The 72089-nt window shown below is 30.7% G+C and overlaps 2 protein-coding genes and 1 long non-coding RNA gene across 5 annotated transcripts in view; 1 reads left to right on the forward strand and 2 right to left on the reverse strand.

Moving 5' to 3' along the window:
- Positions 1-12551: 12551 nt before the first annotated feature.
- Positions 12552-39364, forward strand: LOC145323911 (lipopolysaccharide-induced tumor necrosis factor-alpha factor homolog). The gene is made up of 7 exons (XM_080166513.1): positions 12552-12783; positions 13165-13297; positions 13865-13936; positions 16058-16178; positions 35206-35268; positions 37057-37095; positions 37668-39364. Exons 2-7 carry the CDS (start codon positions 13234-13236, stop codon positions 37750-37752), a joined length of 444 nt encoding a protein of 147 aa, XP_080022639.1. The 5' UTR covers positions 12552-12783; positions 13165-13233; the 3' UTR covers positions 37753-39364.
- A 3319-nt stretch (positions 39365-42683) lies between these two features.
- The window catches only part of LOC145323924 (uncharacterized), a 131260-nt gene continuing 101854 nt past the window's right edge, over positions 42684-72089 (reverse strand). The window contains exons 1-5 of one of the 2 annotated variants that reach the window (XR_013881138.1): positions 63720-63867; positions 49657-49707; positions 47690-47758; positions 43564-43610; positions 42684-42872 (exon numbers count right to left, since the gene is read on the reverse strand). This is a non-coding gene — a long non-coding RNA (uncharacterized LOC145323924). Of the gene's footprint in view, positions 42873-43563; positions 43611-47689; positions 47759-49656; positions 49708-63719; positions 63868-72089 lie in introns of those variants that run through there. The other variant, XR_013881139.1, reaches the window with a different exon arrangement.
- Positions 58443-63587, reverse strand: LOC145323923 (uncharacterized). 2 transcript variants are annotated; one of them, XR_013881137.1, is made up of 3 exons: positions 63361-63587; positions 60038-60103; positions 58443-58611 (listed from the first exon to the last, which is right to left on the reverse strand). XR_013881137.1 is itself a non-coding variant. In XM_080166527.1 (2 exons), the coding sequence occupies exon 1, from the start codon at positions 61407-61409 to the stop codon at positions 60360-60362; it is 1050 nt and encodes a 349-aa protein (XP_080022653.1). In that variant the 5' UTR covers positions 61410-63587; the 3' UTR covers positions 58443-58611; positions 60038-60359. The 2 variants fall into 2 exon arrangements, 1 of the variants encoding a protein (XP_080022653.1); XM_080166527.1 differs by having other exon boundaries at positions 60038-63587.

A 72089-nucleotide genomic window follows, 5' to 3' on the forward strand; every position in this document is an offset into this window, starting at 1 on the left:
TGCTACTGCCCTGGAGGCCTTTATGGGCACATTAGGTAAGGAAGGGGTAGAGGGTAATCCCACTTTGTAGTGGGATTAGTAATGAAATTGTATAAGTTGATTAAAAATAATTTATTTAAAAATTATGCTTTTAACCAGATAATTCTTTATTATTTAAGACATATGAGAAAATATTTTTGTATTATTTTTGTTTTGTTATATACCCAAAAAACAGTACATAAACAGAAATTTTACAATTCTAATGAAACGACAGCTTTATTTTCGTAATCCGATTTCAATTTTATTGTTAGTTCTGCTCTTTCCATATTTCCTCCGTGAAATTATTGATTTATGTGAGTACTGTAATATTTTGATTGGCAAAAATCACTTTTCTAAAAGTGTTTTTGATTTATTACCCTCGGTTTTCGTCATGTTTATCCAATGGATGTAGGGATAGTTAGTTATTTTTTTAAGAAAAACAAGGATGATTATGTTCATTATTATCAAGACTTGATAATATAAGCAGAAGGAGAGATTGGAGTCGGACAATGGGCTGTTTATACACTAGTCCCCTAAGTTTTATATTAATGTTATCTTATTCGTTGGCTTAACAACTTTGGGGTTTTTAGTTAATTTTGATTGGTTGGTTTATTGAGTTGAGTTTCAAAACGTTTCAAACACTATTTGTAATCTACAGAAGGGGTAATTTTGTGTATCATCATTGGGAATGGATAACAATTTATCGGTCATTGTCTTATCTCTGTGATATAAACCTAACATAATCATAATATGAATGTCATATATGGAGCAGCTGAGATATCTTACAAGTAATATATCTAAATAGCTTGATATATAGAAACAGTCTAACAGAAATAGTAATTTAACAGTTGATGGTAGAAAAAATCAACTGTTTTCATATTTATTTAATTATCTCTTTATTCGTGTGTTCTTTTAAGTCTGGTGTCTGAGTAATTTTTGCCAGAATATTATTTCTACAATTTATAATTTCCGTCAGGTGCTATATAACTGCATACTACTTAATGAATGGATATGATTCGTCAGTTTTGCCCCAGGAGACAAATTTCTATTATGATTATTATGAGGAATGATTTTTGCATGCCACTTTTGTTAGCTTTTTTAAGGGATTGTAAACCACTCCCAAAGGGAAAAAGGAGTGTATGGGCTTCAGGGGGATGTATTCACCATATTTACCAGAAGAATAGTCTAAGGGATAAAGTAATTACTCAGTTGATTGGTATAAAAAAAAACCAACTGTTTTCCAATTTTCCAATTCATTTAGTAATCTCTTTTTTCATATGTTCTTTTAAAACATAAAGTCTGGTGTCTGAGTGATTTTTAATAGCGAAGCTACTCTATTATTTTGGATTACTGTGCGTAAATTTTGTATTCCATAAACAACTACCCTTTAGCATATAAAAGCTCTGCAAAAAAAAGTAGGGAAAGCAGAAAAATAGACTAAAATAAGAAATTAAAGCCTAAAACAAGTCCAAGACCTATGTAAAACTTTCATAAAATAGAGAACTCAATTGGTATTTATATTAGTTATTGAAATCTTATGCTTAAGACAAAAAATCTTACATTGGATGGATCGGTTTGAAATAGATTGCCACATTGAATCACTATGTAACTTTACTTCACATCTTAAATAATACTAATAAGAAATGATTTTTCTTGCAAAATCTGTTGGCTGTTTTACGGGGTTGTATAATGGGGTCTATTCATTCCCCTTAACCACTCTTCGGCACACCCTTTAATAAAATAAATAACGAATTAAATATGATTTTAAACAGAAATAAGATTTAAATTACTTTTAAATAACTATGTCATTAAATTATTCTTTACAATTAATCTTTCAACGGAGTGCTTGCATAATTTTAAAAAAATATATATTTTAGGGATTCAGTTATATGAATTTTCCCAGTTTATAATTATTTTTGTAAGCAGAATTTTAATACCCAATATAGGGGGGGGGGGGAGTGTAATCCTATGATATAAAGTAGTAAGCGTTTTTTGTCTGAAACGATATTGTTCTCCTTTAGAGTAAAGCTTCTTATAGTTCCTGGAAATGTTTTAAACTATTTTTGGGGAGGGTGTCTTCACCCCTTCGTCCCCCCAAATTATTTTTTTTACTCTTTTGAAACTCAAATTTATTATGCGATGTTGTCGACTTTTCCCCGTCCAACTTTAAGTGCCCCTAGAGTCTTCTAGTGGGCGTAGCAGCTAGTACAGACAAAAAGTGTTGTTTTATTTTTTTGTCAGGAGAGGGTGGTCTACCCCCTGCACTATCAACATACTGATAAGTCAACATTTTTTTACCTCCCCTCCTCCCTACAATTTAAGTTGGCAGTGGATTTTTTATTCTGACACCCCCGCCCCCCCCCCCCCCCCCTCCTGGCTATTTTAGAGTGAGTGTAGAGGTTTTAGTAAAGTATACACATAAGAAGGGGTATCTAACCCCCTTAACTTTGTATAAACCCCATTCTGCACGCCTCTGCTTAAGTCATTGATTAGACACAATTGTTGTTAATTTACTTATTATTGAAATTAGAAAAATAAAATAAGTTACTTAAGAATAGTTCAGAATACCAAAAAAGTAACTAAAGAAAGGGAAAAAGTGGGTAAAAATCAAGAATAGATAGATACCATGAATATGCACGTGCATGAAACCAATTACTTTTAGGCAAATTCGGCTTTCAAAGCCACGCGTTTTAGACATTGAACTAAAATTCTATTGTGAATGTGCAATTTTGGTACCCAATAACAAAGCTCTTGATAAGGCATGGGAGGGGTTGTTTTAAACAGGGAGGGAGGGGACATTGGGCTTTTTATTACACTTCTCCCCAAATTTTTATTATAACGTTTTTTGAATTTTGATTGGTTGGTTCAGTAAGTTGAGAGTCCATGCGTTTCAACCACTAATTGTAATTGTAATTTTGAGTTTAGTCATTGGGGATGTACATTAATATATCGGCCATTGTCTTATCCCTTTAGATCCCTGTGAATGAAACCATCCCCAAGAAATCACCCTCAAGCTAAATTGAAAAGCGTTATATAGAGCGCACCTGTTTCTATTATTTTGGGCTCAACAGAAATAAGAGAGAGAGAGAGAGAGAGAGAGAGATCAAGAGGGTATAGGAGAGAGAGAGAGAGAGAGAGAGAGAGAGAAAAAGATCAAGAGGGTATAGGAGAGAGAGAGAGAGAGTGAGTTAATGAGAAAGAGAGAGAAAAAGAGTAAGGGAAGGAAAAGAGAGAAAATAGCAAAAATGAAAGAATGAAAACTAAAAGAGAAAGATTAAAGTTTGATAAAAAGATACTGTGTTAGAATTGTAAAACCATGCTTAGACATTTTGATAGCGAAGCTACACTAAACTTACGTCTGTCATATGATTTTGGAAGAGATTGTACGAAGATTAACTCTTTATGGCTTTTTAAAGGTTATCCTAGGTTAGGTTAGGTTATATTGGGTTAGGTGATTGCCTTACAGGGTTAGGCAATTTGCCCGCAGTGTTAGAGCCCCCGCAGGGTCTAGAAATAGGAGAAAAATACTGTGAAATATACTGTGAAAAATACGAAGAATCGCCCCTTAAGGTCTACCCATTATTTTATACATCCAACTGTTCATAATTTCATGCTATTAATTACTGGACGTAGTCATCCTTGTTAGGAAACTGTTTCTATTCTAGTTCATTCTGACGTCATCTCTCAGAATTTATTTAATTAGTAATTTTATCACTAATTTTGAAAAATTCTCTTTTCTATACAGACTTGCAATGGTGGGACAAACAGACAGACCGTGAGCCTTTATAGTAGCTGCAAGCTTAAAGCAAGTTTTTTTTATAATTTATTTCGAGTTAAACATGAAACAAACTATGAATTTATATATTTTTAAATGTTAATAATAGATGAATTACGAATTAAGGAATAAATAGGTCCATATGTCTGTCTGTATCGAAGCATCTTGCTAAACGCTGAACCGATATTGTTGTCCTTTACAATGTAGCTTCTCATAGGTCCAATGGGGGAAGTGTTTTGAGGTGGATACCTCCACCTTGTCAGAAGGAAATCGCGAATTGAAAAAAGGTCAAATCCTCCCCCCCCCCCCCAATTTAAAGGGCCTCTAGGGGCCTAACCGATAGTAGGCAAATAATTCTACAAAGAAATTAATTGTTTATAATCGAGATTTTTCTGACTGACGGACAGACAGGCTTATAGTTATATAGTAGTTATACTATAGAAATATGAGGGAAAATATGCTTAGAAAAACTATTTTAACACGTTGTAACGTGCTCATTAAAACTTATTTGTCTAGATTTCACACACAAATGAGAAAGATGTGTAAAAATAATTATGTTCTTGCAATAAAACAAAATTAGTAAAATTATTTGGGATCATGGAAAGAAAACGAAGTAGCGGGTTTCGTGGTACTTTCACCGTAGCTTTTTATTAGGTAAATGTTAACGTTTTTTCTGCAGGTTTAAAGCCACCGCAGAGGCTTGAAATAGAAGAAAAGTTTATGTGAAAATACCATAGAGAAAATAATAAAAGAGAGGAATCAAGGTATTTGAAGGACTAAAATAGGCAGTGGGCCTAGAGGCCTATATTGAGCAATTGCCGCGCAGAATTTTTAATGTTATTCCACCACTTTTCGAAATGGGAATATCTAAAAATTAAATGTAATTTCAAGACAATCATAGTTGCTCTTTGAAGCATACATCTGATTTTTATAGGATGATATAGAAATATTTTGAATTATCATCTATTCTGATGAAACCTAATGAAAGAATATAAAATTATAATTATTATTTTTTCATGACTTTGCTACTGACTTTAATCATAACACTCATTATTAGCTTATAAGATTTTTATTGAGTCTATCTAACTTTTATTTCTTATATAAATAAACGTTTTTACAAATTTAATATGAACATTTGATTGTAAATTATAATAATCAGTTTTTCAGTGCCATCTAGCTTTGGATATAGAACTAGAATATCAAAGCGTTCATCAATTTTTATTTTGCCTGTATTTTTCTTGTTTTGGATTTTTGTCACTAAAGGGCCAAACCCTGAGGGGTAAATAACATGACTTGTTAAAATGACTAAATGTTAAAAATATTGTAAAAACGAGTATTGTCTTAGAAAGAACATAGATAGCATTACAGATTATTCACTTATTTAGATTATTCAGTTATGAAATTTTTTGTTTAATATTTAGCCTTAGTTTTAATGTATGTCTTTGAAGTAGACAACTAGCAAACCTGGTGGCTGAGAGCTAAACTATTAATTTTTTATTAGTAAACATTTTAAAATTTTATCATGTTAATTAGATTTAAATATTACATTTAGGCTAATTTGAAAAAAAATAAATTTTTGATCATAAAAGGTGAACCCTCCTATTTTTAAACTAGGTGAAACATACTTTTCTGCTGCACTAAGACCGCCCACGGCTGTTTGTTTTTTAAGATTCTAAATCAAATTGTATTTTTAATATTTTCTTTAAATTTTTTTTAAACATAATAAATTACAGAAAAATAATAATAATTAATAAGATAAAATCTTTTTTATTTCTTTTTACATATATAGAATAGGTTATGATTAAGATGCAAAAAGCCGCGGACGGTTTAGATAAATAGCAGACAAATTATTTTACTAGGGGGGAAGTAATATTTTACAATGAAATTGGGGTGAGTATTCATCCTCTTATCCTTTTTCCTTATGAAAAATACGAAAAAACCCGCCTTTTTTTAATGATTTAAAATATTCCGAAAGGATTTAATTAAGTTTAGCTAAATAGTTAGTTCTTAGTAAGAAAGATACACAATACGCGTTTGTATGTCTGTCTATCAGCTACGTAAAAAGGTAAATACGATTTTACAGGCTGATATGTCAATATGTAACAGCTTAATACTTAAATTTGACTTGGTGTTTTTTTTGGATATAACATTCTCCATTATATTAAAATTGTAAAGATCTACCTTCCTGTATTGTTCGCCCCTTTGGTGTTAACACCCTTTGAACGCCGCTATTAACTTGCCACATTTTTAACTTTATTTTAAAAACAGAACTAGAAAAATTCAAGTGACCGTTTTGACATTTTGTTTGTTAATTTAGCGCTCTTTTTCAGGGTCAAAATATATAATAAACATTATATACTTATAAGGAAAGAACTTATAAATAGAGAATGAGAAAAAGAAAGAAAGTGTGAGAGAAAATTTTATATTACACATGTTATACTGTTATGAAGGATTATTTGATTTACAAGAAAGAAAAAGAACAATCAGTTATATTAAAAAAGTTTAACCAATTAAGAAAAAATAAAAGTGACTAACTTTGCTATAAAATAAAAGTAGTAATAAATACTTATTAGATGCATAGTTAAAAAAATAGATGATTTTAGCTGAAACATAATGTGTTGAGGTATATCTATCTCCAACTTTTGTAGGTTTATAAATAAAACATATTTTTTTCTATATAGTGTATCCCTCTATGATCTATATCCTTTTTCGTATATGGAATTGCGCTTGAATTTAAATTACCCATGATAATGTAATTCACATGAAAAAAATAAATTTTGTGTTTTGTTTTTTTTGCAAGGTTAAACAGGGATAACGGAAAGTAGTTCTGAAAAAAAAATAAGTGATGACACACAAAATTAACCTTTCGATAGATAATAAATAGTGCTCGAAACGTTTAGACACTTAACTTACTGAACCAACCAATCACTATGTAATAAAAGTCCCCTAAGTTGCTAAACCAATAAATAAAAAAACGTTATTATAAACTTTGGGGATTAGTGTGATAAACAGCCAAAATTTCCTTCGATCCCTGCGAAATTACAGTAATCTTTTTCTATTTCAGAAAGACATAAGTTTTCATGATTATTAATCTTATTATTTTTTGTAAATCATGAGTTGTACGTATTTGAATTGGTTGTCCTTGTTAATTAAAACCAAAATAATATATAGCAAGCTAGGATTTTAATAAAATTTGTAATAAAATAATTCACAGATAATATGAAATAGACTTTCATTTCTGATTAAACTATGAATATTTTAAAACTTTTCATATAATAACCTAAAACCTGTCTGCAGCATCAATATAAATATTTTCTTTTGAATGTTTAAATAACGTCTATGTGTGTAATATTTTTTGAGTAGATTCGTATAAGTCATGTGTTCTCTTAGAAACAGTTTAGAGATTACAATTAAAAACATTATCATTCCTAATCTTTATGTCTTTAAGATCTCACAAACAGTATGGCCACTTGGGTAATCATTAGGGAAAATTGTGGACCATGGAAAGAAAACCAAGTAGCGAGTTTCGTCGTATTTTCAAAGTAGCTTTTGATTGGTTATTTTAGGTTGGGTAAATAATTATGATTGCCCCACCGGGGCTAGAAAAAGAGAAAATATAATGTGAAAATACGAGAAAACCCGCTACTTCGTTTTCTTTCCATAATCCAAAATTTGTATTGTCTCCATTTGTATTTTAAGGTATTTATTTAGCAATAGCTGTCAGCCTCTGATATATTAATCATTTCACTTTATTTCTCTAAAAATAGAATTAAATCATGCAAAATAAAACCCAAGGATTTTCTCTCTAAATAATATCACATCTATTAGAAGTTGATTCATTGTAGTTATTTAATCAATTGAGAATTATGTCACATACACAATTCTATTCTATACAATACAAATTATAAAGTAGGGAATTTGAGTTGATAACGATGGGATAGAGTGATAAATATAATATTATTCTTTGTAAATTTACTAGCGGCTACGCATATTTATTTTTTAATAGTCTTTTTTTTAAGTCTGTGCGTTTTTTCCCCTATCTACCTATCCATTTGTTTTTTTAGCTCCTTTCTTTCAAACCCCCCCCCCCCCCCTCTTCGCCTCCTTTACGTCTAACTACTTTTTCACAATAGGGGTTAGCGGGGGAGGGGGGGGGGGGTAGAAGTATTATCCAAATTCCTACTATTCAAAAGAATTGTACAATTTAGCCTAAATTTCTATGTTATATAGTTATGATATTCTACGCTAGACGTCTCAAACGCATTTTAGTTAAACATGTGTTTTTTTAACAAAGAAATATAAAAAAGTGTTTTTGTTTTGTTCTCTTATTATATTACAATTTCTATGTAAAATTTTGTGTTTTTGGCTACTTTTTCTTGCAATTTATTTAAAACAGTTTCTCTATGTTTAAAAATATAAAATGTACGTACTTTTACTCAATCTTAAGCACGATCCTTTTGAATGTTTAAAAGGGAAGTGATGAATAGTTGAAATCTATCGACTTAATGGTAGAAGCTTGCAGACGATCATCAAAAATCATTTGTAAGTTATACAGCTCTGATCCCGATAACATTATAACCAATGTTTTTCTATGTTAGCTTCCACTGGAAGCGCTAATAATAATGAATAATATTATTGGACCAGTTCCTTAGGTCATTAAAACTGATATTAATTTTGGTATTTTATTTGATATTGGTGGAAAATTGTCTGTAATACGATGCTATACATAAGATTTCAGAATGGCTGAGAGCCAGTTATAAAATCGGTATTGAAGCCATATTAGAAAATAGTAGATCAACTACAGAACTATCAAATTAAACTCATCTCTCTATGATATACTGTGGTGGTGAATTTTTAATCAATTTATGTTAAGATGTCATAATCATTCATCATTGGTGTGCGTTTATTTCCACATATTATTACATAAACTTAATTCTGCTATATTAAAAAATAATCTCACTAACCACTAATCTTTATGGTTCTACTTTACAGTGAAACTCTATATAAGTCCTGGGATGGTTTTAGGCTATTTTTTTGAATGTCTGGGTATGGTTCAAGGATAATTTCTGCACTTCCATATCCCTTCGAATATGCTAGGGGCGCAGCCTATTTGATTTAAAAACATAATAACAAATCAGGGAGGGAGGGGACATGTGGCTATTTATTACTTACACTAGTCCCCAAAGTTTTATTATAACGCTTTCTTAATCTTTGGCATAACATTTTTTGGGAATTTTATTTTTGATAAGTTTATTTGGTTTAGTGTCCATATACGTTTTAACCACTAATTATAATCAACAGAAGTGATTATTTTGTGTATCATTATTGGGAATGTACATCAAGTTATCGGCCATAGTCTTATCTCTTTAGATTCTTCAGTTAGAATTTTTTTGAAACTTATGCGGAATTCAATGCACACCTTGTGTATACCCCCATATAAGATTAGCTTTATAGCTGTCGGATTCAATCAATAGCTTCAGTTTATTAGAATCAAAACTATCTGTTCCTTCAAGTCCATACGTCCGTCCATCCGTACGTCTCTTAAACTCTAAGCTACATGTATTGAGGATAAAATTCGGTTTTGATTACAACATTTAAAAAGAAAAGGTCAGAAAAATGGAAATCAAGAAAAAAATATTTTTCATTTTAAGAAAAACTTTTTCTAGTATGGCTTTAAAACCAGTTTTCAGCCACACTAAGAAATCATGCATATCATCGTATATCAGACAAATTTCCACGAATAATAAAATCAAATCATAAAATTAATAACAGTTTTGTTAGACCGTGCCTAAAACTGGTTTTAATCTAATATTTTTTTCTTAATTATATGCGTGGAAATCTGTCTATAATACGATGTGATAAATAACTATTCTGTGTATTTGAAAAAAAGCTCATATAAACAAGCCCAGACTTAAGCTGACATATTCTTTACAAAGAAAGGACTGTCCTTATTAGATTTATCTTTATTTTTGAGTTTTTACCTAGAAGTAAAATGTCAAAAGTAATCTTGCTTTCGTAGCTTTTCTATATCCTCTACTTTTATGTCGAATTTACTGATCTTTTATTCTAAAATTATTTTACTATGCTTCTTTTTACAGACAATTAATCTAGCAGAAAACTATTCGTACAGTCCGTTTAAATGCAGTAGAGATCTGTTATTCTATCAAGAAACACACACACATACACACACATACATACATACACAAACACACACACAAAAACACATACACACAAACATGTAAGGTTTGCCATGGAGGAAGGGGCCATTGGGCTGTTTATTACACTGATACCCAAAGTTTTACAATAACGTTTTCTAATTCGTTGACTTGGAGTTGTTTATTAAATTTTGATTAATTGGTCCATTAAGTTGAGTGTACAAACGTCTCAATCACAAATTGTAATTTTATGGATCATCAATTTATTGACTATTATCTTATCCCTTAAGATCCCTGAAGTTTTGCACAAAGCAGAAAAAAGAGAGGCTTAGAAAGAGAAAAGTACACGTTTACTGCATTTTATAATAAAGAGGCAGTTTTGGCCAGATTTGTAGGGACGCAATAGATAGATAGATACATGCAAGAAAGAAAGATTGTGATAGTTTTAGGAAAGTGAAAAATAATACCTAGAGTAAGAGATTAAAGATTGGGAAAAAGTAGATTGATATAACAAAATATATATAAAAAAGTAAAAGAAAGATAAAGGACAAGATAAAACAGAAAAGATAGATAAAAAGAGGAGTATTAGAATATTAAAATACCCAGGGGTATGGTGTCAGAACTAAATAAGCAAAATGTAAATGTATAAGAGTCGAAGCAAAATTGTAAGTAAATTTGTTAAAAAACTGCTGGATACAGGATAATTTTTATGGACAAACTTATATTTTTAGGACTTGATTATAGAGTTGCTTTGCTTATAATGTTATTATAGAAAAGATTCGCTATTAAAAGGTATGATGAAATAAAATAGATTAAGAAAAAGAGAGAAAGATAAATATACTTAATCATATACACTAAAAAGATGATCTGCATTTATTTTCATGCAGTAAATGTAAAAATAAATTAGTGAGTATATATTTTTTTATAGCGAAGTTTTTCTATAATTAGGGTCGGTCCGTCCGAACGTCGAATGGAGAGCTTTTTAAATTTATATAGGCATGTTAGAATTGTCCCATTGATTTCAAACTTTGCATGGTGATTCCTGTAGTAGTAAGGTACAATTTATAAACCATTGCAACTCTATACTTGTTACCAGAATGTCAGTACATCCATTTTAAACATGTTGCTTTTTAACTTTTTTAACAACAAACTCTTATGTGATATAGGTAATTATCCAAGTGATCTGATTTTTGAAATACTAATTCCTAGGGCAACCAAGTCCAATGTTATATGCTTTGCTAATATGGATGTTGTCATCCTCGTTCATGCATGATTCTTAGCTCCTACGCAAATATTACGTGTTTGCAGCATCTCAAAATCAAGGCTAGGCACCTACACATTCATTTGCAAAAAATAGGGATTCAAAGGGATAAGGCAATAACCGATAAAATGATATAATCTCCAGTAATGATAAACAAATTACCCATTTGAAAAATTACAATTAGTAGTTGCAACGTTTGGACACTCAACTAAATGAACCAATCAATCAAAATCAAGTAAAGTCTCCAAAGTTAATTAGCCAACAAATAAGAAAACTTTATTGGTAAATAGTATAATAAAACAGCCCAATGTCCCCTTTCTGCATTTATTTTTATAGTTATCAACGCATTTTATTATAGACAGCTTTCTGGGGATATTAAAATGAAAAATTATAACTAACTTGAAGGTATTAATATTATGATTTTATTTTAATATTCGTTGAAAATTGTCTGTTATACGGTTGCTATACATGATTTTTTCAGTATGGTTTAAAACAAGTTCTTATAAACACAGCTGCGGCTGCCGAGCCCTGCATAAAAATCTTCTTTTATTTCACAAAGTAGGGGCAGATGAGAATCAGGGTGTCGAAATCAACTTTAATTTTTAGGTGCGCGACACTCACACACATACACACTCACACACACACACACAATCACACAATTTTATAGGCACACTAACAAATTTACACACATACAGGCATTTTAGTTACAAGTTACGCCACTAACACACACACACGAACGAACACACACACACACACACAAACACTGGGTATAAAAGTTCTAAGCAGTGTGTTTATATCAGGTTGTAATAGTTATTTATAGCAACGTACTATAGAAAGATTTCCGCTTATATTAAATGAAAAAATTAGATATTAAAACCAGATTTTTGGGCCTAAAAACTGTTATTAATTTTTTCGAGTTTTTATTTTGTTATTCGTAGAAAATTGTCTGTAATACAATGCCTTACAAGATTTTTCAGTGTGGCTGAGAACCCGTTCTAATCCATGCTAGGAATACATCTTTTCTTAAGTTAATACATGTATTTTTGTCCGTCCATCTATATTCTAATCCATAAAGTCTCTTATTTTAAATGTTTAGAAATGTCATATTTGAAGATTTATTGACAAAAGTCAAATCAAACTCCATTTGGTCAAATAAAAAGTTTGTCTTCAAATTTTTAGTTGTTTTGTATATTCTCCGCTAAACTATCTGCCTCTCTCTAATACTCTCCTTCTCTCTCACTCTCTTCTCTCTCTCTTTCTTTCACTCTCTCACTATAGCCAGTTCTCTGTCTTACATCATACCGCGCAATCACTCCCCCCCCCCTCCATCACAATATATCTTAATATCTATCTATCTATTGACTGCCTAATACAGAAATCTAAAATCTTGAGCAGAGAGAGATAGAGAGAGCTTACAGCTTGTGAAAGAAAAGCAACTTGTTAGAATAGTTTAGTTACAAATAAAATAACACGCCACAGATGCAAGTTTTCATGACAAAAAAGTGATAAAAAGTAGTGTATATCATCAAAATGAAGAATGTTAAATGAATAGTGATTTTGTAAAATTGACTGAGGTGTTTTTGGTTGATAAATTATTTTAGATACTATGAGATAAGCGAAAGTGTTAATATTTTCATTGCAAATTTAAAGCTGCAAATGTTGCGAAAGCAAAAAGGCTGTTCAGACGTTTAATTTGCAAAATATTTCAGGGAGGGAGAGGACATTGGCTGTTTGTTACACTAGTCCCCAAAGTCTTATAATAACGTTTTCTTATTTATTGATTTTGGAAAAGTTCTGAGATTTTTTATAAATTTTGATTGGTTGGTTCATAAGTGTACATCAATTTATCGGCCATTGTCTGATCCCTTTAGATCCCTGACAATTTTTTTTTGAATGTTGGACTTTTTTGTAAATGTTTGTTTAAAATATTTATTAACCAAAAACACAAAATACAGGTTTCGAAAAATAGACTGTTGAAAGAAAAAATAGTGACCCCCTAAAAAACACTAAAAACATTTATTAAAATGAACGGTGATTCCCATAACGGACACGCTAACGGCGCAGCAAACGGCGATGCCAACGGTTTAGGTTTTCATTCAGGACAAATATCACTTGATTCTCAAAAAGAACGAATATGTGCTAAAGCTGTTAATGCCTATACAATACAATGACGTCATACTGTTATACCATTGGTTAGTTAAAATGTAAACTGCCTATCATTGGTATTTTGTATTGTATGACGTCATTTTCTACTGGCACTATAAGCTGCTTCAAAGCTGTGTTGTTTTCACCACTTAAAATACACAATATTGTAGAAAATGAACAAAACACTCAGAGTTTCAAAACTTAAACTAGAAAATTAACTGCTTTTAGGTAGCAGATGCCATTCACTTTTTAAAGAACTAGCGGCTAGACCGCACATGAAATTGAGGGGGGTTGATATCAAACCCCGTATTTTCTATTTTAGTTAAAATGGGAAGGAGTGTTTTTTTTTGCAGGGGAAATTTATCTTGGAAGGGTGGAGATACCCTCCCACAAAATAGTTATAAACCTTTCCTAAACCTATAAGAAACTTTACAGTAAAGAAGAACCTGAAAGGTTCAGCGGTTAGCGAAATCCTCAACTAATAAAATATCTGAATGAATAAAACTGTAGAATACACAAATGAAGTGAAGAAAGGAGGATATTATTCAGTCGGGGCAAATCCCCCTCCAGCTTGGAGCAATTGTAAGTATCTTATCATAAATCTATGATAAAAAGTAGCTTGATGTCTGTTCGTCCGTCCCCTAAGATCTTGTTTGCCACTGAACCGATTGGATTATACTCTTCCGGGAATATATCTACTGGTCCTGTGGTGGTTTTCAGCTATTTTCTTGGGGGTTGGGACACCTCCAATCCCACCATTATTTCATTTCTAATAGAGGGGCAAAGCCTCTAGAGGCTAGGGGCGAAGCCGTTAGTAATATCTGTATCTCTGTATAGTAATAGTTATTACGGTGTATAGTACTACATGGTGTTTTATATTCATTTTGTTAATACAGCACACTTACGGGTCCAGGTTTAATACAACCCCAGCGTATCAATTGATACTAAATGAAAAAATATTTTTTTACAGTGTACCTATTAAATATTTATAGTAATAAATTTTTCCATAAAATTATAATCATAATCATTTTGATGTGTACTGCCAATAATTATTTTTTGTTTAATATTTTTTTTTTGCATAATTTGATTTTATTGCCTAAAATAATTCCCATATGCAAAGCTCCATTAAAGCTAATGGGTTTTCATTGTCAAACATATCAAATTTTATAAACCTATTTGTCATTCAAGTCATATAAATAACAAGGATAACAACAGCAATAAAAGCGAAGGTCTACAAATCAAAGAGTCCAAGGGTGTGGGTAGAAGTTTGTTGGGGATGTACATCAATTCATCGGCCATTGTCTTATCTCTTTAGATCCCTGACATATATGTACACACAGACACTTTCCACTAAATAAATATTTACACCTTAGGATCAGGTTTTACAACAATATTACACTCTTAGATAGAGATGTACAGGGATAAGACAATCGCCGATAAATTGATGTACATCCCTAACGATGATAAACAAAAATATTCCTTTTGTAGATTAAATTTAGTGGTTGAAACGTTGGGACACTAAATTTAATGAACCCACCAATTAAAATTCGATGAAAGTCCTCAAAGTTGTTATGCCGATGAACAAGAAAACGTGAATTAAACATTGGGGACTAGTGTAATAAACATTAAACAGCCAATTGTATGATTGTCCCCCTCCTTCCTGCTTAATAACATTCCATTTTATTTAATTAAGAATTCTCAAAGTCATTCCAGTAAATAATAAGTAGCAAAGCAAAGCTTTTCTCTCCTATACCTTTTCTGTTTAAATATGGATGGAGGAGACATTGAACTTTAAAATATAGTTTTATTAAATCTTGATTAGGTAGTAAAAACTTTTTTACTGACAATTTTAACCTTCTTAAGGGGCTATTTTGATTATCGTTATTATATAAGCATTGATTTTATAAGTTAATAATTTGAATCAACGTATTTTGAATCATATTATTACTTGGATCTTACACAAGATTATGATATACTCTACTAATGAGAAATTTTTAGCTGGCTAAAAAACGGTTTCACCCCATCGAATCCCCTTTACTAAATCATCTACCCTCTTAATTGATGAACGAATTGACCAATAAATGATGTCCATGAAATATTTTTTTTATTAATTGACAACAAAAAATATTTTTAAAAACCTGAAGTTTAAAGTGTAAGAAAACAAGCAATAAGTCTTTTTTTGGGAAAATGTGAGTTGATTTTGCTTTCATTTTGACGGGAAAACGTCTATCACATGCATTTAAATAATGTCTAGATCATTATTTTAAATGTTTTCAAATTTAAATAAAAGTACGCTTGATATTTTATAAATATGACAGAATAGTTCTTTCTAAATTAAAACTTTTTTACACATGGTAGGTTAATCAGAAGATTAAAATTGCTTTTTGGGCGGTTTTCCTCAAAGTACCTAGTCGAGTACAGAACCCTTTCCCATAGCTTGAAATAAATTGAAAATAAAGACAGTGAGGGTATAGTTTTTGTTTTTTGTTTATTTATTTAGTTAGGTTATATTATATTGAGTACTAGGTACCCTGCTGGGGTTAGGAGATCGCGTGGGGTATTCAAAGGGAAAAATACTCCCACCCCCTTTACTTTATTATTTTTTTTTCAAAGTAAGGGGCTTAGCAATCGTCAAGAAATGTGAGGGAAAGCATCAAACATTCCTTTATTCCATAATTTCTAAAAAAATCTTACAATTTTCAGACATTGGACCCGAGCACAAGGCCCCACCCCCAGTGGCCACCCAGCTAGTTGTGCCCACTCAACTCAGTGATGGACCTGTGGATCTTACTTGCATACACTGCCAGCATCATGTTACTACCAGGTAGACACATTTTTTGGCGCGCTTCGCGCATTTGTCTCATTTAATCTTGTGAATCGTCTTGTAACTATTTTATAAAATTTTTGATGCTAAAAAAAACATCAATGGGTAGAAAGAAAATTGTTTAAAGTTTGGAGGAAAAAATGATTTACTTTGATGCTATATATGATAGACTCATGAAATTTATTGTAAAAGTTTCCACAGTTTTTTTTGTGCTTTGCTTATTGCTATTATTGGATATATTTAAATTTCATATCAAGTACATCTATCTTTTTAGCTATAAAAAGCATACATTTAAATAGTTTTTTGCAAAAATTTTAATGTAACTTAATTAATTGGCTAAATATGCCATGCTATGAGGAATGTAAATTTTGATATGTTACATTATATCAAAATATATTTATGTATGAATGGATGAATTATTACTTGGATGTTGCACTAGATTTTATGTTTATTTTTAATAAAGTGAAACTATCAAAGGGCTAAAATAACGATACTCCCAATCCACCCCCTTTACCCTATCCTCTCCCTGGATGAACGAACTGACAACAAATGAGTTCCATGTTAGCAACCTAAATATCCACGCACATTCAGAGATAAGACAGAGAGAGAGAGAGAGGGAACAATGGGCTGTTTAATACACTAGTCCCCAAAGTTTTACAATAACGTTTTCTTATTCGTTAGCTTAACAACATCGAGTACTTTTATTTTATTTTGATTGGTTGTTTTATTAAATTGCGCGTCCAAACATTTCAACCACTAATTGTAATCTACGGAAGGGGTAATTTTGTGTAGCATCATTATTCTTCATCAATCTACATCAATTTATCAGGCATTGTATTATCATTTTTTTCGCCTGCGTGATCGCTCTAACTTAACTCTACTTGTAATGAAATGTGTTGATTTGAATGCAAGATAAGGTAAATATTTGACACCAGGGAAGTATGGATATGCAAACTGCATAAAAAAAACATTTTTAAGGCTTTGCAATAACGTTATAAATTTGAGATTTTTTACATTAAACAAAAATTGATATAAGACTTTAGTCATACTGTTATTTCCATAAAAGTTATTAGTAGATAAGAGTTTCGAGTAGTAATGCCTGATAATCAGGAGTAATAAATATCAATCATGAACCATTAACAATGTTTGACAACAAAAATCTTTTAAATTCAACATAAAAGTCCACGAAATTCGTGATTCTTGCTAAAATAAAAAACTACGCAACATAAGATATGATAACACATTTGTCATTACTTTAGATTTCATAAATAAAATTTATTTAATTATTTATATATTATTATTATTTGTTGAAGGTATGCTATTTTTAATATTACTTTTAAAATTTAGTTTTATTTAAAAGATAACATAATGACATTAAAATAACGTTATGTTGATAATAAGTCAGCAACGACCACTTTTGTAAATCTATTCTAATCATCTTTAGGTCAACAAGAATTATCGAAAGCTTAGTTTGTAAAGGACGTACAGGCAAATGAACCTAATTATAGAAAAGCTTTTTGATTACAGACAATTTTATGATAGTCCAATAATAATACAGTTTTATTAAAGGTGTCATCAAACCTAAATCACATTAGGATAAATATAACTTGATAATACCAATTTTATTATGGATCTCCTTATTATAAGGGCGGTGTATTTGAAATTTTTGGACGTTCAACCCTACACAAACCCAGAGAGAGAGAGAGATGGGACAATTAATTTCACTAGTACCTAAAGTTTTATGATAACGTTTTCTTATTCGTTAGATTAGTAACCTTGAGGACTTCTGTTGAATTTTGATTGGTTGCTTCAATAAGTTGAGTGTTTAAACGTTTCAACCACTAATTTAAATCTACAGAAGGATAATTTTTGTGTATCATAATAAGAGATGTACATCAATAAATTGGTCATTATCTTATCCCTTTAGATCCTTGCAACAAATATCTTATTTATAAGGATTTGTTGTCCTTATGATAATAATATTATGGGAGGCAAATATTTCAATATTTGTTATTTCAAGCAATTTATAAGATTAAGGATTCATGATTATTTATGCAAGTGACGTCGCCATTACCTTCTTTTTCCCTAAAATAAAAGTAATCATTTTTGGGGGGAAGAACTAAAACGTAATCTTATTTACCTCGTAAAGGTTGAATTACCATTCCCTATAGTAGATGGAAACCCTCCAAGGGCCTATATGCGTAGCTTCTGTGTAAATAACAGCACCTAGAGACTCCAAAGGATAAGAGGGAAGGGGGGAAATAGCCTAAAACCACCCTATATAAAGCTGCCCTAAAAGTGACAACTTTATCAGTTAGGTATTTATCAAAACTTTAAGATTCAGACAAAAAAACTTACTACTTTATATAATGGAATAAAGAGAGCGCTATATAGCATTTTTTTCTTAGAATAAAAGTTCCTGTCCCCCAAATAAATGTTTAGAATACTTTGCCCTGAAAATTTACCGCCCTTACTACTAAGAAGCTTGTAAAAATGTTAGGCACGAATCTTATATGCCAAAGTGTTCCTGCAAACCGAATAACAGCCAATGCTATATCCTTGCAATAATAAAGTATCAGGATGTCTGTCTGTTTGTCTGTGTTTGTGTGTCTGTTTGAACCGAAGGATCTCACTTACCGCTGAACCGATATGGATGTCCCTTACAGGGTAGTTTCTCATAGGCCCTGAAATGGTTTAACTATGCTTGAGAGGGTACCACCACCCTCACAAGAGAAATCAAAAAATACAAAAAATATTCCCGCAGGTCGGTGCTAGCAAAGACACATAAATTGAAATTAAATATTAGAAATAAATAAAAAAAACACATTTTAATTGTCATTAGAGGCCTCTAGTCTATAGTATTTAATAAAATAGCAAAATAAACTTTAGATCCCTTTTTAAAGTTAAAACAAGGATGACCACATCCACTAGAAATTCTCATTTCCAAAATCAGGCCATAAGAATAATTTTCTGTTCTAAAAATTTGTTTACACTATAGCTTTAAAATAAATTTTCTAAAAGTTAAAAGATTGAATATTTGATGATGTGTTTAAAGAAGTCATATAACTAAAAGAATCTGCATAAAACTCTTTTTCTTTAGAATAGTTATTTATCTTATCGTATTATAGACAGCTTTCCGCGGATATTAAGATGAAAAGTTGTAAGATTAAAACCATTTTTGTCTGTAGCGAGGGATCTCTTTCTTTTCTTGTAGCCGCTAGTGTATGTATAAAGTAAAACTTTACTTTTAGAATAAAATATTGCTGCTAATTTTCCTTTAAAACAGTTGTATTTCTTAAACACTTTTTGCCTATAGTCTTAAAAATATTTTGTTCTTTTAAGTATATGGCCGCAAATAATTTGCATTTTATTTCAAATTTTTAATATTAGACCATACTATCATAAATTAACCATATTAAATTTATCATTTTGTTTTATTTTAAATTTGGCTAATAATGATGGAGGGAGGGGACATTGAGCTGTTTATTACAATAGTCTTCAAAATTTTATATTAACGTTTTCTTATTAGTTGTCTAAACAAGTATGTGGACTTTTGATTAGTTCATTAAGTCAACCACTAAATGTAATCTAGAGAAAGGGTATTTTTATGGGATGTACATCAATACATCGGCCATTGTCTTATCCCTTTAAATCTCTGGCTTATAAACCTAACAAATTAATACTGCTATTGCTATGATTCCTGCCTTTGATTACAGACAGATATGTTCTTGTTTAATTAAGAGAAGCAAAATTAAAGGAAGAAACTGGTTACATTGTCTTGTGTATTTTTTTTGCAGGGCTCAGCAGCCGCACAGCAGCCATTTGTAAGCCTAAGGGAAATCAACCTTTTACATCTTTAAAAATCAGTTTGAAGTTTAAATTATTAAGGTTTTAAGGTATAGTTGCTTTTTATGTGTGGCTGCCGAGCCCTGTTTTTTTGTAACAAATTTCCAACCGAGAATTTGAAATAAAATGTGCAGCGAGAGAAACATCTAAATTAAGACTTAGATTTTCTGCAGGGAGGAAAGGGACATTGAGCCGTTTATTACACTATTCACCATAGATTAATGATAACGTTGGCTTAACAACTTTGGGGACTTTAATCAATTTCGATTGGTTGATACATTAAGTTGAGTGTCCAATCGTTTTAACCAATAATTGTTATCTACAGATTGGATGATTTTGTGTATCATCATTGGGGCTGTACATCAATTTACTGGCCATCATTTCTTTAGATCCCTGAATTTTCTGACTTAAATTATATAATTTTCATGTCAAATATTTTGAGATTTTCATGTTTCTTGTCTTGCTACAAAACATAACTTTCAATGCTTGTTTTTAAAACCAACGCTTTTCTATAATTAAGGTCGACCCAACCGTCCGTATGTAACGGATAGATCTTATTTAGCTAAAAGCTACTTTTTGATTTTGAAAAATGATTTCTAGACAATAAAGAACAATGTTATAAGCAAAGTATTTAATCAAATACCAAAAATTTAATATGTCCTAGAAAAAGTATTTTGTATTTAACCAGTTTTATATGTAACAACTTCGCATACATTTTTGTTTAGACTTATACAATACTGGCTCTCTACAAACGTTAATGTTCTTTTGTACTACATTTTCATTGCTTCGCTTTTATGAATGTTGCCATTATTCAATAAAGTACGTTTTGTTATTTTTATGTATTTGCTTAGTTGTCTAAAATTTGTTTTGAAGCGAAGCTTCTCTAGTATTGATATGTCGTTTTTTGTTTGTAATCCAAAGAGCATGTATTAGGTTAGGTTTTGAAAATAGTATAAGGGACTAGAGGCTACGCCCCTAGAGGCCTTCTCCCACTTTCAATTGTAATTTTTTTGGTTGGGGCACTTTTAATCTAGGCGCTATTTCTCTTGGCAGGGTGTCGGTACCCTTCCTCAAAAAGTTATAAACCTTCCCAGGACCTATAAAAGCTATCCTGTATAGGAGAACCATATCTGTTTATTCAGTGGTTAGCGAGATCCTTCGGTACACACCTACAGACAGACAGACACAAAGACCTTTTAAATTTTTATGGGATAAAGCTACGAATCTTTTTTTTTCTTAAAAAGCTGTGCTAAGTTTATTGAAATCACTCTTGTTCATAAGTTGCGTAGTACATGAAAAAATGTCTAATTGTAATCTGATACAGAAAATGAAATTATCCTGACTTAAGTTATTAAGAGGTATTATATTACTGTTTGTAAGTAGATTAATGTATCTAATTAAGGGAAAGCAGAATATTTTTGCTGCTACGCCCACCTTCACAATTTCAGATTTTTAGTGTCCTTAAAAATTAACCAAAAAATACGCGTATTTAAAAAGATGTTTATTAAAAGATGTATTTAGTAAAAATGGATGTTGAATATACGTGGTTCCTAATACCCCTCTAATTTATTTGTCAGTTCGTTCTTACAGTAGAATTGGAGGGGATGGGGGACAATTTTTATTTTAGCCTGCTGCGTGTTTCACTATATTAGATCGCAAAAAAAGAACTATGAAATTTGTTTCTAAAAATACCAATAATGTTATAGCATAAAGGGCTTTTAATTAGGGCTTGGCAGATGAACCAAAACCATTTTTATGGATTTATTGTATTTTCAAAATTTTAAGTCTTATAGGTAATTTGTAATTTTTTTGGCTAAATTTTAAATTTTCAATTCTAAAGAAACGCCTACAATCCTAAATTAAGTTAGTATCTTTTATTCATCCAAACATCTGAATATTTTGTACTTTTAAAAATACATTCCCAGCATATTTTCACTGGATTTTTTAAACAAAATTTTATTAAATTGAAAGAAAAATTTAAGCCACAAAAACAATACTTTGGTTTCTATGATTTGCCAAGTTATAATTTTGTTTAGATGAAATTTTCTAGTATAAATTGGTTCTATGACAATTAGATTCAAACGAATATGGCAATGGGCGGTAAATAAACTCTCAAATTCTTTTTCTATGAAGTATGAATTTCATTTTGGATGATTTAAAGTATTAGAAAACTAATGGAACAGGAACCTAAAATAAGACAATAGTCGATAAATTGATGTATATTTCCAATGATGTTACACAAAATTGCACAATTAGTGGTTGGAACCTTTAAACACTCAACCACATGAACAAACCATAAAAAATTTAATAAAAGCCCCGAAGGTGCTTAAGCCAACAAATAAGTAATCGTTATTATAAAACTTTGGGATCTAGTTAGTTCATTGTCCCCCTCCTCCCTGCAAATGAACTTATGTGTCATTATTCTCTAAATATTTTCTGTATATTGTGCAGAACAAAACTTAGAGCAAAATAGTTGTTCTTGTTATGAAAATTAATGCACAATCTTAATATATCACCAGGGAGGTAGGAGACATAAGACTAGTCCCCAAAGTCTTATTTTAAAGTTGTCTTATTTGTTGGCTTAACAACCTTGGGGACTTTTATTGAATTTTGATTGGTTAATTAATTTAGTTGAGTGTCCAAACGTTTCAACCTTTAATTGTAAACTAAAGAAGGGGTAATTTGTTTATCATTATTGTGGATGTGCATAAATTTATCTGACAATGTCTTATCCCTTTATATCTCTGATATATTACTCATTCTAACAAGGACTTCTAATTAAGAAAGAGTTAATTACGTCATTATCATTTTTCTTTCAAATTAAGAAAAATAGGCGGGTAATTTTAAGATAAGCGATTATATAATTAATGTATGTATATACAGGAAATGCTTTCTTTTAGAATCGAATAATATATAAAATACATACATTTGAATTTAAGTATTTGTGTCTTAACTTTTAGAATTAAAATAAACATTTTAAGTAAAGGCTTGGCAACTGTAGCTGGAGTAACTCTAGTTTTTAAAAATAAGCTGCAGGCAGTCTGCATCTAAGCTACTCAATAAATTTGGAAAAAAAACTTTCAGTAAATTGTAAGCCAACCATGTTTAAAATGTATTGTTAATTATATGTTTCTTGATTAAAAATATCAATCACATAATTTCATGGTTGGATTTCTTATAAAGATAATCAGTAGTCAATCCAAAAAAAAACAAATTACTCTACTTTTAAACAGGGATCTAAAAGGATAAGACAATGGCCGATAACTTGACGTACTGTACATGCCCAATAAAAGTTCCCAAAGTTGTTCCCAAAGAGAACGTTATTATACAACTTTGGGGACTAGAGTAAAAACTTCCCATTGTCCCCTCTCTCTCTGACTTTTGAATTAAAAGATTATGTTAATTTACTAAGAATTTTTTAAAATTTAAATCGATTAAAATAGCAGTGATTTGTTCTAAAATATGCCAAAGAGTTGCTTTAAAAAATACAACTACATAAAATGCTTAAAATACAAAATTTTAGACACTTAACAACAAAATTTGATGGATCTATTGTTAAAAAATGGTGAAGGTATGTAGACGAATAAATTTCATATTTTCTTGTATAATTATACACAAAATTTAAGCATACATTTTTGGCGGTAGCCGACTAAAAGATTTTATGCATTAGAGCGTTAATTTTTTAATATTTATTGTTATGTTTGAAAAAAAAATTCAGATTTTTTAATATTCCTTAATTAACATTTTAAAATCTATAACTAGAAGGGTGATTTATTCATTGAAATAATTGCAACTTCAATGTATAACTTTGATTATTTCGACAAATATAAATAAGTCAAGAATTAAAGAATTGTGCCTCTATTCTTAAACCTGTATTATTTCGAGAATGAAATGTGTATTGTGTAGATTAAGAATGAAAGAATTGTCCCTCTATTCTAAAACCTTGTTGATGTTAACAATGGTAATTTTAATATATATATTAGGATTAAAAATTAAAGAAATGTGTCTCTATTTTAAAACCTGTATTATTTTGAGAATGGCATGTGTATTGTGTAAATTAAGAAGGAAATAATTATGCCTGTATTAATTTAAAACCTGTATTATTTTGGCAATGACACTTTAATTGTGTAGATTAAGAGTGAAAGAATGGTGCCTATATTTTAAAACCTGCATCATTTTGACAATGATACTCTTATTGTGTCCATTAAGAATGAAAGAATTGTGCCTCTATTCTAAAACCTGTATTATTTAGACAATGACACTCTTATTGTGTAAATAAAAAATTAAAGAATTGTGCTTCTATTCTTGAACCTGTAATATTTTGACAATGGCATGTGTAATGTGTAAATTAAAAATGAATGATTTAAAACCTGTATTATTTAGACAATGTCACTCTTAATGGGTAGATTAAGAATGAAAGAATTGTACCTCTATTTCAAAACATGTACTACTTTAACAATAGCATCTCTATTGTATAGATTAAGAATGAAATAATTGTGCCTCTATTTGAAAACCTGTATTATTTTGACAATGGCATGTGTATTGTGTAAATAAAGAATGAAATAATTGTGCCTCTATTTTAAAACCTCTATAATTTTGAGAATGACACTCTTATTGTGTAAATTAGAAATGAAAGAATTTTGCCTCTATTCTAAAACCTGTATTTTTTTTACAATGGTATGTCTATTGTGTGAATTAAAAAATAAATAATTGTATCTCTATTTTAAAACCTTGTTGATGTTAACAATGTTAATTTTGATATATATTTATAGATTAAAAATTAAAGAAATATGCCTCTATTCTAAAACTTGTATAAATTTGATAATGGCATGTGTATTTTGTAAATTAAGAATTAAAAAGGCGTGGACACAAACCTTATCAGGAAGTAAAACATGAAGTATCCAAAAAAAAAATCCACAAAAACTTGGAAACGGGATGATGTCAATTGCATTGATTAATTACGACTGTAATTAAAAGGGATTATTGTTTATTCTTTGAAGAATATATTTTTTTAAAATTTTGATTCTAAATCCATTAATTTTGTGATGAAACCCAACCCACGGTTTTACACTTGACTAACAAATATATCAACTGATATCTTCATAATTTATGACTTTATAGAAGACTTTTTTAATTAAAGAAAAATTGGAAAATTAATTGTTATGAATATTCTCTATGAGTTAGGTGTCAGAAACGCGTTAAGATAAGATGGACGTCTGAATTCTTTATAACTAATTAAGATTTAATTAGCATCATATTTTCTTTGTCAGCCCGTCTGTCTAAAACGCTATGAAGCAGATCTAACTGCTAAATAGTTGCAGGCTTAGATGTATTATATAATAATTAGCATCTGTTTTTCATGTGTAGTTTTCCGTGATTAGAAATGTATAACCTAGACAGCTACCTGGCTCAAGTGGTGGGGACCTTTTTAGTTTGCTAGCTAATTGCTTTCTGTAGTTTTGTAGCGTCGTCTTGGCTGTGTTTATATTTCCGACGCTATTGGCTGATATCCAAGACCCAATTGAAAGTAGGAACATGGTCCCCACCCCGTTGGTATAGTTACATATAGCCTGCCCCATCTATTCTTTATATTCAGTCTGGCTTTACATGCATGGTATCATTCTAGTTTTCAATCTTTTATATTATAATTAAAGAAAGTCTAAAAAGTTATTTATTGAATATGTTTTTGAATCATAAATTATGCCTTTTTATGTAGTGATACTAGTTTTATTTAGAAGGGCCCTCCCTAAATATAAAACCAAAACTTTTAAAGCTTATTGCCTTAACAGTTTTATATTAGTTGGTCTAATTTTGAATTGAATTTAATATTGTGAAAAGCGAAGCTATAACTAGAATTGGTCCGTCCGTAATTCCACAACGGTTAGGTTTTGTTAGTTAATCTATTTTTATTTAAGTATAAGTAAATAGGTTAAACTATAAATTATATTCATAATAATCTTGGATATTAGCGCAAATACTCTCTAATAAGTACGTCAATGTCTTAAAGTGAATTAGGCAATTTGTAGAAAATAAAATACCCGCGGATATATTTTCTACTTAAAAAGTTACAATTTTACTTTTGTTTATTTCTCTTATTTAACAAGGATGACAACATCCACAAAAACGAAGCACTGAAACGGTAGGACAAACGGACATTAACACTTGTATAGTGTCTGAACTGAATAGTCAGAATATAAAAGTATAAGAATCAAAGCAAAATTGTAAGTAAGTTTGTTGAAAAACTGCTTGATACAGGATAATGTTTAAGGACATACTTACATTTTAGGACTTGATTATACAGTTGCTTCGCTTATAATATTGTTCTTTGTTGTCCCAGGAATCAATATAAAAAAATCAGATTAAACGAATAATTAGAACACATAAAAATTTGTTGTTAAAAAAGTAAAAAATCAACATGTTTAAAATGGATGTACGGACATTCTGGTAATGATTATAGAGTTGCTACGCTTTCTAAATCGTACCTAAATACTACAGGAATCATCATGCAAAGTTTGAAATCGATAGGACAATTCTAACATGCCTAAATTAACGAATAAAAGCTATCTATCTCGGACGGACGTACGGACGGTCGACCCTAATTATAGAAAAGCTTCGCTTTTAAAAAAATAGTTTTATTTCTGCGCTATAATTTTAGATAAAATTGACTACAAAGTTTAGAACCTATTCTGAGTAACACGTGCGCCACTTTTGATGCATTTTTTTTTTCATTCATACATGCACACATTTTGAATGTTCCTACATTTAACTCAAAATATCTGAACAAAAAATGGCAACAAATTCTATTTCATTTTTTAGTACCTCATCAACTGTATGATAAAATAGGTAAATAAGATTAAAAAATAACTTAATTTCAATTAATTAACCAGCTACTGTGGCGTAACCGCTCAAATAGGTTCGAATCTCAGCCCGACACCATGTCATAACTTAAGACGTTAAAAAGGTTTCTACTTCTGCCCTGTCCCGTGTGCGATATAAGAAGTTAGAGTAGGGGGAATGCCTTGGCACAAAACAGGCGCAACTAACAGTTAGGACTTCTAGTCAAAGGTTGTGCAATTAAAGAGTTGGTTGTCTGACAGACGTTTGACCATATAAACAAGCAAATTATTAATAAATGTTTGTTTCAAGGATACCGTGTTGTATAATAATAAGAAATAATAATGGCTGTTTAATTTTGACTACATTTCAAGAACAACCTTTTTCCCTTGAATTTTTATTCTCAACCCATAATCATTTAGAATGAAACATTAAACTCAAGATTTTAGGCTTTTAAACCTTTTATATGTGATATTAAGAGAAAAGTGTGCATATATTTTAATGCACATTTTTAAAAACCGTAGCTTCATGTAAATTTGAATTGATTGTTAGTCATTTATTAGGATTCTTTTGACTGCTTTTAGGAATAAATGTCTAAATATATTGGAAAGAATCCTAATACTATTATTCTTTCACTCGTTTGGACCTTATGTTCATTAGGCAGATGGAACATTTTTGGGAGAAACGTGATTTTCTTGCTTTTTATTAAAGCACCGTATTGTCATTGTAGTAGGAAAAAATGGTAATTTTATGGAGATGATATGATATTTTTGCCTTCTATTAAAGAAAAAGTATAAGCTAGCGTATACATAGCATAATATCCCTTTAGAAAGTTTGCGTAAATTAGAGATAATTAATTATAGAGTAGCTTAATTTACACCGACTATAAAATTCAAACTAAATGCTGCATTAAATTTTGTAAAAAAAAACAATGTATAAAACAAGGACAATAAAGTCCCAAAGAGAGAAAGCTGTTTATTACACTATACTCCAAAGTCTTATAATAATGTTTACTTAATGGCTTAAAACCTTGGAGACTTTAAAGAATTGGTTTATTCATTAATTTAAGTATCCAAACCACTAATTGTAATCTACAGATGGGATAATTTGGTGTTTTATCATTGGACGGACAGATGTTAGCTATAGAGTAGCTGGACTACTAACAATGTATAAAATTACAGTATGATGCATCAGAATGCATTTAAAAGGGCGGAATAATAGTGAGATAAAAAGATTTTGGTGTTTATAAAAAAAAATATTTTTTTGTGTATTATGTTTCTCTATGTAAGGGATATACATTTATGGAGCGAATTATGTGACGTCATAAAAATGAGGGAGATGAGAGGAGAAGTGGGAAAGAAAACCTCTAAGAAAAGAGATGGATAACCCCTCATTTTTATGACGTCATGTTGCTAATTTTTGAGACATTTTGTAAAGTTACCTGTATGTCCCCATCCCTTGGACCCTGTGCCGAATTTCAATTAGGCCTTTGAATATCAGCCAATAGCGTCGGAAATGCTAACAACTCCAATTCCCTACAAAACAACAGAAAGCTAGCAGACGAATAGGGTCCCCAACACTGGATCCAGGTGATTGTCTAGATTATTAATCTATACTTATACATTTATAATGCGGTTACATTTTACTTTCGAATTTTTTCTAAAAAATGCAAAACTGTTCTTGCTGTATTATTAAAGCACTGTATAATGCTGTAACGCTGATATGCAATAAGTATGACTATGTATATTGTATAAAATGCCTTTGTAATATAGGCCTATTTCTGATGTAACAATATATATATGTATATAAATGATCTCATATTTTATATGTAGATTACATATTAAAACATATTATTCATTTACAAACAGCTTTCATTTAATACTTATAAATGCGGAAACTTTTATTTAATGAAATCTTCCAAGTTTTGACATTTACAAAACAGCCTGCTTTATTGCATCAAGATCTATGACAGTTTTCAAGTTTTCCAAGCAACAAATGTTTAAAACTCATAGTGCTCCAATAATCCGTTATAAACTCTCATTGACCAGAACAATAATACCCATTATTTTACTGTATGAAGAATAAATAATTTTTTTTTTATTCTATGTTGCTATTTGAATTATATTGAAGTATTAAATTTCTATCCATAAAACAGAAAATTTAAATTTATAATATAGTAAATAAAAGAAAACTTAGTTTTAAAATAATTTGATACTAGCGATATGTGCGTGATGTGGTAAGATATTAAACTAAAATTTAACAGTTAACTAAACATTTTAACCCTTTCAGGACGATTATTTGAAATAATAAATATAAAGATCCTAAAATAATTTAAAGAAAGAAATCGTCAGGGAGAAGATAATGTAAGAATAGGGTTAATATTCAGAATTCAGATAACCAAAAGAAAGTAAATAAAACATTGAATAAACCTAGCCTATAGCGAGATAATTATATCTAGCCCAACTCTAGTTATACATATTTGGCAGAATTTAAGAGTTTAATCCAATTGTTTAAAAGGTATTTAAGATTTAAAAACTAAAACTCATGCATACCGTATAAGACTTTAATGCTTAATTCTATTTAATCACTGAATTAAATAGTTAAGATTTTAGCAGGGCTCGGCAGCCGAGACTAAGCTTCATACTGAAAACTTTTTGATGCTTTTGATATTTTTGCTTATAGGGATTGTCATATTTGAATTTTGTATAGATTTTCAGCTATTTTTCTTAAATTGTAAAAGGTTGATTTCTACGAGGCGGCTTACGCGCGGCTGTCGGGCCCTGGATTTTTGGCAATATAGAAAAACAAGGATTGTAATAACCATATATTATTACCTGAATCCTATACCAGAAGTTCATACACTTTAATAAAGGGAAACTTACAGAGGGCTAAAATAACGATTCCTCCCCTTCCACCACTTTACTCCATCTCCTATCATGGATGAATGAACTGAACAATAAACAAGTCCTGATAACAAGCTAAATTTACGACCATTTTTCCCTGTCATAATATCCACGTCTATTCTACATTCATTGCCTATAAACGAATATTAGGTTACTCTATAACCCAATTAATGAAACAAATTTGAATAACATAGGCTAGATAAAAGATTATTTTTCAAAGTCTTTGTGTTATTTTTACAAAGTTGTTTAAAGGGGAGAAAGGTTACGTAAAAGCATTTAAAAGATTCGCTTAAACAGATAAGCATCTCAATAGAATTATACATTTAGAGTATTAGCTCTTGCAAAAGTCTGTAACTTTGACATTATCTTAAAAAAATACTCTAGGAAAAGTTATAGTTTTATTATTTTCTTCCTTTTAATTTTATTTTTTTCTTCCTATATTAATAAAAAAGTATTTTTAAATAAAAAAAACACCAAAATGTGTTTTAAGAGTCTAAAATATATCTAATGGAATCTTTGACTTTTGTTAGTCTGCTGCTAAAATATCACTCACAAAGACATTAGAGTTTATAAAGATATTTTCACCTAAAAATATGTCTTTAATGATAATAATAATGTTTATTTGGTGCTGCTAGGTACCCCCTAGCTTAGGAGATAGCACATACAATACTCTAAATTGCTGCTATCTATCGACAATTTAGAGTTTACATTATGATGTTTAGTCTCATACAAAAATAGAATAATATATACTAAGAGTTTAATTATTAACTAAATATAAATTGGTGGAATAAAAGGAAAATTTTCAGGATATGCACCAGGAGCTACAGAAGTACTATCTTGACCAAAATGGGGATAGTGTATTTGATTCCTGAAGCCCCTTTTTAAGGAAAACAAAAAGAAAAAAAGAACATAAAAAATTAAATGTTAAAGGGAAAATCGAAACTTTAATTTAGTTAAATTGAGTTGTGAGGATGGAAAAAAAAGAAAAAACACAAATAAACATTTATATTATGTTAGAGAAATCAGTAAATAATAAGAAGGATGAAAAAAATAGATTAAGGATTTTAGAGAAAAATAAAACAAAATGAATCAATTATGAAAGCAAAGAGAGTATAAAAGGAAAAAATTATAAGATAGATCATAATTTTAATACCATATTTTAAGTTTTAAAATTTCATTGAAGATTAATAAGTATAGTTTTTATTTAAAAAGAAAGGAGAAAGAAAAAAACACATAAAAAGGAAAAAAAAAGCAATACTTCAAGACTTTGTCATTCTATTATTTTATTATTTTTCAAAAACAGAAATTTCTCAATTCAAAATAATATCTTTTTAAAGAATGCCACTTTGATCTTTGCCCTGTATTCAACCCTCCCCTCCCCGCCAAAAAAACAAACAAACAACAACACTCCCCTCCCCGACAAAAAGACAACTCCCCCCCCCCCCCCAATGATACCATAATTAAAGTTAATTTTAAATTTAAAGTTTGGAATGTGGTTAATTATATAGCTTTTATCCTAATAAAAGGCATTGTCCTATGTAAATGTTTTCTTTTCCTGTAAAATCTCACAAACTGCCCATTCATTATTAAGGAAGCTTTATATTGTTTTTGAGTATAAAATAAAAAGTCAAGAAAGCAGCTACTCAGAACTTTTTAAAAGCGAAGCTTTTCTATAATTAGGGTCGGTCCGTACGTCCGTCCGTCCGTCCGAGATAGATAGCTTTTATTCGTTAATTTAGGCATGTTAGAATTGTCCTATCGATTTCAAATTTTGCATGATGATTCCTGTAGTAGTTAGGTACGATTTAAAAACCGAGCAACTCTATAATCATTACCAGAATGTCCGTACGTCCATTTTAAACATGTTGATTTTTCTACTTTTTTAACAACAAATTTTTATGTGATCTAATTATCTGTTTGATCTGATTTTTGGTATATTGATTCCTGGGACAACAAAGAACAAAAGTATAAGCGAATCAACTCTATAATAAAGTCCTTAAAATGTAAGTATGTCCATAAACATTATCCTATATCAAGCAGTTTTCCAAGAAATTTACTTAAATTTTGCTTCGACTCTATAGATACTTTTATATTCTAATTATTCAGTTCAGACACTATACAAGTGTTAATGTCCGTTTGTCCTACCGTTTCAGTGCTTCGCTTTTATGGATGTTTTCATCCTTGTTTGTTCTACAAATAATTCATTTAAAAGGTAATAGACGAAAAAATAATAATAAAATTTGCCTCATTTCACGCAAAAGATACAATATTGAAAATACGATCATGATGCATCTAGAAAAACAAATACATAGTCTAATGGGCACATGCTTGAAAGTTCTGTGCATGAATCCTTAGGGATCTAAAGGGATAAGACAATGTTTGATAAATTAATGTACATCCCCAATTTTACTAACAAAATTACCCTTTCTGTAGATTATAATTAGTGGTTGAATTTTTGTAAATTTAATTTAATAACGCTACCAATCAAAATTTGTTAAAAGTCGCCAGAGTTGTTAAGGCAACGTATAATAAAATGTTATAATAATACTTTAAGGACTATAGTATTATGAACAACCCATTGTCCCCTTCCTCTCTGATAAATCCTATACATGTACATATGCTCAGATGAACTGAAATTTAATTGCCGAATGTGTACGCAGTTTCCGCGGTGTTTCCGCATCCTATCTCAATATTTACTACTAGCTAAAAAACTTCAAACTTCCAAAAACGATTTATACATAATACATTCAAAATTAAAATTTTTCAAATTTAGATTTTTTTTGGAAGTTTGAAGCTTTTTTTAGCTAGTAGTAAATATTTAGAAAGGTTGGGGAAACACCCAGGAAATTGTGAACACATTCGGCAATTAAATTTCAGTTCATCTATGCTCACCTTTTAAATCAAGAATGAGGGAATAAGGAATAGTTATTTCTCGCATCGTATTATAAACGGCTTTCCGCGGATATAGAATGTACAATTATGAGATTAAAACTAGTTTTTTTAGCCCCGAGGTGACGAAGTCACCGGCTAAAAAAACTAGTTTTAATCTTATGATTGTACATTTCTATATTCGTAGAAAGCTGGATATAATACGATGCTAGACATAGTTTTTTCGTATGGATGAGAACCGGTTCCTATCCACCGGATTCGAATGAATACGAGAAAATGTTTTAAAAATCTAAATTAGGATAATTTTATTCTAAGCTCCTTTCAGCTCCTTTTTTATATTTAAACCTTGTGGCAACCCTTTGAAGAAAGTCAGTACGTTCAAATTATTTCCTATTATTTATATTACACATATATACAATTTCCTTTTATTTTTTAATTAATTTTTTTTCTGTTTCCTTTATGCCTGCATAAATGCAATGCCAAAGCTTGCTCTGTTTATTTCTGTTTAGTCGGTCTCTTTAACCTGAAATAAAGTTTAACTCAGTGTTTTCAAATATTCGAGTAACACTGTTAAAAATATTTAGGTACTTTTAACTTTGAATCAAATGTTTTTCTTACCTCGATAAAACAGATAGATTTGTAAATCATAATATTTTCATATATCAAATTAAAATAGACTGCAGAAATTTCTCGATTTATATTTGTTAGCTATGTTTAATGCTATATTGTTTCATATTATTGGCAAATTCATCTTAAATCTTGGGGACAATGCCTCAATTAGAAAAAAAAATCATAATGGCCTTTATAACATAGAGAATTCGTTTTAAATTTCGAGAACTATCTTTTACAGTGTACCTTCCAAACAATTGCTTTCAATAGATTATTTAGATTTTAAAACACGATTTTTCATTCTTAATCTTAAGCAAAAATATATTATATCTGTCCATGGCCAATAAGAAGGTTTCCTAAACATTTTTGCACTTTATGTTCAGTTATTTTTAAAAACAGTAAACATCAATGGAGTTATTATTACTTGGATCTTATCAGATAAAAGTAAAACTTGTAGCTGGATAGCATAACGATACTCCCATCTATCCTCTTTAATCCATCCTCTTCCATCCTAAAGGATGAAAGAACTGACCAGAAAATGATTTCCATTTTAGCAACCTTAATTGACAACAACTTTTAGCATGTATAATATTCACGTTATTCCATATCCATTTAAACATCACAAACATGCAACTACTTTACATCTACAATTTCATTTAATATTCAAGATTTTCCCCCCTATATCATCCCCTTCTTGCTTTCATGTTTGTTTTGAAATGAAACTGTGAACGTTTATTTAATAATTTTTATCTGTTTATATTAAACAATTATCTATCTATCAAAATTTTATTTATAGTCAGATTTTTAGATATATTTAGATTTTAAATAAATAAAAAATCTTAAATTAAACATTCTATTTATCTTTAGAATTAATGTAATAATTTTATACTAAAGTAATAAGTTGTTTGTCTGTTGTGGGTTACCAACCATTAAAATATTTCAATGGCCATTTAAGGCATAATGTCGTTTTAAAAAAAGCCTGCATATTGTCCTTATAGAGAAAATAGCTTAAAACCATCACATGACCAGAAGGTATATTTCATGAAAAGTAGAGCCCAATCGGTTGAGCAGTTAACGAGATCTCAAGCTCCAGACGGTTCTTCTTTGTATTATAGATAATACATACATGACGTCATGGTACCATATTGGACGTTAAATAATGGAAAATCTTTGCTTATAAAATGTCTGAAATAACTGCATTTAAAGCTATAATTTAAATCCTCTTTAGCTGTATATACGGTACAATATAAACATTTCTGCATATCATATTTATATTAAAATTATATGCAGATTTATAAATCACGATTTTGAAAAAAAATATCATGAATATAGGGATAGTACAATAGGACGATAATTATTACATATCCCCCCCTCCCTGTTATAATACACAATATAATATAGCAAGAGAGGTTAGGAGAATGTTATTTTAATGATTTTGTTACATTAACCATTCCCTTTAACAATTTTAGCTATAACAGGCAGAAACTAGTAATTTATTTATGGGAATAAATATTCAGTTATCATCCACTGTCTGTGTCTAGTCTCTTCTGAAATAGAATCTCATTGTGTTCAAACCTCAATAATGAAAGAACAGATAGACAAGCGCAAGAAAGCCATCTGTAATAACACTTGAAAAAAAGATAATGCTGTTTGTATTGTTGACAAGTACAATGGATATAAAATATGTGGATATAATAATGGAGGAAAGTTAGGTTGCTAATATGGACCTCATTTATTGGTCAGTTCGTTTATCCAGTATAATAGAGGGAGAAAGGGTAGAAGGGTGGATAGGGGTATCATTATTGTAACCAGCTGCGAGTATCACTTAATTAAAGTACATGAAAATCTGGTGAAACATCCAAGTAATAATATATCGATTACAAATACATGTTGACGTTGTATAGAGAAAGGCTCCTTTTAAGTTTAATTCATTTTTTCTTTTTCAGGATTAAAACCGGACCATCAGTGTTGACCTGGGCGCTCTGTACCTGTCTTTGTCTTATTGGAGTGTAAGTACACCCTTTTTTTCAGGGATCTAAAGGGATAAGACAATGGCTGATAAATTGATGTACATTCCCAATGTACAAAAATATCCCTTCTGTAAATAGCAAATAGTGGTTCAAATGTTTGATCACTCAACTTAATGAATTATTAAATCAAAATTCCATAAATTTTGTACTTTTTGGAAGCTCTGAAGTATTCTTTTTGGTACTTTTTCTATCTTGAAGTCGATCCTTTTATTATAGTGGAGTAACCGCTAGTTTCTAATAAATTCATAAAAACTTTGACTTTGTGTATATGTTTTAGTAGCCAAATATCTATTATGAAAGGTTAAAGGGGTTACATCAGTAATAAAGGGACAGTCATAGAATAGATAAATAAGTCTCAATCTGCATTATTTTAGGGATATAGTTTGTTTATTTGCAAACTAAAGATCTTAGGAGATAAGACAGTGGACGATAATTTGGTATACATCCCCAATGATGAGAAACAAAATCAAGTATTTATTATATTATGAATATTGGATGAAAAGTTTGTACACATTCGATTTAATTTTTTAAATTTTTGAAGATTGATAAATCTTTAGTAGACCTAACCCTGTGTGACTTTTGGATTTAATGAATATTAACTAGACAAAAAAATCTCTGGGAATATTTATACAGCCTTCTAATTTCTCAATCTTTCTTTGAAGGTGCAACAAATTAATTGTTTTGTCAAAATTCACAGGGATCTAAAGGGATAAGTTAATAGCCTATAAATTGATGTACATTCCCAATGTAAATGCACACTCTTCTGAGCTGTGGATTACAATTAGTCGTTAAAACTCAACTCAATAAACCAAAAATCTAAATCTTTTAAAAATACCCGAAGTTGTTAAGCCAACGAATAAGCCTTTAAGGACTTGTGAAATTAACAGCCCATTGTCTCCTCTCTCTCTCTCTCTCTCTCTCTCTCTCTCTCTCTCTCTCTCTCTCTCTCTCTCTCTCTCTCTCTCTCTCTCTCTCTCTCTCTCTCTCTCTCTCTCTCTCTCTCTCTCTCTCTCTCTCTCTCTCTCTCTCTCTCTCTCTCTCTCTCTCTCTCTCTCTCTCTCTCTCTCTCTCTCTCTCTCTCTCTCTCTCTCTCTCTCTCTCTCTCTCTCTCTCTCTCTCTCTCTCTCTCTCTCTCTCTAATTAAAAATGGTTAAACTGTAGGAGTAATTATAAATCTTAGGGCAATAACAGTTGATTACATAATTGTTAAATTAAGCTTTTTAATGATGTTGTAAAGTTTGTTCTGTTAATAAGTAAAGCAATATGATATTTGTAATGTAGCTTTAAGTTTGTAATATCTGATGTTTAAATGTTTAAAATAAAAAAAAAGTTTTTTCTTGCTTCTTTGAAGCACCCCTATTATTAGATAGGGGTCAGACTATCATAGGTTTCGATTACCCTTTGGCTATTATCAATATACTTTACATTTTTCCCCAGTTTTCCTGCTACCATAAAGTGTAATCGAAATTGTATTGTATCTTTCAGAGGTTTGAGTAACAGAACCTAATCGGTTGTGATTTTCGTGCTTTTCTTTTGAACGCTATTTTGAAAGTGTTTGCCAATCACTTTAAAAAAATTCTCTCCACAAAAATTTGTTTTTCAAAGAAAAAAAAAATGTTCCGCTTAACCTCTTTTGGCGTAACCACTTGAGGCTAAAGGCAAAGCTGCTTTAACTTCCAAATAAATTAAAGTTTATAAAAATGTAAATGTAATAAAGACATAAAAAAGAACACAAACAAATCATTTTAAGATTTTTTCATATTTTAGGTGTCTTCCCTGTGCCTGTATCCCATTCTGTATGGACAGGTAAACAATAGTTTTTCGTCGCATCGTATTATAAACAGCTTTCCACGGATATTGAAAAGATTGAAGCCAGTTTTGTTAGACCAGAAGGTCCCTGGCTATTTATTTTAATATTCGTGGAAAATTGTCTGTAACAAGATTCTATACATGATTTTTTAGTATGGCTAAGACCCGGTTCTAATCCAGCGGATATTTATCGGTTCTGAAGCCATAATGAAAAATATTCCTATTGCGATACCAATTCTTGTACTGATCACTGCAAATTAATAAAAAAAACTGCACCTTCTTTATCATTAAATTTATTTTGTCCCAATTTCTATATAAAGATAACAGTTTTAGTCCATTATGTTTTTAAGAGTGAAAGAATCGCATAAAAGTAGGAAAACTGTTAAGGCCTAAAAAGTCAGATTTTCTTGAGTTGTAAAAAGATTTATGGTTGTATTGCAACCAATAACGTGCGCAGGGGTTTTAAACCTTGGTGGGATGAAAAAAAGAGCAAGAGGTAAATAGACATCCCCCTATCGACAACATAACATTTTGAGCACAGCTAATCTACAACCTTTCTTTTTCTCTAGGTTCAAGGTGACAGAACACTACTGCTCTAACTGTGATACCCTGCTGGGTAAATACAAGGGGTGGAAGGGAAGAGCAGATCCTTAAACACACCTAAACTTAACCTAACCTAACATTGTGGATGAAATTTGACTTTAAGGAAAATATATTTTGCTTTTAGTTAATAACATTATTAAACAAGGACAATTATGTTAATAAGTATCGCAACATTAACAATATAACATCATTTTTGATATTTTAAAAACATTAATAAAGTTGAAAAAGAATAAATTGAATTTTTTGCATGCATTTTTTCATTGTTAATTAATCACAGAATATGACTTGTATGTTAGATATCACAAAAGTATAGATAAAGTCAATATGATTTAGTATTTGGATGAAATATACTAAAGTTATAGATAAGCTGCAATACTAAAATAATGAATTTACCATCTTTTCTTAGAAAATTAGTTTACCTAATTTAAAGCAAAATATTTAAAAGATTATATTTTTGATAAAAAGAACATCGATCACTGTTTTATACATGTATATCAATGTGAAAAAATAAAGTGACAAGAAAAACATCCATCGAAAAAAACAGTGATAATACTTTTTAAATCTTCATTTCACTAAAAAACACTAAAATAACATGTTAAATTTAATTAAATCATCGATTAAAAGAGAGCTAAATTATTCTTATACCTATAGTAATTAAATGTATGTTTTTTTCATGCAAATAATATTTTGATTTCCAGTATGGCTTCGATACCGATTAATATACGCTGGATTAGATCTGGTTCTCAGCCATACTGAAAAACCATGTATATCATCGTATTACAGACAATTTTCTATGGATAGTAAAATATAAATCATAATATTAATATCAGTTTTGTTAGCCCGGACCTTCGGCCTCTATTGGCTAACAAAACTGGTTAATATCCGCGGAAAGCTGTCTTTAACATGATGCGATAAAGAACTATAATATGAATCAGCCCTTGTTGCAGCTATATTTTTGACTAGTGTCTTACAATTTTGTAAACACACTTTATTTAACAAGGATGATAACATCAAACAGTAGCGAAACTTTCAGAAAAAAAGATGACATTGGGCTGTTTATTACACCAGTCACCAAAATTATACAATAACGTTTTCTTATTGTTGTCTTTACAACTTTAGGGACTATTATTTAATTTTGATAGTTTGGTTCATAAAGTTAATTGTCCAAACGTTTCAACCACTATTTGTAATCTACAGAAGGGTTAATATTGTGTATAATCATAGAGGATTTACATCAATTTATCGGCTATTGTCCTAACCCTTTAGTTCACTGGTTGAAATTTGAAATACACACAGATTGAAAAACAGATAGACAAAAATGTATACAGATTGACTGACGGACCCACCGACCCACGAAGATTTATAGAGTAGCTACGCTACTAATATTGCAAATTAACATTTATTTAATTATAGAGAAAATATCATGTGTAAACTTAAAAAAGATCATATTCATTATATTATATTAACATTAATTGCAATAAATTTTTAACAGGATTATTAGGGACAGTACAATGGGAAATAAACTTATCTTTACATACCATTGTCTTATCCCTTCCTGAAATTTACCTATTCATGTAACATTAATGATATCTAAGAATTATTATTTTATGTTCATTAATTTTTGTATTCATTTCATTTTGATTGAATAAAATAGAAAATAATACCTTGGTTTTTGTTTTGTTTTTATGAAGAGATAATTTAATATTAAATGTTTATAACGAATTTTAATTTTTATTATGTAATTATTATTTTATTTTCTAGTGTCACCTGGAAACCTATTAATATCCACTGAATTAGAACCCCTTCTCATTCATACTGAAAAATCCTGTATAATATTAAAATAAATATCGTAATATTAAGTTTTGCCAGCCCGAGCCTTCGATCCCTCGAGGTTTAACAAACTGTTTTTTTTATTTCAATATCCGTGGAAAGCTGACTATAATACGCTGCGATAAATAACTATTCTTCATCTCGTTTCTACTTTTTTATTTTACGTCTTTCAAAGTGAAAGGTAGAATAATTATTTATTTCAAGGATATTAAAAAAATTGAAACGAGTTGTCTGTTAGCCCGAATGCATGGGCTTACAAAACTGGTATTATTTTCATTATTATTATTTTAATATTCGTTGAAAATTGTCTGTAATCCGATGTTATGCATGATTTTTCAGTTTTCCTGAGAACTGGCTCTAATCCAGCAGTTGTTAATCAGTTTTGAAACACTACTGGAATAGTTTTTCTTCTGGTGTAAAATCCCTCCCTCCTTTCAACTATTGAATGAACCATGTGTAATGTGTATGTATGACATTTGAAAGAATTCTATTCAAATACATATTTTCTTAAATTGTCTTCTTTGTTAACCAGTTAGATATGACAATCTTTCCAGGGATATAAAGGGATAAAACAATGACCTATAATTTGTTGTACATCCCCAATGATGAAACACAAAATTAGTGATTAAAACGTTTGGCACTCAACTAAATGAACCAACCAATCAAATTCATTAAAAGTCCCAAAGATTGTTCAACAAACGAATAAGAAAACGTTATTAAGACTTTGGGGAATAGAAATATAAACAGTCTCCTCCCTCCCTGCAATCTTTCACAATCTTGGTGCAACAAGGAATCAGGGACAATCAATGGCATGAAGATTAGTTTTTATCTTTGAGAGTCCCCTCCCTAAAGCCATAGAGCTACAAAACGAGGAAAATTTTGTCCGTTAAATGTACGTGCATGCAGTAGTAAGTTTTCCAGGGGGTTGAATTTTGGAGGATTTTTGCTACTCCCTACCCCCCTCCCCTTTATACACCACCCTCAAATAAGCTAATTATAGAGACTGTATTCTTACATCTATTAAAGTACCCGTCAGAATTGAAATATCATATCATTTAAATTACTTTTTCGCCAACCGCTGAACCTATGTTTTGAGAAGCTTCACATAGGTCCGTAGCTGGTTTATGTAATTTGATTAAATTCAATCCCAAGATTCTAGTTCCATGTACAGCTGTTGTGATACTTTAGTTAGAAGCGACCATGGAACCCACTTTCTATAAGTTGTTACATTGTAAAGTTCCAAGTACCTACACAATTGATAAAAATCAGGCAGGGTAATTCATTTGTCAAAACATTGAGAAATATGTACCTTATATTTCAAAATATTAGAATGACAAATTATTTTAGCATTTAATTTGTCTCATTACATTAAGAATATCGTTCTTATTAGATTGTCTTATACTTTTTATATAAAATGTCTCAACTTATTCTATATTATAAGCTGGTACAAAATTCTATTAGTTTCTAATAACTATGGTGCTTAATAGAGAGAAAGATCAGGGAGAAAGGTGACAATGGGCTGTTTATTGCAAAAGTCCCTAAAGTTTTATAAAACCTTTTCTTATTCGTTGGTTCAATAACTTTGGGGACCTTTATTGCATTGTGATTTGTAGATTTATTAAGTTGAGTGTTCAAACGTTTCAACAAATAATTGTAATCTATAGAAGGGGTGATTTTGTAAACATCATTGGGGATGTACATAAATTTTTCGGCCATTATCTTATCCCTTAAGATCCTGGAGAAAGATAGCTCTAGAGAGGGAGAGTTGATGTCACCAAATAAGTTCCATATATGGAAACCTATTACATCATATAAACATGCTTTATCTAACATCTACAATTCCATATACAATGTCACAAGAAAGGGGAAAAGAAAGTAAGACATTTGTGTTTACATATCTGATAAACAAGTTGGATAGAGTAGTTGGACGTGCATCTGTCGTTCTGTTCAGAATAAAGTACAGCTTACAAATGAAATATCATGTAAAAGGTCGTCTTCAACTCTAAATGGCGCAGCCACTCATAATTGAAATTACAATTTTAAAACTTTTGTTTGTTTTCTGTGGGAATTTTTAAAGTTTGTTGACTAACCTCTTAAAGCTATTTTTGTCATCTTTAGAAACTTTAATTATTTTATTTCTTGGAGTGCAGCTACTATTTAACTATTGAATTTTGTAATTAGCTCTTTATGAAGTTATTGACAAAAAAAACTACCGGAGAAAACATTATTTGTTTTAAAATATTGCATTTGCAAACTGCAAAAAGTTTATGGACATGTTTGGTCAGTAGTTGTTTGTATGGGTGAATTTCCCCGTAAAATAACATTGCATGCATATCAAGGGTGTGTAAAAATATATTAATATTAAAAATATTTTAAAAAGAAATGTTCTAAAATCAACTATTTCTTTATAACAGTTTTCAAATTTTTTCATAAGCGGGATGTTTTTAGTTGTTTTGATATATTAACAATTTTTCAGTAATGGTATTATTAATTTTAATTTGATAAAAAAAAGCTCTGCCTAATTTATGACTGTTATGTTTTAAAATTTTTGTAGAAATGTGATGAATAGTTGTTTTGTTCTTCACATATTTATGATTTATTATTTTGCATGACAGGTCAAGCTTCGCAGGTCAACTATATCAGGGATCTAAAAGGAAAAGACAATGGCTGATAAATTGATATAGAATATCTGTTCAAAAAAGATTGTTAACCTTGTTTTGTCTAAAATTTCTTGTAAACATGTGAGTGATGAATAGTTGTTTTGTTCTTCACTTTATTATGATTTATTATACTATAAAAATAATTTATAATTATCAAATAAAAATATCTTGATCTTGAATGTACTTTTATACAAAAACGCTTAGGATTTAGTAAGAAACCTGGTTAAGGTCTCTCCATGCCACATACAAAAATCGGGTCTATATAAAAAATTTTAAGTAATAAATAAATTGTAAATTGCGAAGAATTGTTTTTTTTCAAAACCTGTAAACTTCTGCTTGTTGAAGTTTGTTGTATAAAACAAAGCATTTTCTTACAACAATTTTTTATGTCATAGAAGTATCCTGTTAATCTAAGTTTTTAATATATGATTCCTTTTACAAAAAAATGTATTCATCCGCCAGTTAATAAATAATTTGTTAGGAGAGTTTAACTCTGAAAGATATGGTAAATTATACAGTAGCTCCGCTATTTAAAAAAAACGAATTACTTATATAAATATATTTCACATTTTTGATATCATAAAACTTCTAAACTATTTTCCACGTGTTGAAAAGAGTCCCAAGTTTTATTTTGATAATATTCTGTTACATTGGGAAATGGCAAGTAGTCATCTTCATTACCTAAATAGAATAAAAACAAGTAAGATTTTTGATTTTCAATTTTTTGAAAATGGGAGATAGTAATAGAAATATAATGTAGGAAAGCAGCTTTTTTGCCCCTAAGGTTTGTTTCTGAAATTACTTTTTTATCCTAATATCTAAAGTAATACTTTTTTTTGTCTGTAGCTAAAGATTTATATAACAACTGAACCTATTAAGTTCTCCTTTTTATGAAAGCTTCATATAGGTCCCTGGATGGTTTAAGACTATTTAATTTTTATATTTAATTTTTTTTTGCTTTTTTCCTACTTTCCTTACTCCTTTGAGTAAAGAGCTCCTATATACAGCCGCTAGTCATTTTAAAAGCCATTGATGTGATATCATAGTAATTGTGCATTACATTTATGTTACTTAATAGTTAATTTTGGGATGAAAAACAATAAGTAGAAATAAAACTAAACATTAAAAATGTGTAACAGGTTTCGTGATTTTTAATAAATTTGATTAAAGGTAGTCTTTTTAATGACAAGCCTTTTCTATAATAATGTTAGGTAAGGTTCATTACTATAAATAAATTTCATTTTTATTGTTCTTTTATCTAATAAAACAACATAAGTTAGTTTCTAATCAACAAGAAAAGGATAATCATGTATCTGTCAAATTTTTTTCCCGTATTGAATGAAAATTCATAATCCAGGTAAAAAATACTTACAAAGAGGAAAGCCTATTCTCCCCACCATGGCTGCTAGTTTCATCATTCTAAATAAATACAAAAAAAAGAATTAACTTCATAATATTTCAACAATGTATGTAGAATATACACAGTTCACTCGAAGCGACAGTAAGAGAAAAAAAATTTCCCAGACATAAGGCCAACTGTTTCTAAAATGTCCCAATGAACATATAAATTTAGTATAAAAGACTGAAAATCTTAAATTGAGGCCTTTTTGAGAAAATTAGATTTGAAAATTTCAAGTTCAATTTTCACCCCATAGGAGTTACTGTATAATCATGACAAGAAAAGCAAAGATTTATGAAGAACTTTATAAAAGTAAACTTATTTAAAATTTACAATAAATAATCTTTGCTTTTCTTGCCATGATTTGGCGGTAACTCCTAGGGGATAAAAATTGAACTTAAAATTTTCAAATCTAATTTTCTCAAAAAGGCCTCATTTTAAGATTTTCGTTTTTCCACTAAATTTATATGTTCATTGGGACATTTTAGAAACAGTTGGCCTTATGTCAGGGAAATTTTTTTTCTCTTACTGTCGCTTCGAGTGAACTGTGTATAGTAGATATTATGAAAGAGGAAAAATTGTCGTCAATTTAGGTTGCTTTCCCCTGTCATTTATTGGTCAATTCGTTAAACCAGATTGAGCGGATGGGATGGGGAAAAGGGGGTGGAAGTGGGTAATCGCTATTATACCACGTTGCGTGATTAACTTTATAAGGGGCGTCGTAGCTCAGTGGTAATGCACTGAGTTACGGTGATGAGAGTTAGAGTTCTAGTCCCCATGTGGAAACTCGAATTTCTCAGTTGAATACATTCACGCAACTTCCCCTGGTTGTGTAAGAAGGGGATTATTGAGTAAGTTTGGATACTTAATAGTCAAGTACATTGTATCAGTACTACCCTTATCCCAAGCTCCTCTGCGGAGAGCGTCATTCATTACGGTGACTTAATTTGGGACACCTGCCATACTCGGCGAGGGTGAGGTAATAATGAGTAGCTCTCATGAGATAGCGGGTCAAGTCATAATGTGCTTGAACGTGGAGCTTGATAGCCCTAGTGGCTATACAAAAGTGTCTCAGCCTACTCCATGACTACTTAGGTCCAAACCCTAAGAGACTATGGCTAATCAATCAATCAATCAATTAACTTTATAAGTGAAAATAAAAATTTGTATAAGACCCAAGTAATGATATAACACTATTTTTAAGATTTTTTATTTAAATCACGAAACCTATGTATGCATTTTCTTGTTTTTTTGTTCCAATGTAAATGGATGTAGAATATGCATGGGTATTATGACAGGATAAATTAAGTGTCGTCAATTTAGCTTGCTAGAATTAAACTCATTTATTGGTCATTGGTGAATATCGTTATTTTAGCCAGCCTAAAAGTACAATTTATTAAAAAGCATAATAATTGGGGGAAGGCCGCAAGATCCAAGTTTTTGTTTTAAAGCGAGAAATATCTGTAAGCATTTTCTTGATTTTAATGTCTCAATATAACAGCTGCAAATGGATGTAGACTATACGTGGATATCATCACAGGGGAAAACATTTTCGTCAATTTAGCTTGCTAGCATGGAACTCATTTATTGGTTAGTTCATTAAACCAGTAAGAGAGTAAAGGATGGGGAAAAGGGAGTGGAAGGGGGTAATCGTTAGTTTAGCCCGCTGCGTGTTTCCCTTCATTAGAGAATATGAAGAAAAAAAAATTTTCTTGTCCCAATATAACAGATGCAGGATGTTTAATTGTGTGTCTAATAAAATTTAAGTTTATGTTCTGTTTTTAAAGTCAAAGTTTCATATTTGTCCTCCCGGAGTGTTTATCAATTTTATAGCTTATTTCTTAAGACAAAGATTAATAAAATATGATTTCTAACTCAATGTCCGCTGTAAAAACAAATAATTAAAATACTAAAAATTAATAATTCATGGCTGAGTGCACCTGCCAAATAAAATGATAATGAGTAATAAATTGTAAAAAAACGAATATTCAAAACAAAGATGCATTTTAAAAATTTAGGGTCGGTCCATCCATAACATGCAGCGAATTCTTTAACAAAAAGGCACACATTAACAACCGTTACATCTCTATAATAAAGTATTAAAATGTGAGTGATTTTTTGAACTTTTAAAGCTCTGTATTTCGAACCTACGACCGTAGCTCGACTTCGGGAAGGTGACAAGAATCTCGGTCCGACACCGCCTCATAACTAAAGACTAGGGTTGGGCCGGATACTTTTTTGGCCGGATATCGGATACCGGATATCCGGGTGATTTCAAATGCCGGATATCCGGTAACCGGCCGGATATCCGGCGTTGGCCGGATATCCGGCAAATATCCGGTTATCCGTCCAAATTACCGGATATCCGGCCGGATAACCGGCCAAATTACCAGATATTAAAGTAGTAAAAAAAAATTTCTTCAGAAATCTTATATAAATTTACATAAAGTTAAACTTATTCAGAAAAAAATGTTCTTTTAGCTTCAATAATAGAAAATTATAGCCATTTAAGATTTTAAAAAGCAGAGATTTTTGGTGTAATGTATAAAAAATTATTGAGCCGGATATCCGGCCGGATAGTTTCAATATCCGGTATCCGGCCGGATATTGAAAATGGCCGGATATCCGGCCGGATATCCGGCCACACCGGATATCCGGCCCAACCCTACTAAAGACGTTAAATAGGGTTCCTACTGCTGCTATGTCAGGTGCGCGACATAAACAGTTAAAACATAAAAAGTTAATAGTTAGTTAACAGGCGCTTCTCACTACTATGCACAATTAGGGATTCTCAGACAAAGGTCGTGCAATCAAAGGGTTGGTTGTCTGATGGGCAAATGGACGCTTTACACCGTAATCATAGGGCTTAGGGCTGACAACCCTATCCCATATCCATAAAAAAAAAAACATTGTTACAGAAACACCGACTAGTTGGATTTCATAAGCTTCGCTTTTATGGAGGTCTTTATCCTTTTGGCTTTTAAAAATCTGCAACTTTTAGGCTGATTTTGGATTTATTTGTTGTTTGCTTGATTTTATGGCTTTTGCATTTTTACGTTTACAATTTATTTTTACAAAAAACAAGGGAATTATACAAACATTTCAAAAACAAGGATGACAACATCCATAAAAGCAAAGCTCGGAAACGGTAAGACAAACGAACATTAACACTTGTAGAGTGTGAAAACTGATTATTCAGTTTATAAGTGTATAAGTATAAACAAAATTGTAAGTAAATTTGTTGCAAAACTGATTAAATACAGGATAGTGTTTTTGGACATACTTACTATTTAGGACTTGATTATATAGGTGATTCGCTTGTAACATTGTACTTTGTTGTTCTAGGACTCAGTATTCCAAAAATTAGATCCATCGGATAATATTATCATATTAAATTTGTTGTTAAAAAGTTAAAAACCAACATGTATATTAAAGGACGTACGGACTTTCTGGTAACGATTATAGAGTTGCTGCGCTTTCTAAATCATACCTAACTTCAAAGGAATCACCATGCAAAGTTTGAAATCGATAGGACAATTCTAACATGCATAAATTATCGAAGAAAGCTATCTATTTCAAGCATTGATTAAGTATATATATACATGTTAGGATAGGTTAAAATTAATATGAATATAGAAATAAGCCCTCCGCAGGGTTTAGGCATTTAAATACCTATAAGATATTTTTAAATAGATTAGGTTCGGTTAAGTGTCCACTTCAACGTCTGTCACTACTGCGTTTGTCCTAGGACCGAAGAAGAAATATAAAACCATGAAATAATATAGAATAGAAATAAAAGAATGAAAAATAGACAATTGCTATTAAGTTGATGTACATCCCAATTGATGATTCACAAAATTATCTCTTCTTTAGATCACAATTAGTGGTGAAAATGTATGGACACTCAACTTAATATATTAACCATTTAGAATTCAATAAAAGTCCCCAAAGGCCAACGATTATGAAAACATTATTATAAAACTTTGGAGACTAGAGTAATCATCAGCTCATTGTCTCCTCCCTCCCTGAAATAAAAACAATCTAATAACTAACACAACCCCAAAACCAGAAGCCAAAAATAATAAAAAGTTTAACTTACCCCCAAAACCAGCAGCCAAAAATGATGTAGTAACAGCTACAGCAGGAGAAAAAATGCAGATAACAATTTCTGAAAAAAATCGTTTTCAACAATTTTAATTAACTTTGTTTTGGTTGTACTATTCTTTAATTTTTTTGAAAACGAATGCATATTTCGTAAGGCTCGGTAGTCATAGCCTCAATCAATCGTCTAATAAGCTCACTGTTGTCCGTTCAGTTTCTTTAGCCAACCGCGCAGCCCTGACCATAGCCAAAAAAAAATTCAGCCTTAATCACTATAAGTCTAACTAATCCCTAGCCAAAAGCAGCCTCAGCCAAAATATCCAAGTTTCCGCCCCCTTTCGAATGCGTCTGATATGTTAGCCGATTATGAAACCTTAAAGGCTTATAGTGTAATTAGAAGAATGGAATATTAATTAAATATCACTTCCTTATACACTATAATGAATAACAGCACCAAAAGTCACCCTGTAAAGACGATTTTTAGGAGCAAAGCTACTCAATAAGTATTTGTTTCTGTCTACCTTTTTATCAATGAGAGTAATAGAAAAGAGGGGTAAGATCTCTGTTCACAGGGCGAGGACCATATCCCAATTTAGTATTGGGTGTTTGAAATCAGCTATTAGCGTCGGAAATATAAGCAATTTTCTAGCAGACCAATGGGGTTTCCATTTCTTGGTCCAGGTAGTTATCTGGATTTTACATCTATACTTTTACATTTAATGTCTGTAATGTCACACCATTAAATGGTACAATTTGAATTAAATGCATCTTCCATATTTTATTTATAAAAACTTCCCATAATTAAACTATTTCACATAGCTCATAAATCATTTTCAATAGCAATGTTATTGTAAAAATCGACTTAAACCCTATAATTATCATTTCTGCACAATCATTTTATGCTTTTTAATTTCTGTTTTTAACCTAATCAATCTATTTTTGAGCGCTGTTACTCTATGACTTGGGTAATTTAAGGAACCTCAACCCTTAAAGATCGTAACTTTAGACCCTAAAGTGTACAGTGGCGGGGAAGCCCCCCTCTCTCTACTTTATAAACTTTTATTAAACCTCTGGGTCTTAAAATAAAATTGCTGTGGGGATTTCTGTCTTTTTTCCTCCCTGAGTATTTTGGACAGTTCATGAATAGTTTAAATAGACGTTTAGTTTACCAGCAACAAGAACCTATTTTTCAGGGATCTAAAGGGATAAGACAATGGCCGATAATGTAATGTACATACCAAATGATGATACCTAAAATTACCCCTTCTGTAGATTACAATTACTGGTTACTAAAATACTCAATAATGAAACAATAGAACAATCAAAATTCTACAAAAACCCCAAAGTTGTAAAGCCTACAAATATGAAAACGTTAGTATAGTGTAATAAACAGCTCATTGTCCCCTCTATCTGTTTTTTTCAGACAATCGTAAAATGCAACTACTTACCCTTTTTCCCAGGGGCGTCCAACCTTTTTTTTGGGGGGTGGGGAAATTTTCGACGGGGTGGGGGGGTAAAATGGCGCGCGGAGCGCGCCGCAAATTATTTTTTTTTTTGGGGTAAATACCCCATCCTAAATGGTTGGGGGTGCCTACGGCACCCCCAGGGTAGGGGTAAATTTTAAATGGGAGGGGTGAAATGAAAAAAATTTCATTTGGACGGGTAATTCCAACTTTACCCCCCTCCCTTGGACGTCTATGCTTTTTCCCAAATAAAATTTTTAAATTGAGCAATATAGAAATAACATAAAATGATGACATATTAGAAATGAAAATCCTAAAATCATGCGAAAGTGTAAAATATTTGGAAGAAAATTAAAGAAGGGTTCGATATACTTATTTATAGGTTTACATGCATTGATTTAAAAATATTTTTAATGTTTTTTTTTGTCAGTTGGTATAAAAGAAAGAAAGACAAGCAGATTTAATCATAGAGTAGCCTCTTTAATTACTAAGATAATCATACCTTGAAATAAGAAAGTAAACAATTGTATCTAAAATATGCAGTAACATCCTCCTAAACAATAAAAAAAAACATTTATTGTAGATTTAGGTTTCCAGTTGTAACCATAATGATAATGAAAATTAAGCTAATAAGGTAGAATGCCTGAAAATTCACAGATATGTCAATGGATGGATAATAAAATTTTCCCGATTATTATTATTACAAAATGACACTTATTTTCAAACTTCATGGCGATTCCTGTATTAATTAGATACAGTACAGAAAGCGGGACAACTCCATAATAATTCTTAGTGTTGATTAAAAAAATATGGGTTTGTGAGTGCTTTTAAAACAATATTTTTTTATATAATCATTATATTAAATTGATTATTTGACCATGTATTTCCTTGACCATTAGGTATCATTTTTAAGCAATACATCTCTATAATCATATCGTATAATGTAAGTATGTCAATATGAAGCATCCTATATTCAAATATTTTTGTTCAAGATATATACGAAGTTTTTGTACAAACTTCTAAATAATGTTAAATATAAAATGCGTTGTTACTCTATTTTATTAATGTTCGTTTGTCTGACTTTCTTATTTGTTAAGCTTCACTTTTATGGATGTTATCACTCTTGATTTTGTAATCACCTTTTTTCTCAGTATTTGGCACATAAAAAGCTATTTTAATGATTAAAAATCAGTCCATTTTTACTCTTTATATAATTACTACGCAGAAAGTTAAAGTTGTTATCATGGCACTATGTTTTTACCCTACTGAACTGACTTGATGACAGTTAAATATGATACATAAAAAATCTAAAGCAGAACAGGGATCTAAAGGGATAAGACATTGGACGATAAATTGATTTACATCCCCATTGATTATATTCGAAATTACCCCTTCTTTAGATTACAATTAGTGGTTGAAACGTTATGATTCTAAACTTAATTAACCAACTAATAAAAATACAAGAAAAGATCCTGAAGTATTGAGCCATCAAACAAGAAAATGTTGCTATAAAACTTTGGGGACTAAGAAATAACAGCCCAATGTCCCCTCCCTCCCTGAAAGAAGCAGCAATATGGTAGGTAGATATAAAATGTTGGTGCGAATATGAAACCGAAAAATAAACCCTTCTTCTTAAGCGTAATCAACCAATGTGCTTCAAGGCTCATTGGCTATAGAAATTTTGAAATTAGAGTCATTAGACAGCAAGCTTTAAAGATAAAAAAAACATTTTTAAACTAGAGGCAAACTTTCAAACTTAGAAGTTCAAGAACTGTGTTGTTATTATATCAAAATTATGTCATTACAATATTGTCAACTACTGTCTGCACCCCTAGCATTTTAAGGTTCTGAATTTGAAGGGGAAAGGCTGGTTCGAAAAATGAACTAATAATAAAATGAAACTTGTCTAAAATAGAGAAATCAATCGGTTCAGTATTCATGGTATTCATTCATGACAGTTTTTGTTTTTCGACGATAGTGTCAATGTCGATTATATGCAAAGGACGTTTAAGCCTTTTTTGATTGGGTTAAAATGAGTTGTTTAAAGGTTTAAGGAGGTAATTAATAATCAAATGTATTCTTAAAAATCTTAATAATCTCAAAATCTCATGTTCTTTGGGACCATAAGACATAAACCATTGAAATGTATATGGACTTTTCAAAAGGCAAGAAAAGTAAAAATTAGCTATCTTTATATTTTTGTTGGAACGTATTTTAACCGGTCACATCTCTTAACTGCTAGAAGTTGTAATTGTCCAACCATTACAAAGCAAAATTAAGAGTGTTGATACATTATGAAAAAGTAAAATACTTTCAGCGTTGCAACTGTACAGCTTAGCCGTAAAGAAATCTAACAGTTACTAAACAATGTTAAGATTCTATACTAATTTTTACTTATATCCAGAAAATTTGCCTAGAATTTAATACTTTAATATATTCCTTTCAATAATTTATTGACAATATCTGCCATTAATCTAATTAAGATTGTTTAAACATTAAAAGAAACTGAAACTTAAGAGAGTCTGAAAAACTTTGGTTTTATCAAACTTGCTATTCATCATTTAGTTGAGCCGTCATACAGTCTAAGGCTTAGAAAATGAATTGAAAATGGCCATAACTTTTAATTGGTGCGCTATTATGGATATAAATATACTCGTTTTAACACTGTTTCTTGCAAAACATATATACCCTATGATTTATATATCTTATTTTGTAAATTTTAGGTAATTTAAACTTTACTTAGATAAAATGAAAAATTTTCCATATTTTTAAGATTTTTCATAAATTGCTGGATAAATGATTATTATATTTGATATATAAAATAAGAATTTGAGAGTAAAGTAACATTAAAAATCCGCTGATTTACAAAAATCGTTACTTACTTGTAAGAACATACTAAAAGAGTACTTTTTAAAAGCGAAGCTTTTCTATAATTAGGGTCGGTCCGTCCGTCCTTACGTCCGTCCGTCCGTACGTCCGTCCGTCCGTCACGGATAGCTTTTTTCGTTAATTTAGACATGTTAGAATTGTCCTATCGATTTCAAATTTTGCATGGTGATTCCTTTAGTAGTTAGGTACGATTTAGAAAGCGTAGCAACTCTATAATCATTACCAAAATGTCCGTACGTCCATTTTAAACATGTTGATTTTTTTTACTTTTTTTAAATAGATTTTTTCGTTAATTTAGGCAAGTTAGAATTGTCCTATCGATTTCAAATTTTGCATGGTGATTCCTGTAATAGTTAGGTACGAGATAGAAAGCGTAGCAACTCTATAATCATTACCAAAATGTCCGTACGTCCATTTTAAACATGTTAATTTTTTTAACATTTTTAACAACAAATTTGTATGTGACCTAATTATCCGATTGGTCTGATTTTTGGTATACTGATTCCTGGGACAACAAAGTACAATATTATAAGCGAAGCAACTCTATAATCAAGTCCTAAAAATGTAAGTATGTCCATAATCATTATCCTGTATCAAGCAGTTTTTCAACAAGTTTACTTACAATTTTGCTTTGACTCTTATACATTCGCATTCTGATTATTCAGTTCTGACATTATACAAGTGTTAATGTCCGTTTGTCCTACCGTTTGAGAGCTTCGCTTTTATGGATGTTGTCATCCTTGTTTATTATTGATCCAATAAGATGAAGGGAAGTAAAAATAATATAACACAAAGAACACTTAGAAAAAATGTTGATTTATTTTTATATATATCTTTAAAATGTTGAGGTTCATCCTTATAATAAAGTAACAGGATCTTTGTCTGTGTCTGTCTGTCTGTCTGTGTGTTCCGAAAGATCTTGCTAACCGCTGAACCAATATGGTGTCCTTTATTGTGTAGCTTCTCATGGGTCGTGGGGAGGTTTTAACTATTTTGGGGAGGGTACCATCTACCGCATAAGATAAATCGCCCGTAGAAAAAATGACCCCGCCCTCCCCAAAAAAAAACATTTATATTTTTCATTTCTAGATTATGCATGCTAAATAAGTTTAGAAAGTTTTATAAGAGCCAATTTATCTTAACGCAATTAAAATAGTGAACTATTATTTCTATAGAGATTAGCAATCACTTCCGAAATATCATATTTTTTTATATTTTCAGAACCGCATATTTGTTAACAGCATACATTTGTTAATTTGCTTTCTTGTATTCATTCGAATCCGGTGGATAAGAACCGGTTTTAATCCATACGAAAAAACTATGTCTAGCATTGTATCATATCCAGCTTTCTTCAAATATAAAAATGTACAATCATAAGATTAAAACCAGTTTTTTTAGCCCCGAGGTGCCGAATTGTACATTCTATATCCGCGGAAAGCTATTTATAATACGATGCGAGAAATAACTGCATTATATCTATTAAAAATCTCCTTTCAATAATGGATGTAGGATAAACGTGGATATAATGACAGAATATAAGTTTGTCGTCAATTTAGCTTGCTAATATGGACTTCATTTATTGGTCAGCTTATTTGTCCAGTAGAATGGGTGTGATTGGGATAAGAAGGGGGTGGGGATTATCGTTGTTTTAGCCAGCTGCAAATATTACTTTATTATATTACATGAAAATCTTGTGCAACATCCAAGTAATAATATATTGGATTCTCAAATTTATGGTATTATTTATTTAGCAAAAATTAATACTATACAGTTGTGATACTGTGTGAAAGTGAAGTCACACCTTCTATGGGCCTAGACAGAATAAAGAATGGTTCAAGCAATGCAAAGAAAGAAGGAGACATGTACGTACATGTTTATAACACTAGTCCCCAAAGTTTTATAATACTGTTTTCTTATTCGTTGGCTTATCAACTTTAAAGACTTTTATCAAATTTTTATAGGTTGGTTTATTAGATCGAGTATTTAAAGTTTTAACCACTAATCGTAACCTACAAAAGTCGTAATTTTGTGTAACATCATTGGAGATGTACATCAATTTATCGGCCATTGTCTTCTCCCTTTAGATCCCTGGTAGAGAATGGTCCAAGCTATGCAAACTGCAAAAGTCTAACCAGCGTCTGTAGTTTTGAAAAAGATAATGGATTACATTTAGGCAAAACCTCATCAAAAATAGAATACTGCTATAAGTTTTAAAGTTCATTTTATGCACAACTCATTTGAAGGTTAATCCAAAGGATGTGCAATTAAAGGGTTTGTTTTCCCTGTAATGATCAAAAGTCATCGCCATTGAACCTATAAGTTTTTGATTAATTCATTGCTTTAATTATAAATATTAAAGACCTGTCATAGCCTAGCACAAGGTACCTTTTAATCGTCGAAAGTAAAAATTTTAATCAAAACATGGATGAAAAAGCTGAACTCTGAAATCAGAAGGAAGGACTAGCAAACAACTTGTAAAGTGTCAGAACTTAATAAGCGCAACATAAATTTGTAATTCTAAACAAAATTATAAATAAATTGATGAAATACAGAATACAGTAAAAGGACATACTACCATTTTTATGATTTGATTATATAGATGCCTTGATTATAATATTTTACCTTGTTTGTTCTAGGAATAATTATTACAAAAACCAGATGAATAGGATAATTATAGAGTTGCAAAGTTTCTAAAATCGTACACAAATGTTTTGGTTATCACCATGCAAAGTTTGAAAGCAATAGGACAATGCTAACATATCTAAATTAACATTACGGACGGACCTACCATAATTATAGAAAAGCTTCGTTAAAAAAATATTTTATTGTTTTGCATAATAATAATTTTAAAAACAAGGATGACAACATCCATAAAAGCGAAGCACTGAAACGGTAGAACGGACATTAACATTTAGTGTCAGAACTGAATAATCAGAATATAAATGTTTAAAGAGTAAATGATTATAGAGTTCCTTCGCTTATAACATTATACTTTGATTTCCCAGGAATCAACATACCAAAAATCAGATCAATCTGATAATTAGATTACATAAAAATTTGCTGTTAAAAAAGTAAAAAAATCAACATGTTTAAAATGGACGTACGGACATTCTTATACTGATTATAGAGTTGCTACGCTTTCTAAATCGTACCTAACTACCAAGGGAATCACCATGCAAAGTTTGAAATCAATAAGACTATTCTAACATGTCTGAATGAACGAAAATACTAACCATTACAGACGGACCTACTATAATTATAGAAAAGCTTCGCTTAAAAAAATATTTTATTGTTTTGCATAATAATAATTTTAAAAAAAGTCCGACAGTTTACACTTTTTAATTACGCAACCAGCCTTCAACAAATGTATTTTGAAATTAAATTCTTAGTTGCTAACATGTAAATAAATTGCAAATAGTCATATTAAAGGATAACATCTTATAAACAAAATGGAGAATAAAACAATTGGTTTAAAAGTTTGGACACTGCTTTGTTCTAACAATCAATCAAGATTTGACAAAAGTCCAAATGTTTTTTAAGCTTCATAGGATATGATACTATGTTTATGAAACTTTGAGTCCAAATTCTTAATGTATAATACTTTACTTTTCTTTTATCCCATCTAACTTTGAGATATTGGCTTCGATATCATTGCAAATAATGGACATTTCAAATTAAGATTAAAAATGCCATCAAATAATATTGCATATTTTACGCTTTAATTAAAAAAGATATTATTTATCAACAATATATGTATTTTCACTATTCAGTACATTTTAATCAAATATATGGTTTAGGTTTCAATGTATAAAAAAGACTGGCTTCTTTCACAGGCAGCTGGTTCTTCATTCTTGTCTGGTTGTCCGCGCGCTCAGTCGTGCATGGTTGTGGTTTATAATTTCAGTGGTGTTACAAAATTGTAACATAAGTTCCCCCCCCTCTTAATGAGGCCAATGAGGCAGGAACTTACAATGCATTCAGTAACATGGATTATCTTCTTTTTAGTAGAATTGGAAGTTATTGCAAATGTCGTCTTCATCATAGTAAGGTTTTTGTTTTTAGGTTTCGATGACAATATGATGGTTCAACCAGGAAGAAGCTTGCGGATCATATGAATAATATGAAGTAGAATGACAATGAACAAATTTGTGAAGAAGTGGAGTTGCTTTGTATCATTAATTAATTATGTTTAAAGTTCATGTTACATAGTACACAATATCATATATTACAAATTATTATATTTATAGATGGCTATAAAAAATTTTCCTTAAAAAATGTTAATCAATATTACTTTTTTAATCAAAGGGAAATATTTACTATTTGTATTTAATTTGTAATTGTCATGAAGCATAAAAAATATCAAAATTAAATCTCTTTTTAACTTTAGTTTTGTTGCAAAAAATTTGATTCAATTTTTTCATTTTAAGTTTTTCTTAAATTTCATTTATATTTAACATATATAAATATATAGTTCACATATTAATAAATGTTTAAAATTACATAAATTTTGTATCACAAATTGGCGAATTACATTAATTTTGTATCACAATTACTGGCGAAAATGTTTGAACGATGAAAAGAAAATTAATTAATTTTGCTGTACACATGTAACATAATTAAAAAATAAGAAATTAAAGAATAAAGATAAATAAATGTCGCCAAAATTATAGCATATACTAATTGTTGATTATAATTATAATAAGAATTGAATATCATAATTATTGTTTCTTTGTTTTGCTGTTTTTTATTTGTTTTATTATAACCAAATAAAGTATGACAACTTGGTTATTAGATTGATTCGTACAAGTATTTAATTATAAATAATGGTTTATTTGTCGGTTTATAACAAATTTCCTCAATCGAATAAAGAATGGATTATTGATTGATTTACATTTCGATTATATTAGCCAATTAAAGAATGAATTAACGGCTGATATATTTTACATCAACTAGATAAAGTTTGAATTATCTTGTTGTGATTACGCAATTTTTATAAAAAGTAAATTACATTTCGATTCTATTAGCCAATTAAAGAATGAATTAACGGCAGATATACTTTACATAAACTAGATAAAGTTTGAATTATCTTGTTGTGATTACGCAATTTTTATAAAGAGTGAATTATAAAATGCTTAATTTAGGGACGCAGGTTTATAAAGAGTGAATTATAAAATGCTTAGTTTAGGGACATGTCAATAAATACCAGCTTTAATATTTTATTCCTGATTAGGATTGACTTAAGGAGATATAAACACTGGTTCTTGTGTATTAGCTGGTGTATACATTGCACTCCTTCTTGTATATCTTAGGGACATTAACCCTATAACTTTATAATTTGAGCAAACACATTTGTAAAAAATGTAATAATATGGCGCTGATAAATGTTTGAGTAGAATCACCCCCCAGAGTGAGATGGTTTAACAGAAACCAGGTAATGTCTAGGTAAAAACCTCGAGAAAGGGCAAGGTTTGTAGATATTAATCATGCAGGCTTTGTCTAAAATTTTCGTCATCAAAGGTTGTCTTGGATACCTTAATAGGAAACAAAAATAATCTAAAACTAGAAACTTGAAAAGCAAGATCTTATTATAAAATCTTATCTGGTATCTTTAAGCCATTTTTTTTAAAAAGAAAATCAAGACCATTAAAGAAGATAGGAACAGGGAAACTTAACTCCACTACTCATTTGATCTTTGAAATGAATTTAAAAATTACGTTTACTTTTATGTAATTGAAATGAAATATGTCTAATATTTATATACATGTGTATATTATGTGTATATACATGTATATATAATACATGTGTATATTATATATATGTATGTATATATGTATGTATATTTTGCGTCTCGAAAAGGGGTTGTTGTATCTCATAATGTACCTTGATATTTGGCGCTCCAATAAACGTAGTGCGCACTCGAAAAACCGGTAATTTTATACCTAAAAGTTTGGAATTTTTTGGGGTTTTTATTTCAAAAATATTATTTATGTACATTAATGTGCAATTTCTATTACTTTTTCGCAATTTTTTGGGATGTTTTTAAGTATAAAAACGCTATTTACTTGAAAAATCAGGAAGATAGTATTTTATGAGCGCACACTTTATTGTTTGTGTGAGTATCGTAAAAACATTGACCACTTTTGAGATTTGAATTTTCGATATTCACGAAACCCAACTAAAAACCGTTACAAATTGTTTACAAATATAAGACCATATCGATCGTTATGGTAATGTGTAGACAAATACTTTCTGAAATATTTATTCCATATCTGCGTATTGTGCAGACATAAAAAAATAAAATAATATATCTCAATGCAGATTGGTTATGTAATATATATATTTACATCTGTCTTTATATAGATATATTTTTTAGATACATATTATAAATTTACGTATTTTTTAAGGGAAAAAGAAACCGGTGATGAGATCAAGTACAACAAGATGAATCTGACCTCGGATACTAGACAAGCGGTCTTCAATGCTTTATTGGGATTCAAAGTGAGTTTTACCTTATATAATTCTTCAATATTAGGTATAATCTGCGATGTTTTATTGAGGATGGTCGATCCTGAAAAATAAGAATTTTTTTAGGGATTTTTATATCCAATATATAACTTGTTATGAAAAAGTTTTTAATAGTTAATTTTTTAGGAAACTTATGGACTCGATGGACGTCAGACTTGCAAGGGATTTTTATATCCAATATACAACTTGTTATGAAAAAGTTTTTAATAGTTAATTTTTTAGGAAACCTATTGACTCGATGGACGTCAGACTTGCAAGAATGAAGTTAACGGATGGCTACTTCTGATTGTTTTTGTACTTTCATGTTTCTTGGTAAGATAATTTACAGAACACTTTTACTGGCTTCAAAAGCAAATACTTATAATTATTATTTTACTTCATAATAAATAATTAATAAGCATTTCGTTGTGTAAATATAAAAGATGCGGTATAAGCAAATAAAAACGTTTATTTATGTATCATAAAGAATAGAAATTCGATTTAGTTTAATTGCGTAGATAAGAATCAATTCCGCAAGCAAAAAAAGAACCTTGTGAACGAAAGGGGAGAAAAATTTTTCATTCAACGGCTAGGCAAAACTGTAAGACTCAATTATCTTGCCGCAATCGCGGACGTGATTAGTTACCCTTTTTTTTATAATGTTGGTAACGTAATTTCCTAACTAAGTTTTATATATTATTTATGGTACATAACAAAGAATAATTTTCAAGCCTTTATTTTCTTACACACACAAAGAAGTTTGGGAACTAGTTGTTTAACAACAAAAGATAATATACTAACAAGTTAGAAAAATAGGGTCTAAATAATTCTATTTTTATTTTAATTTTATTTAGGTTTCGGCGGTTGTTTTAGCAGCTGTAGGTTTCAGCCTGAAGAGATGTAAGGAGTACTATCAAGGACGGGCTAACGAGAGGCGCAAGAAGAAAATCGAACATATGGAGCAGGGGAAAACTTTGTTTTTAACTTGCGGAAATTGTAAAACGTTAGTAGGGCTTAGCCTAACCCGGATGCCAAGCCTAGTAAAGCTAGTTTTTATGTTGCTTTGTCATGCTAAATCGTGCTAGGTAGAATATCTTGTTTTGCACAAGAAGGTGTTCTTACTTTTTCCGCAAATTGTTTAATTTACAATATAAAGGATGGAATTATGTGTAAAATAATTGGTAAAAGAATTTGCATTGGCTTTAGAACAAATATACTTGTATAACGATTTAAAATACAAAAACACTAGTATAATGACGTGATACTAATATTTGGTATATAAGCCTTTTTAGCCAGTTTTGCAAAACATTTATTTTTAAATAATATACGGCGGGCCCGCATAGCTTGCCCTGGCACAGAAACGCCTTTTTAGAAAGTGCGTACCGTACCGGATAGGTTTACCACTAAACCATTAGGCTAGCTATGGATGTACTACAAATTTTTACACATTATGTTTGATAAATATCGTTTTAGCGTATTTTAATAATTACCTTTTTATGTTTTTAGAGTAATTTGCCTTTATAAAGATAGGTAGGACACAGGGGGACACAGGGTTCCTATAATATTAAAAGATTAACATTAAAGATATAATTTTTTTAAAAGGCATATTTATGTGGAGGGACAATTTTTGTACAAACATAAAGTCACAATATTAATTGGGGAAATGGTTTAATAGATAATTCAAATTACATGCCATAATAGTCACAATTATAATCAGGGAAATGGTTTAATGAGTATGATGTATAACTGTCTATCTATATATTTATAACTTAGGATGAAAAGTTATAAGAAATAGAGACAGACATTAAATTATTATACAAAAGATAGAGTGAAGGGGAAAATAGGTAAGGCTATATTATAGCCATATTTTAGGGGACAATTTATTAAAAAGGATTTAAATTTACATTTTAAACTTTTATAACGTCTACCTATTTTTAATTTTCTGTACTTGTTTGGTATACCAAATTTAATGTTATTAAAGGGAAATAAACTAGTTACATTAAAGCTTAACACAAATAGATATAACGCAAAATTAACGTCAATTAAACTAAAGTATGTTAGCAATATGAGAAAGAATGTTGTATTAAAAATGAATTTAGTAAAACTATGTAAAGACTGATAGTTATTACTGCTATTAATTTGTTGTGTATTATTTGCAAAATTAGTATTCAAATCATTTTTTTCAAAAAGATGATGTCGATAAATTTTCTTTTCAAGATTGATTACATTAACCTTATTTGATAAAGATATATCAACAGAAAGATTTAAAAAAGGGACTGACTTACTGAACTTACTATCTGTAATGTTGATAGGGTTCTCCAAAGATACATCAACAGAATGATTTAAAACAGGGACTGACTTACTGAACTTACTATCTGTAATGTTGATAGGGTTCTCCAAAGATACATCAACAGAATGATTTAAAACAGGGACTGACTTACTGAACTTACTATCTGTAATGTTTATAGGGTTCTCCAAAGATACATCAACGGAATGATTTAAAAAAGGGACTGACTTACTGAACTTACTATCTGTAATGTTGATAGGGTTCTCCAAAGATATATCAACAGAATGATTTAAAACAGGGACTGACTTACTGAACTTACTATCTGTAATGTTGATAGGGTTCTCCAAAGATACATCAACAGAATGATTTAAAACAGGGACTGACTTACTGAACTTACTATCTGTAATGTTGATAGGGTTTTCCAACATAGTATCATTATTTACAACAGGGACTGTGTAGTATGGCACACTATTTGTACAATTAAAAGAGTTATTTTGTGCATTTTTAGGACGACGCTTTCTTACGTGTCTTTTTCTGACCTTTTTAACTTTTCTAAAAAATTGTTCTTTAGACATGCATCTACAGGGTGATCATATAAGTCTTCAGCATAAATGTCAAATTGCTCCCAGTCAACATCTACCCTTTTTATCATGTTTTTCTGTATTCTAGATTCTTTGGATATAAAACTGTCAATGGAAGCTTCGTGGGTACGCAAAAAATTTTCAAACCCGAAAAGCGTAAGCTGGCCATTTTGCATGGCAGCGGTCGAATTAAGCAGGTGCCGAAGGTCATAGGGAATATATTTATATACCGCACTAATAATTTTTCTCTGCTTTTCCCGCTCAGAAATAATAGTGTCAGATATATTTTCAAGGTATTTTTTGTATTCCCACAAAATGGACATAACGGATTTAGAGGAAGGTTTAAATTTATAAAATTTTTCCTCTACTTCAAACATGTTTGTAATTGACCCATTAAGGACACGATTTACTTTATTTAAATATTCGCTAGTAGGGAGATCTAACGGGTTACCCCCAGCCATTTCCAATTTTTCTTTGATTTCCTTAGATATGGACATGTGAATTAACATATTATATTCACATGGGCTAAAGTCCGAAAGATCAAAACTATCCAACTGATTTAAAAAAGCTTTTAGCCCTACTGTTTCTATGGACATCAATTGACGATGGATAACTCTTTGTTTTTGGAAAAGTTTATCTGCATTGTACGTGTTTTTTCTATTTGCTAAGAAAGGAGGCTCAAGGTTGTTAAAGGTGTTACACTTTAAATGAGGGGCGTTGTAAGTATTCTCTGAGTTTTGTGCTTTAAAGATTTGTTTTATTTGTTGGCTAGTTTGATCTAATAGCAATTCTTTGTTTATTCTATCCAACCCTTTAGCCTTATTTATATGGTCCTCTATTGAAGACAGAAGTTCCCTAGCATGAATTGTGGATAATCCCGTAGGAGATAAATCTCGCTGGTTTGACCTGTAGACGGGAATATCAGTTGTAGCGTAGCGATAATTCTGAGGGCCAAAACTAAGTATAGGGTTTAGGCTAGGAGGGGGTTGGCTGAAATCATTCCTTATTGCATTATTAGAATTAACCTGTAGGTTGGATATGTCAATTGCCATTTTATTAAGACTGTTTACAATATCTCCCATATTATTTTTTAAAGCATTAATTTGATCTTCATTATTAGAAGTAGAGTTATGGGAATTAACCGGAGGATTAACCTGAGGAGCAGGTGCAGAAGGGGCTAGTAAAGGGGCTCTAGGTGCATTTTTTATGAATTTCCGTCCAAACGTTCTCCATCTACCCCTCATACCTATAGACGCCTCGTCATCACTGACGTCATAATCCCTATATCTGTCCATTTTGGTATAATTTTTGTTAAAAGCAGAATGAAGCTTTGGAAATTATTATGAACAGAGAGTTGAATTTACTATGAATATATTTGTATAACGATAGCAAGATAGCAAAAATTTTTATTCAATAGGGAGCTTGTGATAATATTAGAAGATATATTGTTTAATAATAGTGGAACGATTTCAACAAAAGCAGTATGAAGCTATGTATAATATGTAAATGTATAAAATAATGTTAAGTTAACTCTAAGGTTAATATAAGGGACGAAATTGTGATTTTGGATAATAAATATTTCAACAAGATTTTACATATAATTATAGCTGTATGAAGCTATGTATAATATGTAAATGTATAAAATAATGTTAAGTTAACTCTAAGGTTAATATAAGGGACGAAATTGTGATTTTGGATAATAAATATTTCAACAAGATTTTACATATAATTATAGCTGTATGAAGCTATGTATAATATGTAAATGTATAAAATAATGTTAAGTTAACTCTAAGGGTAATATAAGGTAAATTAAAGGGACAAATTGTGACTATAGATAATATATTGAGTCTTTTATATGTGGAGGAACTGAGAAGGGACAGCACCCCCGCGGAAAAAAAGATACTAAAATTGTAATGAAGAAAAAAAATCAAAAATGAAATCTTACCGGTTCAAAAAGATTCGGTGGCTTTGCCTCCATATTGCATATTTTACGCTTTAATTAAAAAAGATATTATTTATCAACAATATATGTATTTTCACTATTCAGTACATTTTAATCAAATATATGGTTTAGGTTTCAATGTATAAAAAAGACTGGCTTCTTTCACAGGCAGCTGGTTCTTCATTCTTGTCTGGTTGTCCGCGCGCTCAGTCGTGCATGGTTGTGGTTTATAATTTCAGTGGTGTTACAAAATTGTAACAATAACCATAAATTTTAAGCATTTTGTTTTAAAAGTTTACACCATTACTTTAAAAAGCTTCGCTTTTAAAACTATCTTGTTAAAATTAAACAAATTTACTTACACGGTGATTTGATTCTTGATTTTACAAGGTTCAAATCGTCATAATTCATATATTTAATAGCTTAGCAAAATACATAAACAAATTAGGAATTTTAAATGCGCAAATTTTTTGTTTCACAAGTGCGCGCTAGATCCTTACTGGCAGTCTTCTGAGGCTTCATGCACATAGTTTATGCGCTTTTTGTTTATAGACTCAGGGATAGGATAATGGATGATAATTTTAACTTCCAATAATCAGGGATTTACATTTGATAAATATTTAGGGGAAGAACGTATGAAACTTTGGGGACTTTTGTGAATTTTGATGGGTTGTATATTTAAATTGATTGTTCATACGGTTCAACCACTAAATGTAATCTATAGATGGGGTAATTTTGTGTATAATGATTGGGGATGTACATCATTTTATCGCCAATTGTCTTATCCCTTTAGATTGCTGTACACTATTCTTTCCTTCCATGGCTTTTGAAATACCAAATATCAAAGGGTATAATTGCAAAGTAGTAAAATTCTAATATGGGATTTTAAAGTTATGCTTTTTAGAGATGTTTATATTCTGTCATACATCAACCATTCAATGACTGTAAAAAACAGTCTCTATAAACCTTATATCTACGCAGTTTCTTAGGTTGTGGAGTACAATGTTACATTTATTATCATTTAAGCATTGTATTTGATAAATTAGACATTCGAAATAGATATTTTATCCCGAAGAAGGACAGAGGAACACATATAGACAATAAAGCTAATCACAAACGGTTTATTAGGGACCCCTTAAAAATAAGGGTATCTTTAGCCTTACTTTAGTTTAGGGGAGATAGTCTACCCTTAAATTTAGTAATGTCAAGCTTAGGTAAAGATTTTGATAGGAATACTTTAGCCTTACATAAACCTATCATATCAATATAAGGTACTCTAAGTTGTCTTCCTTTGCCAGCCCCTCCTCCACATCTACCCTTTTCAAACGATTCCCCCCCAATGAATAGCCGCCATAACACTCAACATTCCCCTCCCCCCCCCCGTCCCTTAGTGTTCTTTCAATTGGGGTTATATAAGAAAAGTTTCATTAGACTTAGAGGCGTTAAAAATTATCATGAGGCTGTATATTCTATTTTAAGTTTTCTACATTTTTTCCCTTAATCTTAATCTTGTTTTTACTAATTAAGAGATTTTTTAGCTGATTAATAAAAACTCTTCCTATCTTTTAAGTAAAAGAATTAGGAATCCCTATCATAAACCCCTCTCCCTTTATGATGCCCCAGCCTTATAAATCCTCCCTTTTCATATAATTCTCCACCTAGGTTTACCTAAGGGTGTCGTTAATTTATTAAAAAAAAATAATGAATAAAATTGTTTCTTAGCTTAACAATTTGATATATTTTTTTAACAAAAAAATTTGTGGATTAAATTAAACTTTAATACAATAGAAACAAATCTTATAGATTCATATAGAGCTAAAAGCATACTCTTTGTAATAAGTTTTAAATATAACTCTTTGTAGAATTTAATTTTCACGTCGCCATAGTTGTTCATTCAATTTAACAAAAAAGGATCAAAGATTCAGCACTTTTTCCATTTCAAATATTTGATTATGAGTCATGTGATTTATCTATATTTCATGTAGTGCCTGTATACCAAGCAAAGAAATCACTCTGTACAAAAAAAATTTAAAATCTTTCTTTATAAATCTTACATCTTTAAAGTTTAGAAAAGTAGCCGCAATTATGTATAACTGCAAATATAGGATGTATATTTGTGTGTGCATGGGAATTAAATAGAAACTTTGAAGCTATTTAAGGCCATAATATTTTTTTTATTTCAAGCTAAAAGAACGATTTGCTGTTTTTAAAAATAACCAAAAAAATAATAAGGAAGTACAACAGTACTACAGTATAATTAACCAATAGATATAATAGAACTAGATGGTCAATCGGGATCCATAATTTGTGAGACTTAACCCTTAACAGTTGGGCCCCTTGCCGCACCTTTATCAGTAGTTCAATGCCCCCCCCCCCCCATTATCTCAGCTCATATTAAAGCTAGAGGGCTAAAAAAAATTGTGCATGTCCCCTATTTGATAATGAATTTTCGCTCCCTCCACACTTTTATTCAACAACCTTTGTTTTTACATCCTTTTTTACTTAGGGGGGAGGGGGATCACCAAAAAAAACATAAAAAAAAAACTTTGGACAAAATACAGCTTTTTGGGAGATATATTTTTCATCCCCTCCATTTTATTTTATTTGGGGGAGGGTTTCCTGAACCCCATAAAACATCCCCCCAAACCTGTAGTAGTACATCCTCATCCTTATACTAAAGTAACAGGAAGTTTGTGTGTCTGTCTGTGTATCTGTACCAAAGGATCTCGCTAACTGCTGAACCGATTGGGTTCTCCTTAACAAGGTAGCTTCTCATAAGTCCCGGGAAGGTTTATAACTATTTTCTTGGGGGGTGGGATAACCCCAACGCCCCCAAAAATGAAAAATACCCCCCCCCACAATTTTTTTTTTAAATTTTTTAACTAAAATTAAAAATGATGATGGGGGGGCACCCCTAGATATACCACACTTTTCTGGGATCTTGCTGTGTCAAGTATCAACTGTTGGGAATATCAAAGGATAACTTCATGCAAAATTTGAGCCGGATCCGGCCAAAACCGGCCGTGAATTTTATGAAAAACCGGTTTTTTCCCGGTTTTTAGTGGGTATCTGTAAATCGATTCAGCTGGAGCAAAACCGGTTGGAGGTACAAAAAATTTTACATCACACGAAATTTAGCCAATGCAATTGCCTACAAAAATGTACTTCATCATCAACTTGATTGGACAACTCTTTCTCCTCCTAAATGTCCATTAAAACCTCGGAAACGGCAAAAATCGCCAAAAATCACGCCTTTGGCGGCAAATAACGGCTATACGGTCAGCCGGAGGCGAATGAAACATAAATAAAGAAATGTCCGCCTCAAAAAGTTGTTCAACATCAAAAAGATGCTTGAAGTCTCTAAAACGACTCCTTCCCCTCCTTTAAGGAAAAACTGAAAAAACGTGATTTTCAAAAGTATGCCCACTTCGGGGGTGTGGGGGGCACTGAACCCGTCACCCCAGGGTCACCAAATATAAAGTCTAGGCGACCCCCAATGCTGAATTTTCACCAAGTGAAAGTCTTGTGTCATTATCTCTTATGAGAAAAAAGTTATTAATTAATTAAAATTTCAAATTGTGATTTTTTGATGGATTTCTTTGATGAAATGACAGGCCGGTCAATTTTTAGGCCATTTTTTGCGGTTTTTGGGCCGTCACGCCCAAACGGTTTGAGATAATCTTACGGGACCTTTTGCCCAACCTAAGTCTGGTTATTTGTGAGGTCTAGGGAAAAAAATCAGACTTACGCAAAAGATTATAATTATAATCTTTACACAGAAAAATGGCACGAGGTGAGGGTTTGAGGGGCCAAAATGAGCCAACCAGCGATTTTAGACGGTGCGCAGCGACGTCGTGCTTCATCCAATCCGGGATTTTTTTTTCTTAGACCTCACAAATAACCAGGCTTAGGTCGGGCAAAAGGTCCCGTGAGATTATCTCAAACCGTTTGGGCGTGGCGGGCCGAAAACAGCAAAAAATGGCCTAAAAATTGACCAGCCTGTCATTTCATCAAAGAAATCCATCAAAAAATCACAATTTAAAATTTTAATTAATTAATAACTTTTTTCTCATAAGAGATAATGACACAAGACTTTCACTTGGTGAAAATTCAGCATTGTGGGCCGTTTTCACGTTTTTTCAGTTTTTCCCCTTAAAGGAGGGGAAGGAGTCGTTTTAGAGACTTCAAGCATCTTTTTGATGTTGAACAACTTTTTGAGGCGGACATTTCTTTATTTATGTTTCATTCGCCTCCGGCTGACTGTTTAGCCGGTATTTGCCGCCGAAGGCGTGATTTTTGGCGATTTTTGCCGTTTCTGAGGTTTTAATGGACATTTGGGAGGAGAAAGAGTTGTCCAATCAAGTTGATGATGAATTACATTTTTGTAGGCAATTGCATTGGCTAAATTTCACGTGAAGTAAAATTTTTTGTACCTCCAACCGGTTTTGCTCCAGCTGAATCGGATTTTGCATGGAGTCATCCTTTGATATTCCCAACAGTTGATACTTGACACAGCAAGATCCCAGAAAAGTGTGGTATATCTAGGCAAACCCCCCCAAAAATAAATTTTTCTACCCAACAAAATTTTGTTTTACTTTTTCTTATAAAATCTAAAATAAGATATTGGGTAACAAATTTGACTCCCCCTCCTCAAGTGCCCCTAGAGGTCTCTAGGGGCATAGCCGCTAGTAAGAAATATAGGTATACAAGTCAATTTCAGGTTCCATGTATAATTCTGAAGGTCCTGATCCTCCAGGCATAGATGTCCAAAGAGGGGGTGAAGTGGGGATTAACCCCCTCAAACAATTTGAGGAGGGATAAATACCCCCCCCCCCAAAATAAAAATCTCTAACAAAAAAATTTTTGGCGCGCTTCCAGTGCATTTTTAGTACTAAATATTTAATCTCAAAAAACGCGCGGCTAGAGCTAACTACACATGGAAGAACACACTTCTTTGTAGAAAATATATTTCGCTTTATTCAAGCCTTCTCAATTCTATAAAATAATAACCATATTTGCAAAAATTCTTAAGAAAACAACAAGCTTCATACTAGTTAAAATTAATATAAGTTTAACAAAAAACAAGTTAAAAATATTAAGAACTTTGAAAAAAGGAATTTTTAAAAATAAAATAAAATCCGAATCTTTTTACTTTGAAATATGGTGTACCTAATTGTTTGAGAGTTTATGTACAACTGGATAAATATTTAATAAAATTTAAATTACCCCCCAAAAAATTTTACCCCAGGAGTAAATTTGGGGGGGGGGTAAACAAAATTTACCCCTGCAAACAGATTTCAGTTGGGGTAATTACCCCCCCAAGCAAATTTTACCCCCAGGGTAAAAATTTTAAGGAGGTTAAAAAAAATTTGCGGCACGCTTCGCACGCCATTTTTTCCCCCTTTGACAAGAAAAATCTTTTTAGTGAGTGTGGAAGGTCACCCCTTTTCCAAAAAAAAAAAATTAATTTGAAATTGAAGACAAAACATTTTTTAAGAGGGTCACCCCATCCCCAGAAAAATTAAAAGTGGAAGAAAAAAATATTTGTACCGGGGGTGTGGGAAGTCACCCCATTTCATGTAAGAAAAATTTTAAAATGGAAGATAAAAAAATTTTAGATAAAATTTTTTTACGGGGGTGTGAGAGGTCACCTCACCCCCAAAAAAATTCAAAAAAAAAGAAAAAAATTAAAAAATTGAAAATGGGAACCCAGTATTAGTGTCGGACTGATTATGACGTAACAAAAAAAATTAGCCAATGAGAGGCCACTATGAATTTTACCATTGGTCAATAATGTCCTCTCATTGGCTAATTTTTTTGTTACTTGGTTTGGGAGGGTACTCAACCCCCAAAAAATATAAAATAAAAGAAAAGTATTTTTAAAAAAATTTAAGGTGGTGTTGGAGATCACCCACCCATGAAATAAAAAAGTTAAAAATTAACAAAGGGGTTTGTCTTATAGGAACAGCTTTATATGTATAACAGAATTTGATGCCAGATAGACCATCTAGATCTTAAATATCTATTCATTGGTTGTCAAAGGTGTTTTAAAACAAGTTAGAGAAGAAAGAAAAATTACCTGCTTTCTCATACCTTTAAGAATACCTTAATTTATTTAGGTGTCCCTAACTTTTAATGTAAGCCTACCTTAAAGTTTTACTAAAAACCTTACATAAGTTTCCTAAGTAACCTTTATCAACCCCCCCCCCCCCTTCCCCTCTCTTCTCTCCTCTACCTGCTTTCTTTCCAATTAAGTACCCTTTAGCTATACCTAACTCTTTATGTAAAGCTAGTCTAATCCCCTCCCCCTTTTCAATGCCCCTAACTCATATATCAACCCTTTTGATCCACTTCTCCAAGCCTTACTTATAAAAAATAAAGGTTACCTTAATTAATTTTAAAATAATAAGAATTAAAATTCTTTCATATGCAGACAATTTGATGTCAACTTTGTGTGGATTATTTTTAATTTTACTACAATAGAAAAAAATTATAAGGCAAGATCTTATAGAAATAAAAGCTACTCTTTGTAACAAACATATCAAATTTGATAATATGTGACTCTTTGTAGATTTTAATTTTAACATCTATATAGATGTTCATTCATTTTAACAAAAAAGTACATAGATTCAACACTTGCTTATTTCTAATATTCGATTATGTGTCATGTGCTTTACCTATATTTCACATGGTGCCTATACCAAGGTAAGAAATCACTATATAACAAGGATGACAACATCCATAAAAGCGAAGCTCTGAAATGGAAGGACAAACAAACTTTAACACTTGTAGATTGTCAGAACTTAATTAGCAGAATATTAATGCATCAGTACAAAGAATATTGTAAGTAAATTTGTTGCAAACTGCCTAAATGGATGATACTGTTTAAGGACATACTAACATTTTTGGGACTTGTTTATAGAGATGCTTTACTTATAACATTTTACCTTGTTGCATAAGAAATCAGTTTTCAAAAAAATCTGAAGAATCGGATAATTTTAATATACAAAAATTTGTTGTCAAAAAAGTTAAAAATCGACATGTTTCAAATGGACGTACGGACATTCTGGTATTGATTATAGAGTTTCTAAATTGTACCTAACTACTACAGGAATCATCATGCAAAGTTTGGAATCGATAGGACAATTCTAACCTGTTTAAACTAACGAAAAGAGCTAACTCTCTGTGACGAACGTACGGATGGACCGACCCTAATTATAGAAAAGCTTCGATTTTAAAAAACGTTTTTTAACCTAACTTAAAAATCTAACATCTTTAAATATTAGAGGGGTTGTAGCTATCATGTATAACAAAAACAGGATGTGTGTCTGTGTGTGTGGGACTTCTTAAAAACTAATGAAGGCTATAATACTTTTTTTTAATTTTTAAGCTAAAAGAACAATTAGCTGTTTTAGATAATAACCTTTAAAAAAATATTCTACAGAGAAAGTACAAAAGTATAGTATAATGAACCAATAGATATAGTAGATCTAGATGGTAAATCGGGCCCAACTTAATAAGGAATTTCCAAAGAGTTATCTTTATCCCAAAAAAAGTTAACTATTTAAAGATGATTTCTTATATATGTTATGTTGTATGCTTTACATCATGTGAGGGAAGAAATTTTTTAACCATATGATTAACCTAAGCAAAGGCTTATCCTAAGAAAGACTATTTATAGCTGATTCATTTTGCGAATGATATGAAAGGATAATTGCTCTTTCTAACCAAATTCTGTTTACTTTCTAACCAATATATGGCAGATTGATCCTCCCCTGTATTCCTATTGGCTGAATTTGGGAGTATGTATCTATATTATACCTTTTAATAATTCTTACTTGATAATTTCTTTATTGGTGTTCCTTTATTTCTTCAAAACTTGAATGACAGCTTTAAATGACTTATTTTTGATTAAAGTATTTTTTGGCAATGCTTCGCCTATCTATTATTAAGTGTTGATTCAGGGAAAAGAACACTGAAAACTTTTTTTACTATGCTAAGAAAATTGCTAATAAAACATCACATGTTTTATTTTAATAGAGAAAGAGGGGACAATGGGCTATTTATTACTAGCTTATACCAATAACGAAATTAATTTTTTTTAAATCACAAACATGGTTTTCAGCTTTATTACATTTGTCCCCAACATTTCAAAATAACAATTTCTTATTTGTTGGAATAACAACATTTTGAAAATTTGATTGGTTGTTTCATTAAGTTGAGTGTTCAAACGTTTCAACACTCAATTTTAATTTACAGTAGGTGTATTTTTGTGTATCATCATTGGGGCTGTACATTAGTCTACTGGCTTTTGTCTTATCGCTGCTAACTTTATACCTGAGCTTGATCTTTAAATCATTTCAATGGTGCACGGGGTGGTTTAGCGCACCATTGAAATGATTTAAAGATCCAGCTCTGATTTATTTCATTTGTCCCCAACATTTTAAAATAATGTTTTCTTATTCGTTGGCTTAATAACTTTTGGGACTAGTAAAATTTGATTGGTTGTTTCATTAAGTTGATTGTTAAAACGTTTCAACCATAAATTTTAATTTACAGTAGGGGTATTTTTGTGTATCATCATTGGGGTTGCACATCAATTTATTGGCTTTTGTCTTATCCCTTTGGATGCCTGTTTTTTTAACCTTTCTTTGTGAATCTAATAACTTTTAAGTTTGAGGGGTAGCTGCTATTTTAAATAACAAAAATAGGATGTTTGTCTGTGAGCTGGG

Source organism: Acartia tonsa, chromosome 7 (assembly GCF_053477335.1).
Source record: "Acartia tonsa isolate MP-2025a chromosome 7, ASM5347733v1, whole genome shotgun sequence".
Lineage (NCBI taxonomy): Eukaryota > Metazoa > Arthropoda > Copepoda > Calanoida > Acartiidae > Acartia > Acartia tonsa.

What these genes read in the sequence shown, in the direction of transcription:
- LOC145323911 (XM_080166513.1), top strand. Translation starts at nt 13,234, where the DNA reads ATGAACGGTGATTCCCATAACGGACACGCTAACGGCGCAGCAAACGGC. An exon ending in CCCTCCAGCTTGGAGCAATT is followed by an intron (nt 13,937 to 16,057) that starts GTAAGTATCTTA and finishes TACAATTTTCAG; the next exon opens with ACATTGGACCCGAGCACAAG. An exon ending in ATCCCATTCTGTATGGACAG is followed by an intron (nt 37,096 to 37,667) that starts GTAAACAATAGT and finishes CTTTTTCTCTAG; the next exon opens with GTTCAAGGTGACAGAACACT.
- LOC145323923 (XM_080166527.1), bottom strand. Translation starts at nt 61,409, where the DNA reads ATGTCTAAAGAACAATTTTTTAGAAAAGTTAAAAAGGTCAGAAAAAGA.